The sequence below is a fragment of the Xyrauchen texanus genome, chromosome 30, assembly GCF_025860055.1.
Source record: "Xyrauchen texanus isolate HMW12.3.18 chromosome 30, RBS_HiC_50CHRs, whole genome shotgun sequence".
Classification (NCBI taxonomy): Eukaryota; Metazoa; Chordata; class Actinopteri; order Cypriniformes; family Catostomidae; genus Xyrauchen; species Xyrauchen texanus.
The window spans coordinates 41,491,960-41,558,603 of record NC_068305.1 but is presented as its reverse complement, the minus strand read 5'-3'; the positions used below and the strand labels follow the sequence as shown (position 1 = coordinate 41,558,603).

Genomic DNA, 66,644 nt, shown 5'->3' with positions numbered 1-66,644 from the left:
ATACGCAGGTATGTTACACTTATATTAATGTTGGGTTCACAAGACCGTGATTTCTTAGATTAAAATGTTGTGTATTATATATTAACAGTGACACGGGGGCCAGGAGGTGGTGCAGCAGGCTTTGTGGGCACTGTTAGGCTTTATGCGACCCATTGCTGGTCCTGTGAATTAGGATTACTTGCATCCGTTAGTCATTCGAACTGGAGCGCTTCTGAACGGAGATGTATTCTCCTCTGCGAGCTGTCTACGACCATTCCTCTGCCTTTTATTGGAACGATGCATCCACTGTCTATCTGTACATTTATTCGAATTGTTTGACGATCTCTTTTCAGCTGAACGAGGGTCTCCTTGACGACCGGAACGATAGCGAGTTCACAGCCGGTGGTGATGCATCTAAACTTAGTCTTTTCCAGGATTGACATTAAGATTTGAGTACAGCAGCGAGAAGCTACTGGTTTTGTCCCTACTATTGTTTCATTGCGAATACTATGTCTTGTTGTATTTTGGTTGTAAATGTGTTTTGAGTATTCTGTTGTATTGTAGTCTGAGATTACATTCTTATAGGACAGCTGGGCTGAGTTAACCAGTATCAGCCAGCGAGCGATTGTGACAAACTGATTCTTTCTGGCAGCATGTGATAAGTGTTTAATTGACAGACCATTATGTGGAATGTGTATTTGTTTGTATCTCATACTGTTTTTTCTCTTCCATTCAGAATTGGGGTTCCAGTATTAGCCAGAGTCCTCTGTGTGTGGTGGTGGTTCGGCTATCGGTCTGCAGTGTTCACAGCGGGTGATTTGGTGTTGTGTGGTGAGAGCACGAGTAATTGCTGTTTATTGGATAGGCAAGATGAATCCCCCAATTCTGAAGTGGTAAAGTGTGTGTGTGTGCGTGTGTGTCTGTGTAACCAGCTCCATGATTGATGGATTCCTTTTTAATGTTTGTATATTAAAAGATACCAGTTTTGCATTTTATTGTGTGTATTGAGGAATAAAACCTGTGAAGTGCTTATCCTTGTCTGATACCTGACTCAGCCACTGCGATTCTGTGTTTTACAATTGATGTATCTGTGGGTCCCGGACAATTTCGGGGTGGCGTAATCGGTTTAGTGCCGTAATTGGCATTGCAGTAAACTCTCGATTGCATACATGCCACAATAACATTAACCTTCCCAATCAAAGATAAATGTAATGAAGCCCACCTATCCACATCTCTCGAAAAACTTTTTATTAACAAAATGAACATGAACTAAATGACACAAATTTACTGGGAATAAAATTGCCAAATATTAAAAGAAGGCACTAGAAGGCACCTGGCTGGAAAGATTTTACAGGCAGTACGCTGTCAGAGACAAAGCTTCGAATTTAGACCAATTGACTCTGTATCCTGAGAACTTAGAAAAGGAATTCATAATTCTGTGGAGGCAAGGCATAGATCTAACTAATAATATATCATCTCTGTAAAGCAAAAGCTAATGCAACATACCTCCCACCACCACCCCTGGAAATTCATCTTCCTTTCTTATCGTGACTGTTAATGGCTCCAAGGCCAGACGGAACAATAATAGGGAAAGAGGGCAACCCTGCCGGGTGTCCCATCCAGAGTAAAATAGTCTGAAATAATACATTTGTTTGTACCACTGCTACCGGATGTCTATAAAGTAACTTAATCCATCCAATAAATGTATTCCCGAACCTGTATATTTCCAAAATCTTAAAAAGATAATCCGGGGGCCTGGGTAGCTCAGTGGTAAAGATGCGGCATCCACCCCTGGAGTTCAGCTAGTTAGAATCCCAGGACATACTGAGTGACTCCAGCCTGCTCTCCTAAGCAACCAAATTGGCCCGGTTACTAGGGAGGGTAGAGTCACACGGGTAACCTCCTCAAGATCGCTATAATGTGGTTTGCTCTCGGTGGGGTGCGTGGTGAGTTGTGCGTGGATGCTGCGGTGGATGCTTCGGTGGATGCCATGATGCCTCCACATGCACTATACACTATACCTCCGTGGTAATGTGCTCAACAAGCCACATGATAAGATCGCTGAGGTTGGCCGGTCTCATACTGCGGATGCAGCTGAGATATTTGTGGATACTGAGGACCAGTTGATCTCCATATATACATTAATGCCAACTATATGATGTGGCAACACCTCTAAATGCACCACGGCCTGATCTGAGACTAAGATGTTTCGAATTGAGCAATCCACAACAGATGAAATGAGGGACTTAGATATACAAAAAATATATTCTAGAATAAATCTTATGGACTGATGAAAAAGTGTATTGTCCCTACTAGATGGTTTCAAAAGTCTCCAAATATCTGTAAGACCAAGATTTGTACACATCCTGTGAAGCGTCAATGTTGCACTAGGGGGCTTACACACTTTTACTTCACTATGATCAAGGACTGAGTCCATCAAAAGTCTCCTCCTAATCTTATATCATGAGGAGTGCCAGCTGACTTGCAACATCCCTTCAAGATCCATAAAAAAGCCATGATCATCAGCGTTAAGTGCATAAATATTAGCCAAAATCAACCTTTGTCCCTGAATTTCTGCTAAAACAATAATGACTCTTCCTAATGTATCTTTAATCTGTTTGAGACATTTGAATTGTGGATGTTCACTCATCAGTGTATTGACTCCCCTGCTCTTACTTGAGCCAGCACTAAAGAAAACCCCATATCTTCTCAAATTGTTCAGCTTCCTGCGGGGAAAGAGGTGTTTCTTGAAGAAACACTATATAATATTTCTTGTGTTTAAGAAAAGAAATAACCTTCCTTTTTTATCGCGGTGCCCCAACCCATTCACATTCCACAAGGAGATAGATGGTCTGCTCATATTAACGTTGGACATTTTGACATTTGAAAAAATATAGATTGTGTGTTAAAAATAAAATTGTAAAGACCACATTCTAACATTGGTGCAACAGTCGACCCCAAACATCCCCAGAACAAAACAGAAAAAGGAAAAACATGCACATTAACTCACGCATGACAGAGCCAACCGTCATCCATCCCTCTAAACAAGAGTCCCTGTGACAACTTTGCCATCTGATTGCTCATGTCTGGTGCTTCTTTACAAATTGTACGAATTGAACACATTTCTCTCTTGTCGAATTCATAGCGTCTAGGAACTAGAAAAAACTGTGATTCTTCCAAGAAAGCCTTCCTTTACTCCTCGTCTTAACTCAAGATCTTGATCAGATGATCTCAGAAATTTGGCCAGAATTGTTAGGGGCCTGTCTCCCTCAGAGGATCTCTGAGCCTGAAGTCTGTGAGCTCCCTCGATTTCCAGTTTCTGGTCTGTTATGTCTAGCAGACTCAGGAATTGCTCATCTAGGAATTTCTCCATATTTCGGCCTTCTTCGACCTCAGGAATTCCAACAATTCTGTCGTTGTTTTGCCTGTTACAATCCTCAAGGTTTTCCAACTTTTCCCAGAGACACTCCAAGTCTGTCTTGGTAAGCTAGCGAGTTAGCAGCTAATTCCCTCTCAGATGACTCCAAAGAATTTATCTGTTTCTCGACGTCCCCCACTCTAATAACCAATGAATTTAGTCTCTGTTAGATAATTTTGTCATCCAATGTATTTAATTTATTTTGTTGATCTGCAATCCCCCTCTCGATACGGCTCAGCTGAGGGAAGAAAGAAATGACACAGACACCCAATGGTATCAAATCCTTCTTCCAAGTTTATTGTTCAGCATTCTGTTATATGGTCCAGAAAAACCACATTCCACTGGACCCCCACCAATGAAATAGTTCTTTACCTTATATGGGGGTGACATACATGTTTGAGCTACATGTGAAACGTGAGAGTAGAGACAAGAAACACATTCCTAAAGAACACATCCTTTGAACAAGGAGCAGCTTTGCTTTGTGATGACACAGCAAGCTACATCACCCAGAGAAGTTGTTGAGAAGAATTAATTATTTCACAGTCTCCATGTCAGTGATCGATCGACGTATTACAGCAAGATCCTCCAAGTCAGTAACGACCTTTGTCAGCATTGCCGTCATGTTCAACAGTTGACGCTGAATCTCTTTCACCTTAATGGCCAAATTGAGTCCTTAGTCTGTGGCCTTGTCAGGGGTATCGGCTTGAGCATGTAAGTGTCTCTAAATGTCTCCAGAGCCCGAGGATTTTGAATTCTTTGACATATTGTCGTCATAGAACAGTTATGAAACAGGGTGTATCAAATTTCACCGGTTTATGACACAAAAAGTATTAAAACTAACAAAGTGCATAGAGCTCGCCATTAAGGTGTCGAATCTCGCATGGCACCCCACGACTCACACACACCGGCCCACCCTTGACTACGCCACTGCTTATATATTGATCTGTTTCTCACCCAAAGCAATTGTATCACTTTAGGAGACTGTATTACTTTTACTATGATCGTATGTGCTTTTTGACCTTTTGAGTTCTGATCACCAGTCACTTGCGGTCACTACGGACCTACAGAGCTGAGATATTCCTCTAAAAGCCTTAATTTGTGTTCTGCAGAAGAAAGAAAGTTTAACACATTCAGGATGGCATGAGGGTGAGTAAATGATGAGAGAAATTTCATTTTTGGGTGAACTATGCCGTTAAACTCAGGGGCTGAGTTTGGAATTGTAGACAATTAGAAATTAAAAATTTGAACTTTAAAAAAATCTTTAAGGATGTTGTTAGTTTGTAAAGAGTTAAGATGTGTTAATACTGTTTTCAACAGTAGCAGTTCTAGCTTGTATGGCACCATGGGTGGATCCTGCTTACATTTTGACATCAAAAGCAAAAAATGATCTGATGATTTTGATTATGATCATTTTGATTATTGCCTAGATACAGTATAACTACTTAATGGAAATGAACCACCTTCTGTTCCTAGAGTGGTAAAGCACATAACTGGTAATCAGAAGGTCGCTGGTTCGAACCCCGCAGCCACCACCATTGTGTCCTTGAGCAAGGCACTTAACTCCAGGTTGCTCTGGGGGATTGTCCCTGTAATAAGTGCACTGTAAGTTGCTTTAAAAGCATCTGCCAAATACATAAATGTAAATGTTCCTGTTGGTTCCACACCGTCTTTGCAATCATTGTGAAAAAATACTGCAGGTATTCTTCTTACTATTAAAAGTACTTTAACTTATAGTAAATATAGTATTTAAAGAAGAGGTGACATGTAAACTACATAAAAATACTTTAGTACATCTTTTACTGATATACATATGCTTTGGCGTACATATTGGCTTCTGGGCATTTCATCATTTGTTGTGAATTGTTTTAATTAAGTTGTGTGAAGACTAGCATGTTAATTAGACTAAATGTGACCACACAAAATCTTCAGGTTAACTTTTTAGAATCAATTAGAATCACCTTATCTGTAAATGCCCAGTCTGATGAATGAAGACTGTTAATTGAACAGGGAGTGACATCGTTAATGAGCTGCACTTCGAAGGATTCAAAAGGAATCCACTTGAATGATGAATTCAGTTGTGGAGTAATGGCAGAAAGTATGGGTACATTTCATCTTTTGGCACTTTGTGTGTGGTTTTGTGCTTTCTGTCATGCTGTTCCACAGTGGAGTAATCTGCCCCAGGTGCCTCAAGATTCAGTCTTCCAGCAAAGTGGCCAACAAGGAGGGATTCCAGCCAGGAGTGGTCAATCTCTTGCATTTCAGCCAAGTGATCAACAGTTTTTAACTCCACAGCAGACTCAACGACAAGGGGGAAATCCAGTCCAGAATCCTCAAGCTTCAGTCCTCCAGCGTACTCGAGGAGGAATTTTAGCCAAGAATCCTCAAGCTTCAGTCCTCCAGCAAACTCGAGGAGGAATTTTAGCCAAGAATCCTCAAGATGTTGTGTTCCAGCCAAGTGATCAGAAGTTTTTGGCTCAACAGGGTCTGCAACTGCAAAATCAAGGGTGGGGTCCAGCCCAGAATCCTCAAGCTTCAGTCCTCCAGCAGACTCGAGGAGGAATTTTAGCCAAGAATCCTCAAGCTTCAGTCCTCCAGCAGACTAGAGGAATTTTAGCCAAGAATCCTCAAGATGTTGTGTTCCAGCCAAGTGATCAGAAGTTTCTGGCTCCACAGGGTCTGCAACTGCAAAATCAAGGGTGGGGTCCAGCCCAGAATCCTCAAGCTTCAGTCCTCCAGCAGACTAGAGGAGGAATTTTAGCCAAGAATCCTCAAGATGTTGTGTTCCAGCCAAGTGATCAGAAGTTTTTGGCTCAACAGGCCCTGCAACAGCAAACCGCACACCAGTTTTCTCAAGCGTTTCTACCCAAGCAGCCAGTGGCACAGGCAGAGCCTCTTGACAAGTGTGCTGTAGCTGATTATGAGCAGATCCAATGTGGACCACCTGGTATCAGTGCTGCTGAGTGTGACGCTATAAACTGCTGCTTTGACGGACAGCAGTGTTACTATGGGAAAGCCGGTAAGTGTGTTGAGCCAATTGTAAGGTTGTTCGTATTCAACTGATTCTCTGAGGTAACTTGCTCTCTACCTTGAAACAGTGACCGTCCAGTGTATTAGAGATGGCCAGTTTGTGGTTGTGGTGGCTAGAGATGTTACACTGCCTTCACTAAGTCTGGATACAGTCCGTCTGTTGGGTGGAAATGACCCACCTTGTGCTCCAGTTGGGTCCACACCTTCCTTTGCCATTTACCAATTCCCTGTCACAGCTTGTGGCACAAGCATGATGGTGGGTACTGGTGCTGTTTAGACTTGTTTTGCTTGGAAAGGAGTGGATGCTAACCATGTTGTTTGCAGGAGGACAATGGATATGTGGTGTATGAGAACAGAATGACTTCATCCTATGAAGTGGGGATTGGACCACTTGGTTCCATCACAAGGGACAGTCACTTTGAGTAGGTGATCTATGCTTTAGCTTAAATGCAATCTTTGACTTGTGCTACAAGCTCACTGTCTGTTGTCCAGGCTTCTCTTCCAGTGTAGGTATTCTGGCACTGCTGTTCAAGCTCTGGTTGTGGAGGTCAACACCGTTCCTCCACCTCCACCTGTAGCTGCTCCTGGACCCCTCAGAGTGGAGCTTCGCCTGGCAAATGGACAATGTGTCACAAAAGGATGTGCAGAAGGTAATGTGCTGCTTCTCTATATCGCTGTCTCGAAAGTGTAACTAGGGTTTCTAAAATGTTGTCCTCCTGCAGAGGATGCTGCATACACGTCCTACTACAGTGATGCTGATTACCCAGTCACAAAAGTCCTACGACAACCTGTGTATGTTGAGGTGCACCTTTTGGAGAGGACTGACCCCAATATTGTCCTGATGCTGGGACATTGCTGGGCGACATCATCCCCTGATTCCCTCAGCCTGCCTCAGTGGGACCTTCTAGTTAATGGGTGAGTATAACCCCAGCATTTGTGTCATTGGTCTGTTTTGAGCTAGTCCTGACTGTTACTCTGCCTTCCAGATGCCCTTACCAGGATGATCGTTACCTCACCACACCGGTTCCTGTGGATGGCTCCACTGGTCTTCAGTTCCCAACCCATTACAAGCGCTTTATTGTGAAGATGTTCACGTTTGTGGATCCAGCATCACTAGCTCCTCTGCAGGGAATGGTATGATTACCATCCAACTTTCAACACCCCTAAACCCTTAATGGTTCTTATGAATGCTGTGGTTAATCCCTTCTTGCTCAGGTCTTCATCCACTGTAGTACATCGGTGTGCCATCCCTCTTCCACTGGCTCCTGTGAGCAGAGCTGCACCAGGCAAAGTAGGTGTATTACTTCACTGTGGTTTGTCCTTTTGTAAACCGCTTTTAACCTCTGCCTTCTCTTGTATTCCAGAAAGAGATGTTGGTGAGAACATTGAAAAGACTGTCGTTTCCAGTGGAGGCATTTTCTTCATGTAAATTTAATAAAGTTACCAGACACAAACAACAGTCTGAGCTGTTTTAATGAGGTGTGGTGTATCCGCAAAAATCACCGAGGCTGCAAGCAATACCATGACCATTATATAGAAGGGTATGCAATTGTTAACCGATATGCCTATTGTCTCCGGTGTTTTGAATTTACTCCAGTACAGAAGGGACGTGCTCAAACCAAGGAGGTACTGTAAACTGTTCAAGATTTCCTCAGGAACAAGTGTACATGGAGTTCTTTGGGGGGAGTTCTCTCCACGGATGTCTTCGACCTCACTACCATGAAAAGCTAAGAGGGTCAAATGTACACCACAATTTAAACTGGTGATAAATGCACAATGTTGCTTTGTGGGTGTCAATAGAGGTGCCTTTCCAAGTGTTTGACAATTCTCTTGAATGTTTTGGACATCCATGAGAGAGACAAGCCAGTTTGAATACTCTCTTGGCTCAATTCAATTAGTCAACGCTTTCCCTAGTGTGTACGTGCTCCGAGAACTGGGAGGGAGGAGAGACCATGTTGCCACCATAACTGATTGACATTTTTGTGCCAGTAAATGCTGACTTTATAGTACATTTCTAATAGACTTCAGTTTTGATGGTTATATTATGAACATTGCTTCTCTTCAATGTAGTCTTTCTGTCTGCTTAAAGCCAGTACAGTTAGACAAATCTCAAATGTGACTTGTTAAAATATTTAACCCTTAAATGCCCATACATATTTGGCTCTTTTGAATCAATCACTTACTGTATACATCACAAATGCCCTCTGTGTTAAATTTTCAAAACCATGAGAAAATGACAAGCTATTTTCATATACCAGAATGAGCTTTATTGCCAAGTATGCTTACACACAAGGAATTTGACTTTGACCGACGCTTCCAGTACACATACAATACAGCAACAAGACCGCTTATTCTAGTTTTATTTATTAAAACCAGCTCCATAAATGTATATAGAAATACAGAATAGGACAATAAAGCAAGTCAATGTAATGGCAGAAGAAATGTATTAACAATTAACATTGATTCAAATAAAAACATATGTTGAATCAACATTTTACCCTCAACGAATACCCCTGTGGTCACAAACTAAACATCGCTCTCCACAGCCCCTCTCCGAGAGAACACTAAATATTTGCCACTCTTCCAATCAAACAAATTCCGAACCCCCAGCCATCTCCTTGAAAGCAGCCACCCTCCCCATCTCCGCACACCACTCCAGAAATGAGGGCGCTCCATCCGACTTCCCTTAAAATAATTTGCCTTCCAATCATACTGAAGAAGTTTTATATAGCGCCTTTCCATAGCTCAAGGTCTCTTTACATTGTACATTTCAAATACATTTAGACGCCCTCACATACATTAGTCACATAGGATACAGAGTCACCTTATCCAAAATGCATGTTCAATAGATATGTTTTTAACTGGGTCTTGAAAGTAGCCACAGATCAGGTATTACGTAGTGTAAGAGGTAGTGAATTCCATAATTGAGGAGCATTAATACTAAAAGACCTTCCACCTACAGTAGACAACCTGAAACGAGGGATGGACAGTAAACCAAGTTCAGCTGAACTAAGAGACCGGGCAGGATGGTAAGGGTTGAGTGGGTCAGACAGATATTGGGGAGCAAGACAATTTAATGCTTGCAGCACTACCTTATAGTGGATACGTGATGCCACAGGTAGCCAGTGAAGGTCATGAAGCAGAGGAGTAATGTGAGCAGAACGCCTGGTAGAGGTGAGAACACTTGCTGCAGAGTTCTGAACACTGTAATCTTGCAATAAGTTTTTGGGAAGACCAAGAAATAAGGCATTGCAGTAGTCCAGGCGTGATGTGATTAATGCATGAATTAAGGTTTCGGCATAAGCTAAAGTGAGAGAAGATCATAGACAAGCAATATTACGAAGATGGAAAAAAGAGTTTTTAACAATAGAAGAAATATGAGAACCAAATGATAGAGTTGGATCGAATAAGACACCAAGGTTACGAATCGATGATGAATGCTTAACGTGAGTTCCATCAATGTCAAAGGACTGGCCCATCCTTTTAACTGAGGCAGTAGAGCCAATCACTAATATCTCAGTTTTCTTATTTAATTTGAGGAAATTCAGGGACATCCAATGCTTGATGTCCTTGATACATGCAGTGAGTGAGTCAGGCAGAGATGGCCTATCGGAGCTGGTGGTAAGATAGATTTGAATATCATCAGCATAGCAATGGAATTTAAGTCCATGCCTGCGTATGATGTCACCGAGTGGATATATGTAGATAATGAACAATAGTGGGCCAAGAACCGAACCTTGAGGAACACCTTGTGTGAGTGAAGCAGTGGCAGATCTAAACCCTTGTATAGTGATATAATACTTTCTGTCGCTGATGTAGGAAATAATCCAGGAAAGAGCAGAGCCAGTGATGCCAATATCAGAAAGCCTAGAGATCATTATTTCATGGCAGACTGTGTCAAAAGCATGCTTAAATCAAGGCGCATCAAGATGTTTATCAGCCCTGAATCCATGGACAAAAGAATGTCGTTAACCACCCGAAGAAGGGCAGTTTCAGTGCTATGTGATGGGCGAAATCCAGACTGAAAAGGTTCAAAAAGACCATTAACATCCAAGTGTGATCGCAGTTGTGAAGCAACAACCCTTTCAAGGACTTTGCTTAAGAATGTTAAGTTGGATATTGGTCTGTAATTGTCCATATTTAGGTGGTCTAGGCCAGGTTTTTTCAGAATGGGGGTCACCGCAGCCATTTTTAATTCTGCTGGAACAACGCCGGATGCCAAACTACAGTTTATCATATGAGAAAAATTTAGAAAAGATATCTACCAGCCCCACAGAGCCTGAAATAACATGTTGTGGTGGATTTGTAAGTTTGTTAAACATTGCATTCCTAATGGTAGAGGTGAAATAAGAGGTTCTTGCGTCGTTAAGGGCTGTACGGTACTTAAGCAAGTGTTCTTTAAGAGCCAAGGAGTGCACGATTAGTCCAGTTTTCCTGTATAGTCTTTCTAGGCGGCGACCGTTTTTATCGTTCGTAGTTCAGGAGTGAACCAGGGCGAGGCACGAGTAGATGGAACCAGTCTAGTTTTAACAGGAGCTTGCCTCTCAAGTATTTGAGACAAAGCATTATTGTATATACAGCAGATTTCTGACGGACAGTTAGATAGTAGACATTCTGACAATATAGAAGCCCTTATTGAAGCAGAGAAAGAAGATGGATTCACAGAATTGATTTTACGATAAGTCAGCATTTTCTTCAGTGGTGATATAGATATTGGAACACTACAACTGAAGCTTATGATTTTATGATATGAGAAAGCAAAATCAGAACCATTAACAGAGATATTATTTAAGCCAGATGTACATGTGAGATCCAGTATATGACCTCTGGAGTGAGTAGCAAAAGTTACATGTTGAGTTAGGTTGAAACAGTCCAGTACAGACATCAATTCATTGCATTGTGTAGTGTTTTCATGTACATTAAAATCACCAAGTAGAATAACAGATGAATAACCACCACAGACAAGAGTAAGTAACTCACTAATCTCAGAGAAAAAGTCAGTGGGACATTACGGAGGTCGGTAAATTAAGATTACAGCCAGTGGAGTTTGGCCAGTCATTTTCAGTGCTAGGTATTCAAATGCTGAAGCATCATGAAACTCGATCTTGGAAATTTTAATAGTCTCACGGCAAACCACAGCCAGCCCTCCCCCTCTACGATGGAGATGCGGTTGAGAGAAATAGATGTACCCAGGTGGTGTTAAGAGGTTCAGGTTGAAAAGGACGTTAGGAACCTGCCAGGTTTCCGTCAAAAGTAGCATGTCCAGGTTTGTGTCAGTGATTATGTCATTCAACAGTGTTGCTTTATCAGTTAGAGAGCGTGTGTCCAACAGCGCACATCGCAGGTCTGAAGATGCGCGTCTGCAGGTACTGAGGTCAGGATCAAAACACAATGATCTTAGATTTCCAAAGTTAATGGATCGATTTTCCAGCTGTGTTGTATCAGAAGCAAGGGTGTTGGTACAGACAACCGGAATATTATTAGAAGACGAGTAGTGATAATTCCGAAGTTTCTTCCGCGACCGGTGTATGTAGCGTGGTTGGCGTAAAACTCCAAGTTGTTCACAACATTTATAAGTGTCCGGAGCCAATCAGAATGATCCTTTATATGTTCTGAGATGGGCTGCAGTAAAGCCATCTCGGGGAAACTAAATTGATTAACGTCATTCAAAAACAGCACAAACCAAAAAAGACCAAAAAACAGAATCTGCAAGTGATGTCCAACGCGACCTACACAACAATTTATCGGTTTAACTACGTTAGCCAGAACCGTATCAAACCCGCAATCCACACAATCCACAGAAGGGAAGGCTACCCAACCATACCAAAGATTGACACAACAAAAATGATAAAGAGAGGGGAGACTCACAGTATCAGATGCCGCGAGGGATATGAGGATAAGAATGGAGAGGGCTCGTAGCCGATCAGTGTGACAGGATCACGGAAACAACCAGTTAAATTACCCAAAAACGTTTGAGCGTGTAAATAGTCCAGTGAACAATCCAAGAAGTGTTTCGAGGGTGTAAAATAGTCCAAGAATTCCAATTCAAATCCAAGAAAAAACATATCCACAAAACAGACGTTGTAGCGTGGCCACATAAGGGGAGGTTTTATATTAAGGTTTATGACTTTAAATGTGTGTCATTGATTCTTATTAGTTATATTGCTTTCCCCTGTTATCTGTCATTCCCCTCAGCTGTTGTGTGTTGTTCCCCGATCTCTGTTCACGCGAGATCTTCGCGTGAAGTCATGTTACGTGTTTTCCTGCCACGTAATCAGGAACTAACTTTCAGTTTCTATTTAAAGAACCACTATGCCGGTGTTCAAGGCTCATTTCCGAGTACGCACTTCAAACCCGTTCATTCATAAATTGGAATACGCTGGTGACTGACCTGGGAGCGCTTGAGACGCCGTTCCTCCTGGAGGTATTTCGTTTGGCTCGTAGCCAGGATTACCTTTTATCAGAGGACTTTGGGCATTCATCAATTCATCACTCCATCACTTGATCACGCTCACGGACGATAAAAACACCCGGTGAGGCTGATCCGAACACTGTTGATATCTCTGTGCACTCTGGACTTCACTTTTACATGTATATACACTTTGTTTGTTATTATTGTAAATATTATTGGTTTTGTAAATACACTTGGGTTTATTGATTTTTCATCGGTGTTGTTATATTTATTTTCTCCACTCCACAACCTATCATTAGAAACGGTACGGAAGATCCCAAAATAGTGTAAACTCAACTTTAAGATTGGAGAGTGTTACATAGTGGTGGCCCGTACGGGGAACTACGTGCCGTTTCTATTTGTTGATAGTGTTTTTTTGTGTGTGTTTATAAAAATGGAAGACATGACACAAGCAAATGGTGGAATAATCAATGTACATAATGATGAAATTGAGAATGATGTGAATGAGTTAAGGTGTAGCTCGGTTGAGCCTGAGGATGCTGATTTCACTGCGGGCCCGTTTGTTACCAGACGGAACCCGCCAGATGAAATAGCATCTATACTGAGTTCATTATATAATTCTGATGATGAGGATGATGATGATGAAAAAGAAATGGTTAATATAAATGTTGTACAGACAATGCAGATGGAGATCGATAAACTTAAGGTGGATTTATTGGCTCTAAATGCAAAAATACAACATAATGAACAGGAATTACAACAGTCTGTAGAGAGTTCCCTGAATAGGGAAACTAGTTTCCGGGAGTCAGTGGACGCTAGCTTAGCAGACTTAGAAGATCAGTTTCAGAGGTCTGTAGAGAAGTTGGAGAGAGCGGTGGTGGATTGTTTCCTGCGGAGAGATGCAAGATGGGAAAATCAAATGAAAAAAATAAAATTCACCAGTACCCCATCTCGATCTCAAGTACAGACTTTTTACCCTGCCTCTTCCCCATCTACAGTCAAGGCCTTGAAAACTCCCATACCAGCAACACGACTTAAAGTCCCACCTGTTAACAGATGCAATGCTACCTATGACGTTACTGCTGGAGTGGGTAAATTGAACAGCAATGAAACAACAAATAAAAGACCACCTGAACGCCATACCTCAAAAAATCTAGCAGGAGTATCCATTGCTCAACCCCACCCTATGACATCTCTTCTAATAGTGCCTGTGACGATAAAAGGACAAGAGGTGAAGGCGGTACTGGATACTGGGAGCACATACACCCTTATGCAGGAGAGCCTCTGGAGACAGTTAGGAGGGGAAGCTAAACCTGACCCTTCAGCCCCTCTTCAACGGTTCATTATGGCTGATGGAAAGATGCACCAGGCGATTAACAAGAGATCAGTCTGTTATGAGTGGCATGACAAGGTATGCAGGTTGGACACCTATGTAATGAAGGATGCTCACCTGGCCTTTCCCCTTATAGCTGGTCTGGATTTCCTGAGGACCGCTGAAGCCATAGTGGACGTGGGACACTGGAGATATGTGACCGATCACGGAAAGTAGGGACACAAGTCGGTTTTGGGGCATTTTGAGTTATTCACAGATTCTGAAAGTGTAGTCTCCAAGCTTTCCAACGATTTGTAACACATGGAAATCTGACAATATTTGGAGAAGTTGTGGCCATTTGAAGGTAGGCACTCAAAAAAGCTAAAAGGGGAGAAAACGGCCTCAAAAGATTGTGCAGTTCTCACCTCTCTCTGCTGCTGGGAGTGACAATAGGGCTCATTTACATCTCATTTAGATAAGCCATACCCCCTGTAAAGCTCCCCCCTGTAAACATGGACTAAACATGAGATAACGTGTACGTGTTCTTAGAATGAACAAAAAACGACAAACTTTGATGTTTATGGAAACTCACCCCATAAGAAACAGAAAAGTATTCTTGCAGATCTCGTTGCCTCCAATGAAATAAGTCGTTCGGGCACACTTTCTCTTTGTCGGGGTCTTCTTTGTGGATGTAACCATCTCCGAAGTTTGCACTGTGCGTCTGTTTGCCTCTAAATGTCCAATAATTCGCATGACGCCAGTCCGATACATTCTTCCTCGTCTTCATCTTCGCTCAGTTGTAGATTAGGGATATTATTCAGTCTTATCATGCCACTTTCATCGTCGCTCAGATCGTCTTCAGAATCAGTGAACGCTTGTTCATAAGCATCCGGCTTGTCGAAGAAGTACTTCAAAACATTTTCGTTGTAACGGCCACGGTTCAGCTCGTCTGCGACATTCTTTGCGGCGTCCATCTTCATTGAATTTTGATATCAGATAGAGCCGGCTAGAGCGCTGCATAATAAGTAGCCACGCTGTTAGGGGCGGGGCAAAAGCGCCGGCGCTATTCAGTACGGAAATACACACAGACAATGACACGCCCCTACTGCATGCTAGAATCTCCGAAAAACAAGCCGATTTCAACCTCAAAATGTACGCTTTTAAATATACCAATACTGTTATCTCAAACATGGAGAGGCTTCTTCATGATCTCAACTAACAGATTCTGCAAAAAAGCGGAAATCACCAATTTTGGAAAAAAACACTTGTTTCTCATTTTGCTCACAAGTTGTGCTGCCGACTTGTGTCACTGGTTTCCGTGACGGGTCACATATGGTCTAAAAATGGGCAAAGGATATGTTTATCATCCATTTTTAACTGCACTTCTAAATCCTCTACTGTCTTCACGACTAATGGGTGAAAACATAGGTACGACCGCTGCGGTGAGTCTCTATTATGCCTTACCTCCAACCTGGAATTCAGCCACACATGTCTTACCCACACAAGTTGTTCCCAGCTGGGACTCTGACAATCAGGACGAATTGAGAAAGCTGATGGAGAATTGGCCTCATACCACCTCTCAAGTCCTGGGAAAAACATCTGTGGAACAGCACAAAATTACACTCTCCGATGAAATGCCCATGAGATCCAGAGCTTATAGGGTCTCTCCATTCAAGAGGAAGATTATTGATGCACAAGTAGAACAAATGCTACTGAGACCATATCATCGAGCCTTCTTTCTCTCCTTGGTCATCACCTGTAGTCCTGGTCCCTAAACCCGATGGTTCCTACAGGTTCTGTGTGGACTATAGGAGGCTGAATAGTAAAACCATCCCTGACGCTTATCCAATGCCAATCATCCACGACATCTTGGAGTCCATGGAAGGCCTCCTGGTTCAGCACATTGGATTTGCAGTCAGGGTACTGGCAGGTTGAAATGGAGGAAAGTAGCAAAGCCAAAACAGCCTTCAACACCTCCCAAGGACTATTCCAATTCTGCTCCATGCCATATGGATTACGGAATGCCGCTGCCACCTTCCAGAGGCTGATGGAGAAGGTCCTAGCAGAGTTGAGAGGGAAGTTTTGCTTTGTCTATATTGATGACATCATAATCTATTCAAGGTCTTTATCAGAACATGTCCAACACCTGAACACCATTCTACAGAGACTAAACCAAGCTTCACTTACACTAAATATGAAGAAGTGTCACTTCTTTAAGAAGCAGCTGAAGTTGCTTGGACATATAGTCTCAGAGAAAGGGGTGGAGGTCGACCCTGAAAAGACCCGAGCGGTAGCTGACTATCCTCCTCCCAAAGACATTAAAGCTCTCCAACGCTTCTTGGGATTAGCTGGGTGGTACCACAAGTTCATTCCCCATTTCGCCGACATCACAGCTCCATTAAACAACCTAAAAAAGAAAGGAGTTAAGTGGGATTGGACTCCTGAGTGCCAAACCAGCCTGGAGACTATTAAACAACTATTACAAAACCCCCCTGTATTGATGCAGCCTGACCTCAATCAACCTTTCCAGGTTCATACAGATGCCAGTGATGTGGGCTTAGGAGCCATCATTACCCAGCAAACTCCTGAGGGGGAAAGGGTAATAGCATACGCATCACGAACATTGCTTGGACCTGAACTGAATTATTCAACGGCTGAAAAAGAGTGTCTAGCTGTAGTCTGGGCGGTGGAAAAGTGGAGACATTACCTTGAAGGAAGACAGTTTGACGTTTACAGTGACCATGCTGCCTTAACTTGGGCCTTCAACAGTCCTAAAACCTCCTCTCGGCTGACCCGGTGGACTCTTAGGTTACAGCAATTCATCTTCCAAGTACATCACAGGAGAGGATGTCTGAACCTGGGACCAGATGCCTTGTCACGAGTCTGTGAAGCACCTGAAAGTGAAAGTGTGCCCTGTCTAGCCATAATAAAACCAAAATGTGCCTCTGACATACCCCACACGTTACAGGAAATCTCACAAGCACAAAGTCATGACAATACGGTGTCTCTCCTCCAACTGTCCCAAAAAACCAGAAAGGTCCAGGATAACCAAATCACCTTTGAGGTCCACCAGGGGGTGTTATATCGCCGGGTTCCTGTCAAGAACAATGGAAATAAATTCCAACTGGTCGTTCCTCAGGCATTAATTCCTGGTTTCTTGCACTACATACACGATAACCCGCTGGGAGGACATCTGGGACGGCTGAAAACACTGCTGAGGCTCTTGGAGGTGGCGTGGTGGCCAACTGTCCGTAAGGATGTCTGGGAGTATGTAAAAGGATGTGAAACATGTCAAAAATACAAACATGACAATACAAAACCCAGCGGTTTCCTTCAGCATACACAAGTGACAGAACCAGGTCACACTTGGGGGATGGATTTCATGGGACCTTTCCCGACCAGTAAGAAACTAAACGCTTACTTACTGGTGTTTGTGGATTATTACACCAAATGGGTAGAGATGTTCCCCCTTCGAGACTGTAAGACCCCTAAGGTCGTAAAAATTCTAAGGGAAGAAATCTTCACCCGTTGGGGGGTGCCAAAGTACCTCATTTCCGACCGGGGAGCCCAATTCACCTCCAATGTGCTCGCAGAGCTATGCAGGTCCTGGGGAAGCATCCAAAAGCTCACTACCAGTTATCATCCTCAAACAAACCTCACTGAAAGAGTAAACAGGACGTTAAAAACAATGATTGCGTCATATGTGGGACAACACCATGATAGATGGGACCAGTGGTTGCCTGAATTAAGGTTTGCCATCAACACCGCACATCAGGAAACTACAGGTAGAGCACCTGCTGAATTAATGATGGGCAGACAGCTACACGGTCCACTAGAGAGGTTGATCCTCAAACCCCCCACTCCTGACCAAACCTCATATAACATAATTGAAAGACAGACCATCATGGCAGAGGAGGTAAAGCACCGAGTAGGTGTACAACAATCTAGACAAGCTGGATACTATAATGCCCGACGGAAAGATGCGCAGTTTCAGCCGGGAGATCTAGTCTGGGTTAAAACTCACCCTCTCTCGTCTTCCTCCAATAAGTACTCTGCTAAGCTAGCGCCCAAATGGGAGGGACCAGCTGAAATAATAAAAAAAATGGGGCCAATAAATTACACCGTTCGCTGGGGAGACCCATGTAAAACGGACAATAAAAATGTGGTGAATCTGAAACGCTGGTACGGACGATCTCCTCCTATGCTGAAGGCTGGGGGGGGATCTATGTAGCGTGGCCACATAAGGGGAGGTTTTATATTAAGGTTTATGACTTTAAATGTGTGTCATTGATTCTTATTAGTTATATTGCTTTCCCCTGTTATCTGTCATTCCCCTCAGCTGTTGTGTGTTGTTCCCCGATCTCTGTTCACGCGAGATCATGTTACGTGTTTTCCTGCCACGTAATCAGGAACTAAATTTCAGTTTCTATTTAAAGAACCGCTATGCCGGTGTTCAAGGCTCATTTCCGAGTACGCACTTCAAACCCGTTCATTCATAAATTGGAATACGCTGGTGACTGACCTGGGAGCGCTTGAGACGCCGTTCCTCCTGGAGGTATTTCATTTGGCTCGTAGCCAGGATTACCTTTTATCAGAGGACTTTGGGCATTCATCAATTCATCACTCCATCACTTGATCACGCTCACGGACGATACAAACACCCGGTGAGGCTGATCCGAACACTGTTGATGTCTCTGTGCACTCTGGACTTCACTTTTACATGTATATACACTTTGTTTGTTATTATTGTAAATATTATTGGTTTTGTAAATACACTTGGGTTTATTGATTTTTCATCGGTGTTGTTATATTTATTTTCTCCACTCCACAACCTATCATTAGAAACGGTACGGAAGATCCCAAAATAGTGTAAACTCAACTTTAAGATTGGAGAGTGTTACAACGTAACAACAACAGACAAACAGGTACCAGCGTGAAGCGGCATCACAAGCGCGCCTAGCGTTCCCACAATGGAAGTTCTCACACTAATGAACTGGTCAAAATTGGTCAAAACCCAATTTTTTATGTGTTTATCCCCCAAATTTATGACCGGCCCATCGCCCCAAAATACAGAGTCTGGGGCAGAATTCAATTTGAGTGCCTAAAACGTAACCTATAAAACTCTGAACCTTCTACCAAAATTCTCGGATCTTATCACAACTCCAAAAAACATGGGTTGCGTCTCCATCTTCTGATGGGCATGGCCAGCAGGTGGGTGAGTCTTTAAGACCAAGCTTATACAATCCAGAGGGGGTCCAACAGAATCTGTGTCAAATCTTAAATTGCATAAGGAGAACCTTTGCATCTACAGACTTGACATTTTTTAGAATCCTAGCACACACTCCTTCCTCCAATACCAAGTTTAAATCTTTCTGCCATATTCTCTTGATAAAAGTTCAAGCTCCGTCCCCCAGACTCTGAATTAGCAGGGAGTAATACACTGATGCCTCATGACCTTTTCCAAAAGCAGTAATCACCTCTCCCAGAGTATCTGCAGCTATAGGGGGGTATGTGCTACTCCCAAAAACAATACAGAGGAGGTGGCGCAGCTGTAAATACCTAGAGAACTGATATCTGGGAATCCCAAAATGTTGAACCAAATTTTCAAAAGATCTAAACACTCCACTCTCATATAAGTCACCGAGTGTAGTAATCCCCCCTCACAATACACTCTGACCAGCAGAAAGGGGACTTAATAACACATCATTTAGGGTTCAGCCATATGCTCGTGGCAACATTTAATTAAATGTCTGAATTAAACACTCTGGACTCTGCAGATAACGGGGTGTAACTTAACTTCTCCGGTTAGTTTGATAGAAAGGCTTTGCAATGGCGAAATAGGGGCAATAACTTTCTGTTCAATACAAAAGCAGGGAGGGACTCTCTCAGGTGGAAGAGACCAATGAGCCAAATATCTGAGATTGAATGCATAATAATAAATCAATTCTTGGGTAGGCCTAGACCACCTTTGTCAAGCGGCCTATGTAACTTACTGAAATGTAATCTGGAGCATTTACCATTCCAAAAAAAATCTTTGCTGTGCTATCAAATTGTTTGAAATAAGAGAGAGGGACATCTATCGGGAGAAATAGTAGCAGGTAGTTACATTTTGGAATACAATTCATTTTAATAACATTAACCTTCACAGTAATAGGTACATGTAATGAAGCTCAGCTGTCCACATTGCTCAAAAACCTTTTTATTAAGGGGTCAAAATGAACTAAATATCACAAATTTGCTGGGAATAAAATGGCCAAATACTTAATGCCCTGTTTGGGCCACTGGAAGGTGCCCGGCTGGAAAGCCTTTACTGGGCAGTACACTGTCAGAGACAAAGATTTGGATTTAGTCCTTTACTTTAGTACACCTTTTACTGATATACATATGCTTTGGTTTACATATTGGCTTCTGGGCATTTCATCATTTGTTGTGAATTCTTTGAATTAAGTTGTGTGAAGACTAGCATGTTAATTAGACTAAATGTGACCACACAAAATCTTCAGGTTAACTTTTTAGAATCAATTAGAATCACCTTATCTGTAAATGCCCAGTCTGATGAATGAATACTGTTAATTGAACAGGGAGTGACATCGTTAATGAGCTGCACTTCGAAGGATTCAAAAGGAATCCACTTGAATGATGAATTCAGTTGTGGAGTAATGGCAGAAAGTATGGGTACATTTCATCTTTTGGCACTTTGTGTGTGGTTTTGTGCTTTCTGTCATGCTGTTCCACAGTGGAGTAATCTGCCTCAGGTGCCTCAAGATTCAGTCTTTCAGCAAAGTGGCCAACAAGGAGGGATTCCAGCCAGGAGTGGTCAAGCTTTTGCATTTCAGCCAAGTGATCAACAGTTTTTAACTCCACAGCAGACTCAATGACAAGGGGGAAATCCAGTCCAGAATCCTCAAGCTTCAGTCCTCCAGCGTACTCGAGGAGGAATTTTAGCCAAGAGTCCTCAAGATGTTGTGTTCCAGCCAAGTGATCAGAAGTTTCTGGCTCCACAGGGTCTGCAACTGCAAAATCAAGGGTGGGGTCCAGCCCAGAATCCTCAAGCTTCAGTCCTCCAGCAGACTCGAGGAGGAATTTTAGCCAAGAATCCTCAAGCTTCAGTCCTCCAGCAGACTCGAGGAGGAATTTTAGCCAAGAATCCTCAAGATGTTGTGTTCCAGCCAAGTGATCAGAAGTTTTTGGCTCAACAGGCCCTGCAACAGCAAACCGCACACCAGTTTTCTCAAGCGTTTCCACCCAAGCAGCCAGTGGCACAGGCAGAGCCTCTTGACAAGTGTGCTGTAGCTGATTATGAGCAGATCCAATGTGGACCACCTGGTATCAGTGCTGCTGAGTGTGACGCTATAAACTGCTGCTTTGACGGACAGCAGTGTTACTATGGGTAAGCCGGTAAGTGTGTTGAGTCAGTTGTAAGGTTGTTCGTATTCAACTGATTCTCTGAGGTAACTTGCTCTCTACCTTGAAACAGTGACCGTCCAGTGTATTAGAGATGGCCAGTTTGTGGTTGTGGTGGCTAGAGATGTTACACTGCCTTCACTAAGTCTGGATACAGTCCGTCTGTTGGGTGGAAATGACCCACCTTGTGCTCCAGTTGGGTCCACACCTTCCTTTGCCGTTTACCAATTCCCTGTCACAGCTTGTGGCACAAGCATGTTGGTGGGTACTGGTGCTGTTTAGACTTGTTTTGCTTGGAAAGGAGTGGATGCTAACCATGTTGCTGTTTGCAGGAGGACAATGGATATGTGGTGTATGAGAACAGAATGACTTCATCCTATGAAGTGGGGATTGGACCACTTGGTTCCATCACAAGGGACAGTCACTTTGAGTAGGTGATCTATGCTTTAGCTTAAATGCAATCTTTGACTTGTGCTACAAGCTCACTGTTTGTTGTCCAGGCTTCTCTTCCAGTGTAGGTATTCTGGCACTGCTGTTCAAGCTCTGGTTGTGGAGGTCAACACCGTTCCTCCACCTCCACCTGTAGCTGCTCCTGGACCCCTCAGAGTGGAGCTTCGCCTGGCAAATGGACAATGTGTCACAAAAGGATGTGCAGAAGGTAATGTACTGCTTCTCTATATCGCTGTCTTGAAAGTGTAACTAGGGTTTCTAAAATGTTGTCCTCCTGCAGAGGATGCTGCATACACGTCCTACTACAGTGATGCTGATTACCCAGTCACAAAAGTCCTACGACAACCTGTGTATGTTGAGGTGCACCTTTTGGAGAGGACTGACCCCAATATTGTCCTGATGCTGGGAAATTGCTGGGCGACATCATCCCCTGATTCCCTCAGCCTGCCTCAGTGGGACCTTCTAGTTAATGGGTGAGTATAACCCCAGCATTTGTGTCATTGGTCTGTTTTGAGCTAGTCCTGCCTGTTACTCTGCCTTCCAGATGCCCTTACCAGGATGATCGTTACCTCACCACACCGGTTCCTGTGGATGGCTCCTCTGGTCTTCAGTTCCCAACCCATTACAAGCTTTTATTGTGAAGATGTTCACGTTTGTGGATCCAGCATCACTAGCTCCTCTGCAGGGAATGGTATGATTACCATCCAACTTTCAACACCCCTAAACCCTTAATGGTTCTTATGAATGCTGTGGTTAATCCCCTTCTTGCTCAGGTCTTCATCCACTGTAGTACATCGGTGTGCCATCCCTCTTCCACTGGCTCCTGTGAGCAGAGCTGCACCAGGCAAAGTAGGTGTATTACTTCACTGTGGTTTGTCCTTTTGTAAACCGCTTTTAACCTCTGCCTTCTCTTGTATTCCAGAAAGAGATGTTGGTGAGAACATTGAAGAGACTGTCGTTTCCAGTGGAGGCATTTTCTTCATGTAAATTTAATAAAGTTACCAGACACAAACAACAGTCTGAGCTGTTTTAATGAGGTGTGGTGTATCCGCAAAAATCAGAGGCTGCAAGCAATACCATGACCATTATATAGGAGGGTATGCAATTGTTAACAGATATGCCTATTGTCTCTGGTGTTTGAATTTACTCCAGTACAGAAGGGACATGCTCAAACCAAGGAGGTACTGTAAACCAATCAGGTGTACATTAAGTTCTTTGGGAGAGTTCTCCATGGATGTCCTTAACCTCACTACCATGAAAAGCTGAGGGTCAAAAATACACCGCATAATTTAAACTGTGGTGATAAATGCACAATTTTGCTTTGTGGTCGTCAATAGTGGTACCTTTTTAAGTGATCGCTTAAAGCTTTGACCGTTTATGGTGTACACTTTGATTTCAAAAGGGATCGTCTTGCAGTGTTGATCTTTCTCAATCTCTGGACTAAACTTCCACTGCCAGAACCACCCTTATGCACATCTAAATTCAAATGATTGGCTAAAAAATGTCAAACTAGTTGTAGTACTGGGTTTTTCTTCAAAGTAGAAAAACTTGCTCTTAACAGCTAAAAGTTTTACTTGGAATGGACCAGTTGACATGGATCTTCCGTGAACCATTGACGCGAACCAGTGTTTTGGACATCCCACGAGAGACTGGGGAAAGCTGGTGTAAGCAAGTTTGAATCCACTCTTGGTTCAATTAATCCAAGCTTTCCCTAGTGTATGTGCTCTGAGAACTGGGTGGGAGGAGCGGCCATGTTGCCACCATAACTGATTGATGCTGTTTTTGTGCCAGATAAATGTTGACTTCATAGTAGACTTCTGTTTTGATGGTTCTATTATGAACATTTCAGTGCAGTCTGCTAAAAGCCAGTACAGTTGGGCAAATCTCAAAATGTGACTAAAATATTTAACCCTTAAATGCCTGGCATATTTCCAATACATATTTGTGTCTTTAGAGCCCCATTACTATTGTCACATACAATGAGTGTATAATTTTCAAAACAATATATTGATTATATTTTTCATGACTAAGAATCAGAATGAGCTTTATTGCCAAGTATGCTTACACCTACGAAGGGTTTATGCAGCTTTGGGGGGGTATGCTACTCCCAAAAACAATACAGAGGAGGTGGTGCAGCTGTAAATACCTAGAGAACTGAGATCTGGGAATCCCAAAATGCTGAAGCAAATTTTCAAGAGATCTAAACACTCCACTCACAAATACATCACAGAGTGTAGTAATCCCCCCTCACAATACACTCTGACCAGCAGAAAGGGGACTTCTTAATACATAATGTAGGGTTCAGCCATACGCTTGAGGCAACATTTAAAGGGGTCATATAATGGTACATGCACTTTTTCAAGTTGATTGTACTGAAATGTGTGTTGGCTGTGCCTGTACACAACCATCCTATTATGATAAAAATCCATCCAGTGTTTTTGTTTTAATCTCCATATATATTTTCCCCTGCCTCAAATCGAGCCGTTCGACCGTGTGATGTCACGGTCGGACGCCCCTCCCAGGATTGTTGATTGACAGCAGTGTTTCAACACAGACCCGCCCTCGCTCGTGAGCGAGCTGTCAATCATAGTCCGTCATCATTGTTGATACACTGGAGCAGAATGGCGCCTAAGCGATTGTGGTGTTCTGTTCTTCGGTGTAATAACGAACACAGCAGTCATTTTGATGTTCCTAAATCTGAACCGCTGAAGATGCAGTGGCTGAGTTTTGTTTACGATGGGAATATTCCCCACGAGCAACGTCAATGCGTTCATGTTTGCGCGAATCATTTTTCACCAGACTGCTTTATAAACGAGGGTCAGTATAAAGCTGGTTTTGCTAAGAAGCTGCTGCTGAAAAAAGATTCGGTACCAACTATTTATATTCCCTCTGCACCTCCAGAAGAAGTAAGTGTAACGTTTTATTAACCTTTATATTAATCTTTGCAAATCGCTTGCACGCTTCACAATGAATGTGGCTAATGTTTACGGAGGGGCGGGGTGACCAAAGCTCATTATCATTTAAAGTCATATGCACTGAAATGGCGTGCTGAAATCAGAGCTGTTTTTGAGCAGGAAAAATTAGTGTTTTCTTAAAATACTAATGAGAATTTTTAATAAAAGTATATTACAAAGTTTTCATTTAGACCCTAAAGATTCATATTAACTTGTACAAAAATGGCATTATATGACCCCTTTAAATAAATGTCAGGACACTTTTGGCCATACTGATTGAAATTGCGAGATAACGGTGTGCAACTTAAATTCTCTGGTTAGTTTGATAGAAGGATTTTGCAATGGCGAAATAGAGGAAAGAACTTCCTGTTCAATACAAAACCAGGGAGGGGCTCTATTAGGTGGAAGCGACCAAATGTCTGAGAATGTCTGCATAATAAAACAAAATCTTGGGTAGGCCTTGCCCACCATTGTCAATAGGCCTATGTAACTTACTGAAATGTAATCTGGGATGTTAACCATTCCAAATAAAAGACTTTGCAATGCTATCAAATTGCTTGAAATACGAGAGAGAGACATCTACAGGGAGAAAATGTAACAGGTAGTATTAGGAATACAATTTATTTTAATAATGTGGTGATGCGATCAATTATTATAGTGATTAGGGGCGGATTCGGCACGTTCAATGGATATAAAAGGGGATTAGGTTGACATCTCACTAAGCGCGTCTTTCTGGGTCCTGGGAGTGACGTCATTCGAACTGGAGCGCTTCTGAACGGAGATGTATTCTCCTCTGTGAGCTGTCTACAACCATTCCTCTGCCTTTTATTGGAACGATGCATCCACTGTCTATCTGTACATTTATTCGAATTGTTTGACGATCTCTTTTCAGCGAACGAGGGTCTCCTTGACGACCGGAACGATAGTGAGTTCACAGCCGGTGGTGATGCATCTAAACTTAGTCTTTTCCAGGACTGACATTAAGATTTGAGTACAGCAGCGAGAAGCTACTGGTTTTGTCCCTACTATTGTTTCATTGCGAATACTATGTCTTGTTGTATTTTGGTTGTAAATGTGTTTTGAGTATTCTGTTGTATTGTAGTCTGAGATTACATTCTTATAGGACAGCGCTGGGCTGAGTTAACCAGTATCAGCCAGCGAACGATTGTGACAAACTGATTCTTTCTGGCAGCATGTGATAAGTGTTTAATTGACAGACCATTATGTGGAATGTGTATTTGTTTGTATCTCATACTGTTTTTTTCTCTTCCATTCAGAATTGGGGTTCCAGTATTAGCCAGAGTCCTCTGTGTGTGGTGGTGGTTCGGCTATCGGTCTGCAGTGTTCACAGCGGGTGATTTGGTGCTGTGTGGTGAGAGCACGAGTAATTGCTGTTTATTGGATAGGCAAGATGAATCCCCCAATTCTGAAGTGGTAAAGTGTGTGTGTGTGCGTGTGTGTCTGTGTAACCAGCTCCATGATTGATGGATTCCTTTTTAATGTTTGTATATTAAAAGATACCAGTTTTGCATTTTATTGTGTGTATTGAGGAATAAAACCTGTGAAGTGCTTATCCTTGTCTGATACCTGACTCAGCCACTGCGAATCTGTGTTTTACAATTGATGTATCTGTGGGTCCCCGGACAATTTCCGGGGTGGCGTAATCGGTTTAGTGCCGTAATTGGCATTGCAGTAAACTCTCGATTGCATACATGCCACAATAACATTAACCTTCCCAATCAAAGATAAATGTAATGAAGCCCACCTATCCACATCTCTCGAAAAACTTTTTATTAACAAAATGAACATGAACTAAATGACACAAATTTACTGGGAATAAAATTGCCAAATACTTCATGCCCTGTTTGGGCCACTGGAAGGCACCTGGCTGGAAAGATTTTACAGGCAGTACGCTGTCAGAGACAAAGCTTCGAATTTAGACCAATTGACTCTGTATCCTGAGAACTTAGAAAAGGAATTCATAATTCTGTGGAGGCAAGGCATAGATCTAACTAATAATATATCATCTCCGTAAAGCAAAAGCTAATGCAACATACCTCCCACCACCACCCCTGGAAATTCATCTTCCTTTCTTATCGTGACTGTTAATGGCTCCAAGGCCAGACGGAACAATAATAGGGAAAGAGGGCAACCCTGCCGGGTGTCCCATCCAGAGTAAAATAGTCTGAAATAATACATTTGTTTGTACCGCTGCTACCGGATGTCTATAAAGTAACTTAATCCATCCAATAAATGTATTCCCGAACCTGTATATTTCCAAAATCTTAAAAAGATAATCCCGGGGGCCTGGGTAGCTCAGTGGTAAAGATGCGGCATCCACCCCTGGAGTTCGCTAGTTAGAATCCCAGGACATACTGAGTGACTCCAGCCTGCTCTCCTAAGCAACCAAATTGGCCCGGTTACTAGGGAGGGTAGAGTCACACGGGGTAACCTCCTCGAGATCGCTATAATGTGGTTCGCTCTCGGTGGGGTGCGTGGTGAGTTGTGCGTGGATGCTGCGGTGGATGCTTCGGTGGATGCCATGATGCCTCCACATGCACTATACACTATACCTCCGTGGTAATGTGCTCAACAAGCCACATGATAAGATGCGCAGGTTGACGGTCTCATACGCGGATGCAGCTGAGATATTTGTGGATACTGAGGACCAATTGATCTCCATATATACATTAATGCCAACTATATGATGTGGCAACACCTCTAAATGCACCAGGGCCTGATCTGAGACTAAGATGTTTCGAATTGAGCAATCCACAACAGATGAAATGAGGGACTTAGATATACAAAAAAATATATTCTAGAATAAATCTTATGGACTGATGAAAAAGTGTATTGTCCCTACTAGATTTACATTTATGCATTTGGCAGACGCTTTTATCCAAAGCGACTTACAGTGCAATTATTACAGGGACAATCCCCCAGAACAACCTGGAGTTAAGTGCCTTGCTCAAGGGCACAATGGTGGTGGCCATGGGGTTCGAACCAAGGATCTTCTGATTAACAGCCCTGTGCTTTAGCCACTACGCCACCACCACATCCTACTAGATGGTTTCAAAAGTCTCCAAATATCTGTAAGACCAAGATTTGTACACATCCTGTGAAGCGTCAATGTTGCACTAGGGGGCTTACACACTTTTACTTCACTATGATCAAGAACTGAGTCCATCAAAAGTCTCCTCCTAATCTTATATCATGAGGAGTGCCAGCGGCTTGCAACATCCCTTCAAGATCCATAAAAAAGCCATGATCATCAGCGTTAAGTGCATAAATATTAGCCAAAATCAACCTTTGTCCCTGAATTTCTGCTAAAACAATAATGACTCTTCCTAATGTATCTTTAATCTGTTTGAGACATTTGAATTGTGGATGTTCACTCATCAGTGTATTGACTCCCCTGCTCTTACTTGAGCCAGCACTAAAGAAAACCCCATATCTTCTCAAATTGTTCAGCTTCCTGCGGGGAAAGAGGTGTTTCTTGAAGAAACACTATATAATATTTCTTGTGTTTAAGAAAAGAAATAACCTTCCTTTTTTTATGCGGTGCCCCAACCCATTCACATTCCACAAGGAGATAGATGGTCTGCTCATATTAACATTGGACATTTTGACATTTGAAAAAATATAGATTGTGTGTTAAAAATAAAATTGTAAAGACCACATTCTAACATTGGTGCAACAGTCGACCCCCAAACATCCCCCAGAACAAAACAGAAAAAGGAAAAACATGCACATTAACTCCGCGCATGACAGAGCCAACCGTCATCCATCCCTCTAAACAAGAGTCCCTGTGACAACTTTGCCATCTGATTGCTCATGTCTGGTGCTTCTTTACAAATTGTACGAATTGAACACATTTCTCTCTTGTCGAATTCGCAACGTCTAGGAACTAGAAAAAACTGTGATTCTTCCAAGAAAGCCTTCCTTTACTCCTCGTCTTAACTCAAGATCTTGATCAGATGATCTCAGAAATTTGGCCAGAATTGTTAGGGGCCTGTCTCCCTCAGAGGATCTCTGAGCCTGAAGTCTGTGAGCTCCCTCGATTTCCAGTTTCTGGTCTGTTATGTCTAGCAGGCTCAGGAATTGCTCATCTAGGAATTTCTCCATATTTCGGCCTTCTTCGACCTCAGGAATTCCAACAATTCTGTCGTTGTTTTGCCTGTTACAATCCTCAAAGTTTTCCAACTTTTCCCAGAGACACTCCAAGTCTGTCTTGGTCGCTAGCGAGTTAGCAGCTAATTCCCTCTCAGATGACTCCAAAGAATTTATCTGTTTCTCGACGTCCCCCACTCTAATAACCAATGAATTTAGTCTCTGTTAGATAATTTTGTCATCCAATGTATTTAATTTATTTTGTTGATCTGCAATCCCCCTCTCGATACGGCTCAGCTGAGGGAAGAAAGAAATGACACAGACACCCAATGGTATCAAATCCTTCTTCCAATTTTATTGTTCAGCATTCTGTTATATGGTCCAGAAAAACCACATTCCACTGGACCCCCACCAATGAAATAGTTCTTTACCTTATATGGGGGTGACATACATGTTTGAGCTACATGTGAAACGTGGGAGTAGAGACAAGAAACACATTCCTAAAGAACACATCCTTTGAACAAGGAGCAGCTTTGCTTTGTGATGACACAGCAAGCTACATCACCCAGAGAAGTTGTTGAGAAGCATTAATTATTTCACAGTCTCCATGTCAGTGATCGATCGACATATTACAGCAAGATCCTCCAAGTCAGTAACGACCTTTGTCAGCATTGCCGTCATGTTCAACAGTTGACACTGAATCTCTTTCACCTTAATGGCCAAATTGAGTCCTTAGTCTGTGGCCTTGTCAGGGGTATCGGCTTGAGCATGTAAGTGTCTCTAAATGTCTCCAGAGCCCGAGGATTTTGAATTCTTTGACATATTGTCGTCATAGAACAGTTATGAAACAGGGTGTATCAAATTTCACCGGTTTATGACACAAAAAGTATTAAAACTAACAAAGTACGCAGAGCTCGCCATTAAGGTGTCCGAATCTCGCATGGCACCCCACGACTCACACACACCGGCCCACCCTTGACTACGCCACTGCTTATATATTGATCTGTTTCTCACCCAAAGCAATTGTATCACTTTAGAAGACTGTATTACTTTTACTATGATCGTATGTGCTTTTTGACCTTCTGAGTTCTGATCACCAGTCACTTGCGGTCACTACGGACCTACAGAGCTGAGATATTCCTCTAAAAGCCTTAATCTGTGTTCTGCAGAAGAAAGAAAGTTTAACACATTCAGGATGGCATGAGGGTGAGTAAATGATGAGAGAAATTTCATTTTTGGGTGAACTATGCCGTTAAACTCAGGGGCTGAGTTTGGAATTGTAGACAATTAGAAATTAAAAATTGATGTGTTAATACTGTTTTCAACAGTAGCAGTTCTAGCTTGTATGGCACCATGGGTGGATCCTGCTTACATTTTGACATCAAAAGCAAAAAAATGATCTGATGATTTTGATTATGATCATTTTGATTATTGCCTAGATACAGTATAACTACTTAATGGAAATGAACCACCTTCTGTTCCTAGAGTGGTAAAGCACATAACTGGTAATCAGAAGGTCGCTGGTTCGAACCCCACAGCCACCACCATTGTGACCTTGAGCAAGGCACTTAACTCCAGGTTGCTCTGGGGGATTGTCCCTGTAATAAGTGCACTGTAAGTTGCTTTAAAAGCATCTGCCAAATACATAAATGTAAATGTTCCTGTTGGTTCCACACCGTCCTTTGCAATCATTGTGAAAAAATACTGCAGGTATTCTTCTTACTATTAAAAGTACTTTACCTTATAGTAAATATAATATTTAAAGAAGAGGTGACATGTAAACTACATAAAAATACTTTAGTACACCTTTTACTGATATACATATGCTTTGGTGTACATATTGGCTTCTGGGCATTTCATCATTTGTTGTGAATTGTTTTAATTAAGTTGTGTGAAGACTAGCATGTTAATTAGACTAAATGTGACCACACAAAATCTTCAGGTTAACTTTTTAGAATCAATTAGAATCACCTTATCTGTAAATGCCCAGTCTGATGAATGAAGACTGTTAATTGAACAGGGAGTGACATCGTTAATGAGCTGCACTTCATAGGATTAAAAAGGGATCCACTTGAATGATGAATTCAGTTGTGGAGTAATGGCAGAAAGTATGGGTACATTTCATCTTTTGGCACTTTGTGTGTGGTTTTGTGCTTTCTGTCATGCTGTTCCACAGTGGAGTAATCTGCCCCAGGTGCCTCAAGATTCAGTCTTCCAGCAAAGTGGCCAACAAGGAGGGATTCCAGCCAGGAGTGGTCAAGCTCTTGCATTTCAGCCAAGTGATCAACAGTTTTTAACTCCACAGCAGACTCGACGACAAGGGGGAAATCCAGCCCAGAATCTTCAAGCTTCAGTCCTCCAGCAAACTAGAGGAGGAATTTTAGCCAAGAATCCTCAAGATGTTGTGTTCCAGCCAAGTGAACGGAAGTTTTTGGCTCAACAGGCCCTGCAACAGCAAACCGCACACCAGTTTTCTCAAGCGTTTCCACCCAAGCAGCCAGTGGCACAGGCAGAGCCTCTTGACAAGTGTGCTGTAGCTGATTATGAGCAGATCCAATGTGGACCACCTGGTATCAGTGCTGCTGAGTGTGACGCTATAAACTGCTGCTTTGACGGACAGCAGTGTTACTATGGGAAAGCCGGTAAGTGTGTTGAGCCAATTGTAAGGTTGTTCGTATTCAACTGATTCTCTGAGGTAACTTGCTCTCTACCTTGAAACAGTGACCGTCCAGTGTATTAGAGATGGCCAGTTTGTGGTTGTGGTGGCTAGAGATGTTACACTGCCTTCACTAAGTCTGGATACAGTCCGTCTGTTGGGTGGAAATGACCCGCCTTGTGCTCCAGTTGGGTCCACACCTTCCTTTGCCATTTACCAATTCCCTGTCACAGCTTGTGGCACAAGCATGATGGTGGGTACTGGTGCTGTTTAGACTTGTTTTGCTTGGAAAGGAGTGGATGCTAACCATGTTGTTGTTTGCAGGAGGACAATGGATATGTGGTGTATGAGAACAGAATGACTTCATCCTATGAAGTGGGGATTGGACCACTTGGTTCCATCACAAGGGACAGTCACTTTGAGTAGGCGATCTATGCTTTAGCTTAAATGCAATCTTTGACTTGTGCTACAAGCTCACTGTCTGTTGTCCAGGCTTCTCTTCCAGTGTAGGTATTCTGGCACTGCTGTTCAAGCTCTGGTTGTGGAGGTCAACACCGTTCCTCCACCTCCACCTGTAGCTGCTCCTGGACCCCTCAGAGTGGAGCTTCGCCTGGCAAATGGACAATGTGTCACAAAAGGATGTGCAGAAGGTAATGTGCTGCTTCTCTATATCGCTGTCTCGAAAGTGTAACTAGGGTTTCTAAAATGTTGTCCTCCTGCAGAGGATGCTGCATACACGTCCTACTACAGTGATGCTGATTACCCAGTCACAAAAGTCCTACGACAACCTGTGTATGTTGAGGTGCACCTTTTGGAGAGGACTGACCCCAATATTGTCCTGATGCTGGGACATTGCTGGGCGACATCATCCCCTGATTCCCTCAGCCTGCCTCAGTGGGACCTTCTAGTTAATGGGTGAGTATAACCCCACATTTGTGTCATTGGTCTGTTTTGAGCTAGTCCTGACTGTTACTCTGCCTTCCAGATGCCCTTACCAGGATGATCGTTACCTCACCACACCGGTTCCTGTGGATGGCTCCTCTGGTCTTCAGTTCCCAACCCATTACAAGCGCTTTATTGTGAAGATGTTCACGTTTGTGGATCCAGCATCATTAGCTCCTCTGCAGGGAATGGTATGATTACCATCCAACTTTCAACACCCCTAAACCCTTAATGGTTCTTATGAATGCTGTGGTTAATCCCTTCTTGCTCAGGTCTTCATCCACTGTAGTACATCGGTGTGCCATCCCTCTTCCACTGGCTCCTGTGAGCAGAGCTGCACCAGGCAAAGTAGGTGTATTACTTCACTGTGGTTTGTCCTTTTGTAAACCGCTTTTAACCTCTGCCTTCTCTTGTATTCCAGAAAGAGATGTTGGTGAGAACATTGAAGAGACTGTCGTTTCCAGTGGAGGCATTTTCTTCATGTAAATTTAATAAAGTTACCAGACACAAACAACAGTCTGAGCTGTTTTAATGAGGTGTGGTGTATCTGCAAAAATCACCGAGGCTGCAAGCAATACCATGACCATTATATAGAAGGGTATGCAATTGTTAACCGATATGCCTATTGTCTCCGGTGTTTGAATTTGCTCAAGTGCAGAAGGGACATGCTCAAACCAAGGAGGTACTGTAAACAGTTCAAGATTTCCTCAGGATCAAGTGTACATTGAGTTCTCTCCACGGATGTCTTCAACCTCACTACCATGAAAAGCTAAGAGGGTCAAAGGTATACCACATAATTTAAACTGTGGTGATAAATGCACAATTTTGCTTTGTGGGTGTCAATAGAGGTGCCTTTCCAAGTGTTTGACAATTCTCTTGAATGTTTTGGACATCCATGAGAGAGACAAGCAAGTTTGAATACACTCTTGGCTCAATTCAATTAGTCAACGCTTTCCCTAGTGTGTACGTGCTCCGAGAACTGGGAGGGAGGAGAGACCATGTTGCCACCATAACTGATTGACATCGTTTTTGTGCCAGTAAATGCTGACTTTATAGTACATTTCTAATAGACTTCAGTTTTGATGGTTATATTATGAACATTGCTTCTCTTCAATATAGTCTTTCTGTCTGCTTAAAGCCAGTACAGTTAGACAAATCTCAAATGTGACTTGTTAAAATATTTAACCCTTAAATGCCCATACATATTTGGCTCTTTTGAATCACTTACTGTATACATCACAAATGCCCTCCGTGTAAAATTTTCAAAACAATAAGAAAATGACAAGCTATTTTCATATACCAGAATGAGCTTTATTGCCAAGTATGCTTACAAGGAATTTGACTTTGACCGACTCTTCCAGTACACATACAATACAGCAACAAGACTGCTTATTCTAGTTTTATTAAAACCAGCTCCATAAATGTAGAAATACAGAATAGGACAATAAAGCAAGTCAATGTAATGGCAGAAGAAATGTATTTAGTTGTGTATTGCTCACTAATTATTGCTCAATGGGGCAGTTTTTTTCAATTCACATTGATTCAAATAAAAACCTATGTTGAATCAACATTTTACCCTCAATGAATACCCCTGTGGACACAAACTAAACATCGCTCTCCACAGCTCCTCTCCGAGAGAACACTAAATATTTGCCACTCTTCCTATCAAACAAATTCCGAACCCCCAGCCATCTGCTTGATCTCCTTGAAAGCAGCCACCCTCCCCATCTCCGCACACCACTCCGGAAATGAGGGCGCTCCATCCGACTTCCCTTAAAATAATTTTTGACTGGCCCATTGCCACAAAATACAGAGTCTGGGGCAGAATTCAATTTGAGTGCCTAAAACGTAACCTATAAAACTCTGAACCTTCTACCAAAATTCTCGGATCTTAACACAACCCCAAAAAATATGGGTTGCATCTCCATCTTCTGATGGGCATGGCCAGCAGGTGGGTGAGTCTTTAAGACCAAGCTTATACAATCCAGAGGGGGTCCAACAGAATCTGTGTCAAATCTTAAATTGCATAAGGAGAACCTTTGCATCTACAGACTTGACATTTTTTAGAATCCTAGCCCACACTCCTTCCTCCAAGTTCAAGCTCTGTCCCCAGACTCTGAATTAGCAGGGAGTAATACACTGATGCCTCATGACCTTTTCCAAAAGCAGTAATCACCCCTCCCAGAGTATCTGCAGCTATAGGGGGGGTATGTGCTACTCCCAAAAACAATACAGAGGAGGTGGCGCAGCTGTAAATACCTAGAGAACTGATATCTGGGAATCCAAAAATGTTTCATGATATTCTGCAAAAGCGTCATTTATACATTTTGGATCCACTAAATTCTCTCCATTGTCAAGTACAACTGAATTAATAGCCCTACTTGTCTGTATTTTTTTAAGCCTCCAAGCCAGGAGTTTTCCTGCCTTCTCACCCTGATCATAGTATGACTGTTTCAACCACAGTAAACTAGTTGCTATTTTATTGGTAGTGAGTTCATTATATTCAGATTTTAATAGGAGAAGCTTTTTATACTTTTCAGTGTCATCACAGTAATACAGCTGGTCCTGCAGTTCCTTTATTTGCTTGTCAATGTCTTTCAATTTATTTAGATGTATTTTAGATTTATGCCGAGTGTAGCTCATTATTTCCCCCCTTATATAGGCTTTAAATGCTTCCCATTTTATTGATGCACTGGTCTGGTCTTTATTAAAATTAAAATATTCCGTTATTTTTTCTTAAAGAAATTCCTCAAATTCTGCGGACTTCAGCCATTTAGCTTGAAACCGAAATGGAAGTGGAGATGAATAATAATTGGGAAACTTAATTGATAAGATAATTGGGGCGTGGTCTGAGAGTAGTATAGTCTCATACCAGCAATTCTGAATCATAGATACCAGACCAGAAGAAACCAAAAAGAAATCTATCCGAGAATATGTTTTAAAGGTAGCAGAAAAACATGAATACTCAATCTTGCTCGGATAAAGTTGTCTCCAAATCTCCACTAAATTAAGATCTTTCATAAATTTTCCAATCATTTTCCTGGCTTGTTGGTGGGATGTGTCGGAGCTATTTGAATGGTCTACTGCAGGATGTATCACACAATTAAAATCTCCTCCGATGATGAACTGGCCCCTATAAGCTGACATAGTTAAAAAGAAATGTTGGTAAAAAGCAGGATCATCCCCATTGGGGGCGTATAAACATACCAAGTTGACTAATGTAGATATTATAGTTCCACTAAGTATAATAAATCTCCCAGATGGATCCAAATATTTATCTTTTAGATCAAAGGGAACTGATTTATGAATCAATGTTATGACCCCTCTTGCATGAGTCGTAAAACTAGAGGAGAAAACCTGACCAGGCCACCTAGATCTAATTTTATTCACATCTTCATCTACCAAGTGTGTCTCTTGTAAGAAACACACTGTACTCTTCATTTGTTTAATTCTGCCCAGTACCTGTTTAAGCTTGACAATTTTGTTCAGACCTCTTACATTCCAACTAGACACATTTATAACAGAGGTATCAAACATAAATTATGTAATTGAAAATATCTCAGGCCCTGTAAAGTCATCAAACACAAAAAAATATGGAGTGAGCCCCTTATTACAAAACCCCACACATTTCCCCAAACAAAATGTGATGCTAAACCCTTTAAAACTAGGAACTTGGGTTATATAAAACGTTTCATCCATATAGTGGGTAACGCGTAAATCTGCACACATAACATAGCCACACATGGGCTAGCTGTAGTAGAAATGTTTGGACCATAATAAAACTTGACGCACATAAACTTGCACACAGTGCGTGATAAATACAAAATCTATATCAATAATACAAAAAAAAGAAAAAAGAAACATATCTTAAGACAATCGTGCCAGTAACGTATTTTAACAAAAAGGCAACTTACTAAATTGTCCGTTGAATTTTGTCCATTTTTATGGCCATACTCGTCAGTGGTTCCATTGCAAGAGGAACGAGAGAGAAAGCTTTAAGTCACGTAGTCGTCACAAGTCTGCGAGCTTATTTCCTGAACATATTCTTCAGCCTCAACAACCGATTTAAAAATCCTGCGTTTGTCATTGTGCATGAAGATCAGATGAGCTGGGTACAGCATGCCATACCGAACATTCAGTGCACGAAGCTGGGTTTTCACACCGTTGAAGCGCTGCTGTAGTTTACGTGTCTCTGCGGAAAGGTCAGGGAAAAAGGCGACTCGTTGATTCTCATAGCGTACCTCCGTCATCTTCCTGGCGGTTCTCAGGGTTGCTTCCCGGTCCCGGTAGTTCAGAAACTTCATTATTACCACCCGTGGCGATGTAGATTTAGGGTTAATAGGCCCGATCCTGTGTGCTCTCTCTATGATGGGGGCGAGGTGAATCCTTCACCTAGTGTATCTCGGAGCCACTTCTCCAGAAAACCACACAGATCTGAGCTCTCCGATTTTTCGGGCAGCCCAACCAGTCTCAAGTTAGAGCGTCTGCTTCTGTCTTATTGCTCTGTAATTCTGTCGCAAAGGGTCTCCACAGTTTTCTCCAGTATTTTAACTTTGCCTTGAAGAGAAGTTACATCATCTTCAGTTTGCAAGATTCGCTCCTCCGTCTCATTAATTCTTTGAGAGTGTAACTGTATATCCCCTTTTATATCGTTAATCGCTTTCAGCATGTCGGTAGATTGTTTGGCTATGTCACCTTTTAACGACAGAATTTCTTTGAGAAGGTCACTATTTGTCGGACTCGGCGCCTCCGGTGTTTCAGGTGTCTCTAGAGTCTCCGATGCCTCCCGTATATTGGCTTCATTGGGAATATCCAGCGGTATTTTGCTAGCATTAGCCGTGTCCACATTAGCCCCTTTGCCTTGTGAAGCCGTTTTACCCGGTTGTTGGCCAGTTTTAGCGTTTTTTGGTGGCATATTGTCCAGTAAAAGCGCGTGGGTCAAGAACAAGTAGAATTATGTTTATTGGTCCAAGTTAAGGGTAGTTTCAAGGGATTTAACAGCGAGCCTCACGCACATGCAGCCTCCCACTAAGACGCCATAACCAGAAGATTAGGATTAGTAATCCCCCCTCACAATCCACTCTGACCAGCAGAAAGGGGACTTAATAACACATCATTTAGGGTTCAGCCATATGCTCGAGGCAACATTTAAATAATTGTCTGAATTAAACACTCTGGACTCTGCAGATAACGGGGTGTAACTTAACTTCTCCGGTTAGTTTGATAGAAAGGCTTTGCAATGGCCAAATAGGGGCAATAACTTTCTGTTCAATACAAAAGCAGGGAGGGACTCTCTCAGGTGGAAGCGACCAATGAGCCAAATATCTGAGACTGAATGCATAATAATAAATCAATTCTTGGGTAGGCCTAGACCACCTTTGTCAAGCGGCCTATGTAACTTACTGAAATGTAATCTGGACCATTTACCATTCCAAATAAAAAACTTTGCTGTGCTATCAAATTGTTTGAAATAAGAGAGAGGGACATCTATCGGGAGAAATAGTAGCAGGTAGTTACATTTTGGAATACAATTCATTTTAATAACATTAACCTTCACAATAATAGGTACATGTAATGAAGCTCAGCTGTCCACATTGCTCGAAAACCTTTTATTAATGGGTCAAAATGAACTAAATATCACAAATTTGCTGGGAATAAAATGGCCAAATACTTAATGCCCTGTTTGGGCCACTGGAAGGTGCCCGGCTGGAAAGCCTTTACTGGGCAGTACACTGTCAGAGACAAAGATTTGGATTTAGTCCTTTACTTTAGTACACCTTTTACTGATATACATATGCTTTGGTTTACATATTGGCTTCTGGGCATTTCATCATTTGTTGTGAATTGCTTTGAATTAAGTTGTGTGAAGACTAGCATGTTAATTAGACTAAATGTGACCACACAAAATCTTCAGGTTAACTTTTTAGAATCAATTAGAATCACCTTATCTGTAAACGCCCAGTCTGATGAATGAAGACTGTTAATTGATCAGGGCGTGACATCGTTAATGAGCTGCACTTCATAGGATTAAAAGGGATCCACTTGAACGATGAATTCAGTTGTGGAGTAATGGCAGAAAGTATGGGTACATTTCATCTTTTGGCACTTTGTGTGTGGTTTTGTGCTTTCTGTCATGCTGTTCCACAGTGGAGTAATCTGCCCCAGGTGCCTCAAGATTCAGTCTTCCAGCAAAGTGGCCAACAAGGAGGGATTCCAGCCAGGAGTGGTCAATCTCTTGCATTTCAGCCAAGTGATCAACAGTTTTTAACTCCACAGCAGACTCAACGACAAGGGGGAAATCCAGTCCAGAATCCTCAAGCTTCAGTCCTCCAGCAGACTAGAGGAGGAATTTTAGCCAAGAATCCTCAAGATGTTGTGTTCCAGCCAAGTGATCGGAAGTTTTTGGCTCCACAGGGTCTGCAACTGCAAAATCAAGGGTGGGGTCCAGCCAAGAATCCTCAAGATGTTGTGTTCCAGCCAAGTGATCAGAAGTTTTTGGCTCCACAGGGTCTGCAACTGCAAAATCAAGGGTGAGGTCCAGCCAAGAATCCTCAAGATGTTGTGTTCCAGCCAAGTGATCAGAAGTTTTTGGCTCAACAGGGTCTGCAACTGCAAAATCAAGGGTGGGGTCCAGTCCAGAATCCTCAAGCTTCAGTCCTCCAGCAAACTCGAGGAGGAATTTTAGCCAAGAATCCTAAAGATGTTGTGTTCCATCCAAGTGATCAGAAGTTTTTGGCTCAACAGGCCCTGCAACAGCAAACCGCACACCAGTTTTCTCAAGCTTTTCCACCCAAGCAGCCAGTGGCACAGGCAGAGCCTCTTGACAAGTGTGCTGTAGCTGATTATGAGCAGATCCAATGTGGACCACCTGGTATCAGTGCTGCTGAGTGTGACGCTATAAACTGCTGCTTTGATGGACAGCAGTGTTACTATGGGAAAGCCGGTAAGTGTGTTGAGCCAATTGTAAGGTTGTTCGTATTCAACTGATTCTCTGAGGTAACTTGCTCTCTACCTTGAAACAGTGACCGTCCAGTGTATTAGAGATGGCCAGTTTGTGGTTGTGGTGGCTAGAGATGTTACACTGCCTTCATTAAGTCTGGATACAGTCCGTCTGTTGGGTGGAAATGACCCACCTTGTGCTCCAGTTGGGTCCACACCTTCCTTTGCCATTTACCAATTCCCTGTCACAGCTTGTGGCACAAGCATGATGGTGGGTACTGGTGCTGTTTAGACTTTTGCTTGGAAAGGAGTGGATGCTAACCATGTTGCTGTTTGCAGGAGGACAATGGATATGTGGTGTATGAGAACAGAATGACTTCATCCTATGAAGTGGGGATTGGACCACTTGGTTCCATCACAAGGGACAGTCACTTTGAGTAGGTGATCTATGCTTTAGCTTAAATGCAATCTTTGACTTGTGCTACAAGCTCACTGTCTGTTGTCCAGGCTTTTCTTCCAGTGTAGGTATTCTGGCACTGCTGTTCAAGCTCTGGTTGTGGAGGTCAACACCGTTCCTCCACCTCCACCTGTAGCTGCTCCTGGACCCCTCAGAGTGGAGCTTCGCCTGGCAAATGGACAATGTGTCACAAAAGGATGTGTAGAAGGTAATGTACTGCTTCTCTATATCGCTGTCTTGAAAGTGTAACTAGGGTTTCTAAAATGTTGTCCTCCTGCAGAGGATGCTGCATACACGTCCTACTACAGTGATGCTGATTACCCAGTCACAAAAGTCCTACGACAACCTGTGTATGTTGAGGTGCACCTTTTGGAGAGGACTGACCCCAATATTGTCCTGATGCTGGGACATTGCTGGGCGACATCATCCCCTGATTCCCTCAGCCTGCCTCAGTGGGACCTTCTAGTTAATGGGTGAGTATAACCCCAGCATTTGTGTCATTGGTCTGTTTTGAGCTAGTCCTGACTGTTACTCTGCCTTCCAGATGCCCTTACCAGGATGATCGTTACCTCACCACACCGGTTCCTTTGGATGGCTCCTCTGGTCTTCAGTTCCCAACCCATTACAAGCTTTTATTGTGAAGATGTTCACGTTTGTGGATCCAGCATCACTAGCTCCTCTGCAGGGAATGGTATGATTACCATCCAACTTTCAACACCCCTAAACCCTTAATGGTTCTTATGAATGCTGTGGTTAATCCCCTTCTTGCTCAGGTCTTCATCCACTGTAGTACATCGGTGTGCCATCCCTCTTCCACTGGCTCCTGTGAGCAGAGCTGCACCAGGCAAAGTAGGTGTATTACTTCACTGTGGTTTGTCCTTTTGTAAACCGCTTTTAACCTCTGCCTTCTCTTGTATTCCAGAAAGAGATGTTGGTGAGAACATTGAAGAGACTGTCGTTTCCAGTGGAGGCATTTTCTTCATGTAAATTTAATAAAGTTACCAGACACAAACAACAGTCTGAGCTGTTTTAATGAGGTGTGGTGTATCCGCAAAAATCACCGAGGCTGCAAGCAATACCATGACCATTATATAGAAGGGTATGCAATTGTTAACCGATATGCCTATTGTCTCTGGTGTTTGAATTTACTCCAGTACAGAAGGGACATGCTCAAACCAAGGAGGTTCTGTAAACCAATCAGGTGTACATGGAGTTCTTTGGGAGAGTTCTCTCCATGGATGTCCTTAACCTCACTACCATGAAAAGCTGAGGGTCAAAAATACACCGCATAATTTAAACTGGTGATAAATGCACAATTTTGCTTTGTGGTCGTCAATAGTGGTACCTTTTTAAGTGATTGCTTAAAGCTTTGACCGTTTATGGTGTACACTTTGATTTCAAAAGGGATCGTCTTGCAGTGTTCTTTCTCAATCTCTGGACTAAACTTCCACTGCCAGAACCACCCTTATGCACATCTAAATTCAAATGATTGGCTAAAAAATGTCAAACTAGTTGTAGTACTGGGTTTTTCTTCAAAGTAGAAAAACTTGCTCTTAACAGCTAAAAGTTTTACTTGGAATGAACCAGTTGACATGGATCTTCCGTGAACCATTGACGCAAACCAGTGTTTTGGACATCCCACGAGAGACTGGGGAAAGCTGGTGTAAGCAAGTTTGAATCCACTCTTGGTTCAATTAATCCAAGCTTTCCCTAGTGTATGTGCTCTGAGAACTGGGTGGGAGGAGTGGCCATGTTGCCACCATAACTGATTGATGCTGTTTTTGTGCCAGATAAATGTTGACTTCATAGTAGACTTCTGTTTTGATGGTTCTATTATGAACCTTTCAGTGCAGTCTGCTAAAAGCCAGTACAGTTGGGCAAATCTCAAATGTGACTAAAATATTTAACCCTTAAATGCCTGGCATATTTCCAATACATATTTGTGTCTTTAGAGCCCCATTACTATTGTCACATACAATGAGTGTATAATTTTCAAAACAATATATTGATTATATTTTTCATGACTAAGAATCAGAATGAGCTTTATTGCCAAGTATGCTTACACCTACAAAGGGTTTATGCAGCTTTAGGGATGTATGCTACTCCCAAAAACAATAGAGGAGGTGGCGCAGCTGTAAATACCTAGAGATCTGGGAATCCCAAAATGCTGAACCAAATTTTCAAAAGATCTAAACACTCCACTCACAAATACGTCATAGAGTGTAGTAATCCCCCCTCACAATCCACTCTGACCAGCAGAAAGGGGACTTAACACATCATTTAGGGTTCAGCCATATGCTCGAGGCAACATTTTAATTAAATGTCTGAATTAAACACTCTGGACTCTGCAGATAACGGGGTGTAACTTCTCCGGTTAGTTTGATAGAAAGGCTCTGCAATGGGGCAATAACTTTGTTCAATACAAAAGCAGGGAAGGTACTTTTAGACACATTGAACAAATATTTGTCAATGCGAGTCCATAATTAGCACGCCATCAAGTGCACTGGGCGGCGCGAGTTTCCATACGCAGGTATGTTACACTTATTTTAATGTTGGGTTCACAAGACCGTGATTTCTTAGATTGAAATGTTGTGTATTATATATTAACAGTGACACGGGGGCCAGGAGGTGGTGCAGCAGGCTTTGTGGGCACTGTTAGGCTTTATGCGACCCATTGCTGGTCCTGTGAATTAGGATTACTTGCATCCGTTAGTCATTCGAACTGGAGCGCTTCTGAACGGAGATGTATTCTCCTCTGCGAGCTGTCTACGACCATTCCTCTGCCTTTTATTGGAACGATGCATCCACTGTCTATCTGTACATTTATTCGAATTGTTTGACGATCTCTTTTCAGCTGAACGAGGGTCTCCTTGACGACCGGAACGATAGCGAGTTCACAGCCGGTGGTGATGCATCTAAACTTAGTCTTTTCCAGGATTGACATTAAGATTTGAGTACAGCAGCGAGAAGCTACTGGTTTTGTCCCTACTATTGTTTCATTGCGAATACTATGTCTTGTTGTATTTTGGTTGTAAATGTGTTTTGAGTATTCTGTTGTATTGTAGTCTGAGATTACATTCTTATAGGACAGCTGGGCTGAGTTAACCAGTATCAGCCAGCGAACGATTGTGACAAACTGATTCTTTCTGGCAGCATGTGATAAGTGTTTAATTGACAGACCATTATGTGGAATGTGTATTTGTTTGTATCTCATACTGTTTTTTTCTCTTCCATTCAGAATTGGGGTTCCAGTATTAGCCAGAGTCCTCTGTGTGTGGTGGTGGTTCGGCTATCGGTCTGCAGTGTTCACAGCGGGTGATTTGGTGTTGTGTGGTGAGAGCACGAGTAATTGCTGTTTATTGGATAGGCAAGATGAATCCCCCAATTCTGAAGTGGTAAAGTGTGTGTGTGTGCGTGTGTGTCTGTGTAACCAGCTCCATGATTGATGGATTCCTTTTTAATGTTTGTATATTAAAAGATACCAGTTTTGCATTTTATTGTGTGTATTGAGGAATAAAACCTGTGAAGTGCTTATCCTTGTCTGATACCTGACTCAGCCACTGCTGAATCTGTGTTTTACAATTGATGTATCTGTGGGTCCCCGGACAATTTCCGGGTGGCGAATCGGTTTAGTGCCGTAATTGGCATTGCAGTAAACTCTCGATTGCATACATGCCACAATAACATTAACCTTCCCAATCAAAGATAAATGTAATGAAGCCCACCTATCCACATCTCTCGAAAAACTTTTTATTAACAAAATGAACATGAACTAAATGACACAAATTTACTGGGAATAAAATTGCCAAATATTAAAAGAAGGCACTAGAAGGCACCTGGCTGGAAAGATTTTACAGGCAGTACGCTGTCAGAGACAAAGCTTCAATTTAGACCAATTGACTCTGTATCCTGAGAACTTAGAAAAGGAATTCATAATTCTGTGGAGGCAAGGCATAGATCTAACTAATAATATATCATCTCTGTAAAGCAAAAGCTAATGCAACATACCTCCCACCACCACCCCTGGAAATTCATCTTCCTTTCTTATCGTGACTGTTAATGGCTCCAAGGCCAGACGGAACAATAATAGGGAAAGAGGGCAACCCTGCCGGGTGTCCCATCCAGAGTAAAATAGTCTGAAATAATACATTTGTTTGTACCACTGCTACCGGATGTCTATAAAGTAACTTAATCCATCCAATAAATGTATTCCCGAACCTGTATATTTCCAAAATCTTAAAAAGATAATCCCGGGGCCTGGGTAGCTCAGTGGTAAAGATGCGGCATCCACCCCTGGAGTTCAGCTAGTTAGAATCCCAGGACATACTGAGTGACTCCAGCCTGCTCTCCTAAGCAACCAAATTGGCCCGGTTACTAGGGAGGGTAGAGTCACACGGGGTAACCTCCTCAAGATCGCTATAATGTGGTTTGCTCTCGGTGGGGTGCGTGGTGAGTTGTGCGTGGATGCTGCGGTGGATGCTTCGGTGGATGCCATGATGCCTCCACATGCACTATACACTATACCTCCGTGGTAATGTGCTCAACAAGCCACATGATAAGATGCGCAGGTTGACGGTCTCATACGCGGATGCAGCTGAGATATTTGTGGATACTGAGGACCAGTTGATCTCCATATATACATTAATGCCAACTATATGATGTGGCAACACCTCTAAATGCACCACGGCCTGATCTGAGACTAAGATGTTTCGAATTGAGCAATCCACAACAGATGAAATGAGGGACTTAGATATACAAAAAAATATATTCTAGAATAAATCTTATGGACTGATGAAAAAGTGTATTGTCCCTACTAGATGGTTTCAAAAGTCTCCAAATATCTGTAAGACCAAGATTCACACATCCTGTGAAGCGTCAATGTTGCACTAGGGGGCTTACACACTTTTACTTCACTATGATCAAGGACTGAGTCCATCAAAAGTCTCCTCCTAATCTTATATCATGAGGAGTGCCAGCAGCTTGCAACATCCCTTCAAGATCCATAAAAAAAGCCATGATCATCAGCGTTAAGTGCATAAATATTAGCCAAAATCAACCTTTGTCCCTGAATTTCTGCTAAAACAATAATGACTCTTCCTAATGTATCTTTAATCTGTTTGAGACATTTGAATTGTGGATGTTCACTCATCAGTGTATTGACTCCCCTGCTCTTACTTGAGCCAGCACTAAAGAAAACCCCATATCTTCTCAAATTGTTCAGCTTCCTATGGGAAAGAGGTGTTTCTTGAAGAAACACTATATAATATTTCTTGTGTTTAAGAAAAGAAATAACCTTCCTTTTTTATGCGGTGCCCCAACCCATTCACATTCCACAAGGAGATAGATGGTCTGCTCATATTAACGTTGGACATTTTGACATTTGAAAAAATATAGATTGTGTGTTAAAAATAAAATTGTAAAGACCACATTCTAACATTGGTGCAACAGTCGACCCCCAAACATCCCCCAGAACAAAACAGAAAAAGGAAAAACATGCACATTAACTCCGCGCATGACAGAGCCAACCGTCATCCATCCCTCTAAACAAGAGTCCCTGTGACAACTTTGCCATCTGATTGCTCATGTCTGGTGCTTCTTACAAATTGTACGAATTGAACACATTTCTCTCTTGTCGAATTCGCAACGTCTAGGAACTAGAAAAAACTGTGATTCTTCCAAGAAAGCCTTCCTTTACTCCTCGTCTTAACTCAAGATCTTGATCAGATGATCTCAGAAATTTGGCCAGAATTGTTAGGGGCCTGTCTCGCTCAGAGGATCTCTGAGCCTGAAGTCTGTGAGCTCCCTCGATTTCCAGTTTCTGGTCTGTTATGTCTAGCAGACTCAGGAATTGCTCATCTAGGAATTTCTCCATATTTCGGCCTTCTTCGACCCTCAGGAATTCCAACAATTCTGTCGTTGTTTTGCCTGTTACAATCCTCAAAGTTTTCCAACTTTTCCCAGAGACACTCCAAGTCTGTCTTGGTCGCTAGCTGAGTTAGCAGCTAATTCCTCTCGGATGACTCCAAAGAATTTATCTGTTTCTCGACGTCCCCACTCTAATAACCAATGAATTTAGTCTCTGTTAGATAATTTTGTCATCCAATGTATTTAATTTATTTTGTTGATCTGCAATCCCCTCTCGATACGGCTCAGCTGAGGGAAGAAAGAAATGACACAGACACCCAATGGTATCAAATCCTTCTTCCAATTTTATTGTTCAGCATTCTGTTATATGGTCCAGAAAAACCACATTCCACTGGACCCCCACCAATGAAATAGTTCTTTACCTTATATGGGGGTGACATACATGTTTGAGCTACATGTGAAACGTGGGAGTAGAGACAAGAAACACATTCCTAAAGAACACATCCTTTGAACAAGGAGCAGCTTTGCTTTGTGATGACACAGCAAGCTACATCACCCAGAGAAGTTGTTGAGAAGAATTAATTATTTCACAGTCTCCATGTCAGTGATCGATCGACGTATTACAGCAAGATCCTCCAAGTCAGTAACGACCTTTGTCAGCATTGCCGTCATGTTCAACAGTTGACGCTGAATCTCTTTCACCTTAATGGCCAAATTGAGTCCTTAGTCTGTGGCCTTGTCAGGGTATCGGCTTGAGCATGTAAGTGTCTCTAAATGTCTCCAGAGCCCGAGGATTTTGAATTCTTTGACATATTGTCGTCATAGAACAGTTATGAAACAGGGTGTATCAAATTTCACCGGTTTATGACACAAAAAGTATTAAAACTAACAAAGCACGCAGAGCTCGCCATTAAGGTGTCCGAATCTCGCATGGCACCCCACGACTCACACACACCGGCCCACCCTTGACTACGCCACTGCTTATATATTGATCTGTTTCTCACCCAAAGCAATTGTATCACTTTAGAAGACTGTATTACTTTTACTATGATCGTATGTGCTTTTTGACCTTCTGAGTTCTGATCACCAGTCACTTGCGGTCACTACGGACCTACAGAGCTGAGATATTCCTCTAAAAGCCTTAATCTGTGTTCTGCAGAAGAAAGAAAGTTTAACACATTCAGGATGGCATGAGGGTGAGTAAATGATGAGAGAAATTTCATTTTTGGGTGAACTATGCCGTTAAACTCAGGGGCTGAGTTTGGAATTGTAGACAATTAGAAATTAAAAATTGATGTGTGTAATACTGTTTTCAACTGTAGCAGTTCTAGCTTGTATGGCACCATGGGTGGATCCTGCTTACATTTTGACATCAAAAGCAAAAAATGATCTGATGATTTTGATTATGATCATTTTGATTATTGCCTAGATACAGTATAACTACTTAATGGAAATGAACCACCTTCTGTTCCTAGAGTGGTAAAGCACATAACTGGTAATCAGAAGGTCGCTGGTTCGAACCCCACAGCCACCACCATTGTGACCTTGAGCAAGGCACTTAACTCCAGGTTGCTCTGGGGGATTGTCCCTGTAATAAGTGCACTGTAAGTTGCTTTAAAAGCATCTGCCAAATACATAAATGTAAATGTTCCTGTTGGTTCCACACCGTCCTTTGCAATCATTGTGAAAAATACTGCAGGTATTCTTCTTACTATTAAAAGTACTTTAACTTATAGTAAATATAATATTTAAAGAAGAGGTGACATGTAAACTACATAAAAATACTTTAGTACATCTTTTACTGATATACATATGCTTTGGTGTACATATTGGCTTCTGGGCATTTCATCATTTGTTGTGAATTGTTTTAATTAAGTTGTGTGAAGACTAGCATATTAATTAGACTAAATGTGACCACACAAAATCTTCAGGTTAACTTTTTAGAATCAATTAGAATCACCTTATCTGTAAACGCCCAGTCTGATGAATGAAGACTGTTAATTGAACAGGGAGTGACATCGTTAATGAGCTGCACTTCGAAGGATTCAAAAGGAATCCACTTGAATGATGAATTCAGTTGTGGAGTAATGGCAGAAAGTATGGATACATTTCATCTTTTGGCACGTTGTGTGTGGTTTTGTGCTTTCTGTCATGCTGTTCCACAGTGGAGTAATCTGCCCCAGGTGCCTCAAGATTCAGTCTTCCAGCAAAGTGGCCAACAAGGAGGGATTCCAGCCAGGAGTGGTCAAGCTCTTGCATTTCAGCTAAGTGATCAACAGTTTTTAACTCCACAGCAGACTCGACGACAAGGGGGAAATCCAGTCCAGAATCTTCAAGCTTCAGTCCTCCAGCAGACTCGAGGAGGAATTTTAGCCAAGAATCCTCAAGATGTTGTGTTCCAGCCAAGTGATCAGAAGTTTTTGGCTCAACAGGCCCTGCAACAGCAAACCGCACACCAGTTTTCTCAAGCGTTTCCACCCAAGCAGCCAGTGGCACAGGCAGAGCCTCTTGACAAGTGTGCTGTAGCTGATTATGAGCAGATCCAATGTGGACCACCTGGTATCAGTGCTGCTGAGTGTGACGCTATAAACTGCTGCTTTGACGGACAGCAGTGTTACTATGGGAAAGCCGGTAAGTGTGTTGAGCCAATTGTAAGGTTGTTCGTATTCAACTGATTCTCTGAGGTAACTTGCTCTCTACCTTGAAACCGTGACCGTCCAGTGTATTCGAGATGGCCAGTTTGTGGTTGTGGTGGCTAGAGATGTTACACTGCCTTCACTAAGTCTGGATACAGTCCGTCTGTTGGGTGGAAATGACCCGCCTTGTGCTCCAGTTGGGTCCACACCTTCCTTTGCCATTTACCAATTCCTGTCACAGCTTGTGGCACAAGCATGATGGTGGGTACTGGTGCTGTTTAGACTTGTTTTGCTTGGAAAGGAGTGGATGCTAACCATGTTGCTGTTTGCAGGAGGACAATGGATATGTGGTGTATGAGAACAGAATGACTTCATCCTATGAAGTGGGGATTGGACCACTTGGTTCCATCACAAGGGACAGTCACTTTGAGTAGGTGATCTATGCTTTAGCTTAAATGCAATCTTTGACTTGTGCTACAAGCTCACTGTTTGTTGTCCAGGCTTCTCTTCCAGTGTAGGTATTCTGGCACTGCTGTTCAAGCTCTGGTTGTGGAGGTCAACACAGTTCCTCCACCTGTAGCTGCTCCTGGACCCCTCAGAGTGGAGCTTCGCCTGGCAAATGGACAATGTGTCACAAAAGGATGTGCAGAAGGTAATGTGCTGCTTCTCTATATCGCTGTCTCGAAAGTGTAACTAGGGTTTCTAAAATGTTGTCCTCCTGCAGAGGATGCTGCATACACGTCCTACTACAGTGATGCTGATTACCCAGTCACAAAAGTCCTACGACAACCTGTGTATGTTGAGGTGCACCTTTTGGAGAGGACTGACCCCAATATTGTCCTGATGCTGGGACATTGCTGGGCTGACATCATCCCCTGATTCCCTCAGCCTGCCTCAGTGGGACCTTCTAGTTAATGGGTGAGTATAACCCCAGCATTTGTGTCATTGGTCTGTTTTGAGCTAGTCCTGACTGTTACTCTGCCTTCCAGATGCCCTTACCAGGATGATCGTTACCTCACCACACCGGTTCCTGTGGATGGCTCCTCTGGTCTTCAGTTCCCAACCCATTACAAGCTTTTATTGTGAAGATGTTCACGTTTGTGGATCCAGCATCACTAGCTCCTCTGCAGGGAATGGTATGATTACCATCCAACTTTCAACACCCATAAACCCTTAATGGTTCTTATGAATGCTGTGGTTAATCCCCTTCTTGCTCAGGTCTTCATCCACTGTAGTACATCGGTGTGCCATCCCTCTTCCACTGGCTCCTGTGACCAGAGCTGCACCAGGCAAAGTAGGTGTATTACTTCACTGTGGTTTGTCCTTTTGTAAACCGCTTTTAACCTCTGCCTTCTCTTGTATTCCAGAAAGAGATGTTGGTGAGAACATTGAAAAGACTGTCGTTTCCAGTGGAGGCATTTTCTTCATGTAAATTTAATAAAGTTACCAGACACAAACAACAGTCTGAGCTGTTTTAATGAGATGTGGTGTATCTGCAAAAATCACCGAGGCTGCAAGCAATACCATGACCATTATATAGAAGGGTATGCAATTGTTAACAGATATGCCTATTGTCTCCGGTGTTTGAATTTGCTCAAGTGCAGAAGGGACATGCTCAAACCAAGGAGGTACTGTAAACAGTTCAAGATTTCCTCAGGATCAAGTGTACATTGAGTTCTCTCCACGGATGTCTTCAACCTCACTACCATGAAAAGCTAAGAGGGTCAAAGGTACACCACATAATTTAAACTGTGGTGATAAATGCACAATTTTGCTTTGTGGGTGTCAATAGAGGTGCCTTTCATAAGTGTTTGACAATTCTCTTGAATGTTTTGGACATCCATGAGAGAGACAAGCAAGTTTGAATACACTCTTGGCTCAATTCAATTAGTCAACGCTTTCCCTAGTGTGTACGTGCTCCGAGAACTGGGAGGGAGGAGAGACCATGTTGCCACCATAACTGATTGACATCGTTTTTGTGCCAGTAAATGCTGACTTTATAGTACATTTCTAATAGACTTCAGTTTTGATGGTTATATTATGAACATTGCTTCTCTTCAATGTAGTCTTTCTGTCTGCTTAAAGCCAGTACAGTTAGACAAATCTCAAATGTGACTTGTTAAAATATTTAACCCTTAAATGCCCATACATATTTGGCTCTTTTGAATCAATCACTTACTGTATACATCACAAATGCCCTCCGTGTAAAATTTTCAAAACCATGAGAAAATGACAAGCTATTTTCATATACCAGAATGAGCTTTATTGCCAAGTATGCTTACAAGGAATTTGACTTTGACCGACTCTTCCAGTACACATACAATACAGCAACAAGACCGCTTATTCTAGTTTTATTAAAACCAGCTCCATAAATGTAGAAATGCAGAATAGGACAATAAAGCAAGTCAAAGTAATGGCAGAAGAAATGTATTAAGTTGTGTATTGCTCACTAATTATTGCTCAATGGGCAGTTTTTTCAATTCACATTGATTCAAATAAAAACCTATGTTGAATCAACATTTTACCCTCAATGAATACCCCTGTGGACACAAACACAAACTAAACATCGCTCTCCACAGCTCCTCTCCGAGAGAACACTAAATATTTGCCGCTCTTCCTATCAAACAAATTCCGAACCCCCAGCCATCTGCTTGATCTCCTTGAAAGCAGCCACCCTCCCCATCTCCGCACACCACTCCGGAAATGAGGGCGCTCCATCCGACTTCCCTTAAAATAATTTTTGACTGGCCCATTGCCACAAAATACAGAGTCTGGGGCAGAATTCAATTTGAGTGCCTAAAACGTAACCTATAAAACTCTGAACCTTCTACCAAAATTCTCGGATCTTAACACAACCCCAAAAAATATGGGTTGCGTCTCCATCTTCTGATGGGCATGGCCAGCAGGTGGGTGAGTCTTTAAGACCAAGCTTATACAATCCAGAGGGGGTCCAACAGAATCTGTGTCAAATCTTAAATTGTATAAGGAGAACCTTTGCATCTACAGACTTGACATTTTTTAGAATCCTAGCCCACACTCCTTCCTCCAAGTTCAAGCTCTGTCCCCAGACTCTGAATTAGCAGGGAGTAATACACTGATGCCTCATGACCTTTTCCAAAAGCAGTAATCACCCCTCCCAGAGTATCTGCAGCTATAGGGGGGGTATGTGCTACTCCCAAAAACAATACAGAGGAGGTGGCGCAGCTGTAAATACCTAGAGAACTGATATTTGGGAATCCAAAAATGTTTCATGATATTCTGCAAAAGCGTCATTTATACATTTTGGATCCACTAAATTCTCTCCATTGTCAAGTACAACTGAATTAATAGCCCTACTTGTCTGTATTTTTTTAAGCCTCCAAGCCAGGAGTTTTCCTGCCTTCTCACCCTGATCATAGTATGACTGTTTCAACCACAGTAAACTAGTTGCTATTTTATTGGTAATGAGTTCATTATATTCAGATTTTAATAGGAGAAGCTTTTTATACTTTTCAGTGTCATCACAGTAATACAGCTGGTCCTGCAGTTCCTTTATTTGCTTGTCAATGTCTTTCAATTTATTTAGATGTATTTTAGATTTATGCCGAGTGTAGCTCATTATTTCCCCTTATATAGGCTTTAAATGCTTCCCATTTTATTGATGCACTGGTCTGGTCTTTATTAAAATTAAAATATTCCGTTATTTTTCTTAAAGAAATTCCTCAAATTCTATGGACTTCAGCCATTTAGCTTGAAACCTAAATGGAAGTGGAGATGAATAATAATTGGGAAACTTAATTGATAAGATAATTGGGGCGTGGTCTGAGAGTAGTATAGTCTCATACCAGCAATTCTGAATCATAGATACCAGACCAGAAGAAACCAAAAGAAATCTATCCGAGAATATGTTTTAAAGGTAGCAGAAAAACATGAATACTCAATCTTGCTCGGATAAAGTTGTCTCCAAATCTCCACTAAATTAAGATCTTTCATAAATTTTCCAATCATTTTCCTGGCTTGTTGGTGGGATGTGTCGGAGCTATTTGAATGGTCTACTGCAGGATGTATCACACAATTAAAATCTCCTCCGATGATGAACTGGCCCCTATAAGCTGACATAGTTAAAAAGAAATGTTGGTAAAAAGCAGGATCATCCCCATTGGGGGCGTATAAACATACCAAGTTGACTAATGTAGATATTATAGTTCCACTAAGTATAATAAATCTCCCAGATGGATCCAAATATTTATCTTTTAGATCAAAGGGAACTGATTTATGAATCAATGTTATGACCCCTCTTGCATGAGTCGTAAAACTAGAGGAGAAAACCTGACCAGGCCACCTAGATCTAATTTTATTCACATCTTCATCTACCAAGTGTGTCTCTTGTAAGAAACACACTGTACTCTTCATTTGTTTAATTCTGCCCAGTACCTGTTTAAGCTTGACAATTTTGTTCAGACCTCTTACATTCCAACTAGACACATTTATAACAGAGGTATCAAACATAAATTATGTAATTGAAAATATCTCAGGCCCTGTAAAGTCATCAAACACAAAAAAATATGGAGTGAGCCCCTTATTACAAAACCCCACACATTTCCCCAAACAAAATGTGATGCTAAACCCTTTAAAACTAGGAACTTGGGTTATATAAAACGTTTCATCCATATAGTGGGTAACACGTAAATCTGCACACATAACATAGCCACACATGGGCTAGCTGTAGTAGAAATGTTTGGACCATAATAAAACTTGACGCACATAAACTTGCACACAGTGCGTGATAAATACAAAATCTATATCAATAATACAAAAAAAAGAAAAAAGAAACATATCTTAAGACAATCGTGCCAGTAACGTATTTTAACAAAAAGGCAACTTACTAAATTGTCCGTTGAATTTTGTCCATTTTTATGGCCATACTCGTCAGTGGTTCCATTGCAAGAGGAACGAGAGAGAAAGCTTTAAGTCACGTAGTCGTCACAAGTCTGCGAGCTTATTTCCTGAACATATTCTTCAGCCTCAACAACCGATTTAAAAATCCTGCATTTGTCATTGTGCGTGATGATCAGATGAGCTGGGTACAGCATGCCATACCGAACATTCAGTGCACGAAGCTGGGTTTTCACACCGTTGAAGCGCTGCTGTAGTTTACGTGTCTCTGCGGCGAGGTCAGGGAAAAAGGCGACTCGTTGATTCTCATAGCATACCTCCGTCATCTTCCTGGCGGTTCTCAGGGTTGCTTCCCGGTCCCGGTAGTTCAGAAACTTCATTATTACCACCCGTGGCGATGTAGATTTAGGGTTAATAGGCCCGATCCTGTGTGCTCTCTCTATGATGGGGGCGAGGTGAATCCTTCACCTAGTGTATCTCGGAGCCACTTCTCCAGAAAACCACACAGATCTGAGCTCTCCGATTTTTCGGGCAGCCCAACCAGTCTCAAGTTAGAGCGTCTGCTTCTGTCTTATTGCTCTGTAATTCTGTCGCAAAGGGTCTCCACAGTTTTCTCCAGTATTTTAACTTTGCCTTGAAGAGAAGTTACATCATCTTCAGTTTGCGAGATTCGCTCCTCCGTCTCATTAATTCTTTGAGAGTGTAACTGTATATCCCCTTTTATATCGTTAATCGCTTTCAGCATGTCGGTAGATTGTTTGGCTATGTCACCTTTTAACGACAGAATTTCTTTGAGAAGGTCACTATTTGTCGGACTCGGCGCCTCCGGTGTTTCAGGTGTCTCTAGAGTCTCCGATGCCTCCCGTATATTGGCTTCATTGGGAATATCCAGCGGTGTTTTGCTAGCATTAGCCGTGTCCACATTAGCCCCTTTGCCTTGTGAAGCCGTTTTACCCGGTTGTTGGCCAGTTTTAGCGTTTTTGGTGGCATATTGTCCAGTAAAAGCGCGTGGGTCAAGAACAAGTAGAATTATGTTTATTGGTCCAAGTTAAGGGTAGTTTCAAGGGATTTAACAGCGAGCCTCACGCACATGCAGCCTCCCACTAAGACGCCATAACCAGAAGATTAGGATTAGTAATCCCCCTCACAATCCACTCTGACCAGCAGAAAGGGGACTTAATAACACATCATTTAGGGTTCAGCCATATGCTCGAGGCAACATTTAAATAATTGTCTGAATTAAACACTCTGGACTCTGCAGATAACGGGGTGTAACTTAACTTCTCCGGTTAGTTTGATAGAAAGGCTTTGCAATGGCCAAATAGGGGCAATAACTTTCTGTTCAATACAAAAGCAGGGAGGGACTCTCTCAGGTGGAAGCGACCAATGAGCCAAATATCTGAGACTGAATGCATAATAATGAATCAATTCTTGGGTAGGCCTAGACCACCTTTGTCAAGCGGCCTATGTAACTTACTGAAATGTAATCTGGACCATTTACCATTCCAAATAAAAAACTTTGCTGTGCTATCAAATTGTTTGAAATAAGAGAGAGGGACATCTATCGGGAGAAATAGTAGCAGGTAGTTACATTTTGGAATACAATTCATTTTAATAACATTAACCTTCACAATAATAGGTACATGTAATGAAGCTCAGCTGTCCACATTGCTCGAAAACCTTTTATTATGGGGTCAAAATGAACTAAATATCACAAATTTGCTGGGAATAAAATGGCCAAATACTTAATGCCCTGTTTGGGCCACTGGAAGGTGCCCGGCTGGAAAGCCTTTACTGGGCAGTACACTGTCAGAGACAAAGATTTGGATTTAGTCCTTTACTTTAGTACACCTTTTACTGATATACATATGCTTTGGTTTACATATTGGCTTCTGGGCATTTCATCATTTGTTGTGAATTCTTTGAATTAAGTTGTGTGAAGACTAGCATGTTAATTAGACTAAATGTGACCACACAAAATCTTCAGGTTAACTTTTTAGAATCAATTAGAATCACCTTATCTGTAAACGCCCAGTCTGATGAATGAAGACTGTTAATTGAACAGGGCGTGACATCGTTAATGAGCTGCACTTCATAGGATTAAAAAGGGATCCACTTGAACGATGAATTCAGTTGTGGAGTAATGGCAGAAAGTATGGGTACATTTCATCTTTTGGCACTTTGTGTGTGGTTTTGTGCTTTCTGTCATGCTGTTCCACAGTGGAGTAATCTGCCCCAGGTGCCTCAAGATTCAGTCTTCCAGCAAAGTGGCCAACAAGGAGGGATTCCAGCCAGGAGTGGTCAATCTCTTGCATTTCAGCCAAGTGATCAACAGTTTTTAACTCCACAGCAGACTCAACGACAAGGGGGAAATCCAGTCCAGAATCCTCAAGCTTCAGTCCTCCAGCAAACTCGAGGAGGAATTTTAGCCAAGAATCCTAAAGATGTTGTGTTCCATCCAAGTGATCAGAAGTTTTTGGCTCAACAGGCCCTGCAACAGCAAACCGCACACCAGTTTTCTCAAGCTTTTCCACCCAAGCAGCCAGTGGCACAGGCAGAGCCTCTTGACGTGTGCTGTAGCTGATTATGAGCAGATCCAATGTGGACCACCTGGTATCAGTGCTGCTGAGTATGACGCTATAAACTGCTGCTTTGACGGACAGCAGTGTTACTATGGGAAAGCCGGTAAGTGTGTTGAGCCAATTGTAAGGTTGTTCGTATTCAACTGAATCTCTGAGGTAACTTGCTCTCTACCTTGAAATAGTGACCGTCCAGTGTATTAGAGATGGCCAGTTTGTGGTTGTGGTGGCTAGAGATGTTACACTGCCTTCACTAAGTCTGGATACAGTCCGTCTGTTGGGTGGAAATGACCCACCTTGTGCTCCAGTTGGGTCCACACCTTCCTTTGCCATTTACCAATTCCCTGTCACAGCTTGTGGCACAAGCATGATGGTGGGTACTGGTGCTGTTTAGACTTGTTTTGCTTGGAAAGGAGTGGATGCTAACCATGTTGCTGTTTGCAAGAGGACAATGGATATGTGGTGTATGAGAACAGAATGACTTCATCCTATGAAGTGGGGATTGGACCACTTGGTTCCATCACAAGGGACAGTCACTTTGAGTAGGTGATCTATGCTTTTGCTTAAATGCAATCTTTGACTTGTGCTACAAGCTCACTGTTTGTTGTCCAGGCTTTTCTTCCAGTGTAGGTATTCTGGCACTGCTGTTCAAGCTCTGGTTGTGGAGGTCAACACAGTTCCTCCACCTGTAGCTGCTCCTGGACCCCTCAGAGTGGAGCTTCGCCTGGCAAATGGACAATGTGTCACAAAAGGATGTGCAGAAGGTAATGTACTGCTTCTCTATATCGCTGTCTTGAAAGTGTAACTAGGGTTTCTAAAATGTTGTCCTCCTTCAGAGGATGCTGCATACACGTCCTACTACAGTGATTCTGATTACCCAGTCACAAAAGTCCTACGACAACCTGTGTATGTTGAGGTGCACCTTTTGGAGAGGACTGACCCCAATATTGTCCTGATGCTGGGACATTGCTGGGTGACATCATCCCCTGATTCCCTCAGCCTGCCTCAGTGGGACCTTCTAGTTAATGGGTGAGTATAACCCCAGCATTTGTGTCATTGGTCTGTTTTGAGCTAGTCCTGACTGTTACTCTGCCTTCCAGATGCCCTTACCAGGATGATCGCTACCTCACCACACCGGTTCCTGTGGATGGCTCCTCTGGTCTTCAGTTCCCAACCCATTACAAGCGCTTTATTGTGAAGATGTTCACGTTTGTGGATCCAGCATCACTAGCTCCTCTGCAGGGAATGGTATGATTACCATCCAACTTTCAACACCCCTAAACCCTTAATGGTTCTTATGAATGCTGTGGTTAATCCCCTTCTTGCTCAGGTCTTCATCCACTGTAGTACATCGGTGTGCCATCCCTCTTCCACTGGCTCCTGTGAGCAGAGCTGCACCAGGCAAAGTAGGTGTATTACTTCACTGTGGTTTGTCCTTTTGTAAACCGCTTTTAACCTCTGCCTTCTCTTGTATTCCAGAAAGAGATGTTGGTGAGAACATTGAAAAGACTGTCGTTTCCAGTGGAGGCATTTTTTTCATGTAAATTTAATAAAGTTACCAGACACAAACAACAGTCTGAGCTGTTTTAATGAGGTGTGGTGTATCCGCAGAAATCACCGAGGCTGCAAGCAATACCATGACGATTATATAGGATGGTATGCAATTGTTAACCGATATGCCTATTGTCTCCTGTGTTTGAATTTACTCCAGTACAGAAGGGACATGCTCAAACCAAGGAGGTTCAGTAAACCAATCAGGTGTACATGGAGTTCTTTGGGAGAGTTCTCCATGGATGTCCTTAACCTCACTACCATGAAAAGCTGAGGGTCAAAAATACACCGCATAATTTAAACTGTGGTGATAAATGCACAATTTTGCTTTGTGGTCGTCAATAGTGGTACCTTTTTAAGTGATCGCTTAAAGCTTTGACCGTTTATGGTGTACGCTTTGATTTCAAAAGGGATCGTCTTGCAGTGTTGATCTTTCTCAATCTCTGGACTAAACTTCCACTGCCAGAACCACCCTTATGCACATATATTCAAATGATTGGCTAAAAAATGTCAAACTAGTTGTAGTACTGGGTTTTTCTTCAAAGTAGAAAAACTTGCTCTTAACAGCTAGAAGTTTTACTTGGAATGAACCAGTTGACCTGGATCTTCCGTGAACCATTGACGCAAACCAGTGTTTTGGACATCCCACGAGAGACTGGGGAAAGCTGGTGTAAGCAAGTTTGAATCCACTCTTGGTTCAATTAATCCAAGCTTTCCCTAGTGTATGTGCTCTGAGAACTGGGTGGGAGGAGCGGCCATGTTGCCACCATAACTGATTGATGCTGTTTTTGTGCCAGATAAATGTTGACTTCATAGTAGACTTCTGTTTTGATGGTTCTATTATGAACTTTTCAGTGCAGTCTGCTAAAAGCCAGTACAGTTGGGCAAATCTCAAATGTGACAAATATTTAACCCTTAAATGCCTGGCATATTTCCAATACATATTTGTGTCTTTAGAGCCCCATTACTATTGTCTCATACAATGAGTGTATAATTTTCAAAACAATATATTGATTATATTTTTCATGACTAAGAATCAGAATGAGCTTTATTGCCAAGTATGCTTACACCTACAAAGGGTTTATGCAGCTTTAGGGATGTATGCTACTCCCAAAAACAATAGAGGAGGTGGCGCAGCTGTAAATACCTAGAGAACTGGGAATCCCAAAATGCTGAACCAAATTTTCAAAAGATCTAAACACTCCACTCACAATACACTCTGACCAGCAGGAAGGGGACTTAATAACACATCATTTAGGGTTCAGCCATATGCTCGCGGCAACATTTAATTAAATGTCTGAATTAAACACTCTGGACTCTGCAGATAACGGGGTGTAACTTCTCCGGTTAGTTTGATAGAAAGGCTCTGCAATGGCGAAATAGGGGCAATAACTTTCTGTTCAATACAAAAGCAGGGAAGGTACTTTTAGACACATTGAACAAATATTTGTCAATGCGAGTCCATAATTAGCACGCCATCAAGTGCACTGGGCGGCGCGAGTTTCCATACGCAGGTATGTTACACTTATTTTAATGTTGGGTTCACAAGACCGTGATTTCTTAGATTGAAATGTTGTGTATTATATATTAACAGTGACACGGGGGCCAGGAGGTGGTGCAGCAGGCTTTGTGGGCACTGTTAGGCTTTATGCGACCCATTGCTGGTCCTGTGAATTAGGATTACTTGCATCCGTTAGTCATTCGAACTGGAGCGCTTCTGAATGGAGATGTATTCTCCTCTGCGAGCTGTCTACGACCATTCCTCTGCCTTTTATTGGAACGATGCATCCACTGTCTATCTGTGCATTTATTCGAATTGTTTGACGATCTCTTTTCAGCTTAACGAGGGTCTCCTTGACGACCGAACGATAGTGAGTTCACAGCCGAGTGGTGATGCATCTAAACTTAGTCTTTTCCAGGATTGACATTAAGATTTGAGTACAGTAGCGAGAAGCTACTGGTTTTGTCCCTACTATTGTTTCATTGCGAATACTATGTCTTGTTGTATTTTGGTTGTAAATGTGTTTTGAGTATTCTGTTGTATTGTAGTCTGAGATTACATTCTTATAGGACAGCGCTGGGCTGAGTTAACCAGTATCAGCCAGCGAACGATTGTGACAAACTGATTATTTCTGGCAGCATGTGATAAGTGTTTAATTGACAGACCATTATGTGGAATGTGTATTTGTTTGTATCTCATACTGTTTTTTTCTCTTCCATTCAGAATTGGGGTTCCAGTATTAGCCAGAGTCCTCTGTGTGTGGTGGTGGTTCGGCTATCGGTCTGCAGTGTTCACAGCGGGTGATTTGGTGTTGTGTGGTGAGAGCACGAGTAATTGCTGTTTATTGGATAGGCAAGATGAATCCCCCAATTCTGAAGTGGTAAAGTGTGTGTGTGTGCGTGTGTGTCTGTGTAACCAGCTCCATGATTGATGGATTCCTTTTTAATGTTTGTATATTAAAAGATACCAGTTTTGCATTTTATTGTGTGTATTGAGGAATAAAACCTGTGAAGTGCTTATCCTTGTCTGATACCTGACTCAGCTACTGCGAATCTGTGTTTTACAAACTGATGTATCTGTGGGTCCCCGGACAATTTCCGGGGTGGCGTAATCGGTTTAGTGCCGTAATTGGCATTGCAGTAAACTCTCGATTGCATACATGCCACAATAACATTAACCTTCCCAATCAAAGATAAATGTAATGAAGCCCACCTATCCACATCTCTCGAAAAACTTTTTATTAACAAAATGAACATGAACTAAATGACACAAATTTACTGGGAATAAAATTGCCAAATATTAAAAGAAGGCACTAGAAAGCACCTGGCTGGAAAGATTTTACAGGCAGTACGCTGTCAGAGACAAAGCTTCGAATTTAGACCAATTGACTCTGTATCCTGAGAACTTAGAAAAGGAATTCATAATTCTGTGGAGGCAAGGCATAGATCTAACTAATAATATATCATCTCTGTAAAGCAAAAGCTAATGCAACATACCTCCCACCACCACCCCTGGAAATTCATCTTCCTTTCTTATCGTGACTGTTAATGGCTCCAAGGCCAGACGGAACAATAATAGGGAAAGAGGGCAACCCTGCCGGGTGTCCCATCCAGAGTAAAATAGTCTGAAATAATACATTTGTTTGTACCACTGCTACCGGATGTCTATAAAGTAACTTAATCCATCCAATAAATGTATTCCCGAACCTGTATATTTCCAAAATCTTAAAAAGATAATCCCGGGGCCTGGGTAGCTCAGTGGTAAAGATGCGCATCCACCCCTGGAGTTCGCTAGTTAGAATCCCAGGACATACTGAGTGACTCCAGCCTGCTCTCCTAAGCAACCAAATTGGCCCGGTTACTAGGGAGGGTAGAGTCACACGGGTAACCTCCTCAAGATCGCTATAATGTGGTTTGCTCTCGTGGGGTGCGTGGTGAGTTGTGCGTGGATGCTGCGGTGGATGCTTCGGTGGATGCCATGATGCATCCACATGCACTATACACTATACCTCCGTGGTAATGTGCTCAACAAGCCACATGATAAGATGCGCAGGTTGACGGTCTCATACGCGGATGCAGCTGAGATATTTGTGGATACTGAGGACCAGTTGATCTCCATATATACATTAATGCCAACTATATGATGTGGCAACACCTCTAAATGCACCAGGGCCTGATCTGACACTAAGATGTTTCGAATTGAGCAATCCACAACAGATGAAATGAGGGACTTAGATATACAAAAAAATATATTCTAGAATAAATCTTATGGACTGATGAAAAAGTGTATTGTCCCTACTAGATGGTTTCAAAAGTCTCCAAATATCTGTAAGACCAAGATTCACACATCCTGTGAAGCGTCAATGTTGCACTAGGGGGCTTACACACTTTTACTTCACTATGATCAAGGACTGAGTCCATCAAAAGTCTCCTCCTAATCTTATATCATGAGGATTGCCAGCGGCTTGCAACATCCCTTCAAGATCCATAAAAAAGCCCTGATCATCAGCGTTAAGTGCATAAATATTAGCCAAAATCAACCTTTGTCCCTGAATTTCTGCTAAAACAATAATGACTCTTCCTAATGTATCTTTAATCTGTTTGAGACATTTGAATTGTGGATGTTCACTCATCAGTGTATTGACTCCCCTGCTCTTACTTGAGCCAGCACTAAAGAAAACCCCATATCTTCTCAAATTGTTCAGCTTCCTGCGGGGAAAGAGGTGTTTCTTGAAGAAACACTATATAATATTTCTTGTGTTTAAGAAAAGAAATAACCTTCCTTTTTTTTATGCGGTGCCCCAACCAATTCACATTCCACAAGGAGATAGATGGTCTGCTCATATTAACGTTGGACATTTTGACATTTGAAAAAATATAGATTGTGTGTTAAAAATAAAATTGTAAAGACCACATTCTAACATTGGTGCAACAGTCGACCCCCAAACATCCCCCAGAACAAAACAGAAAAAGGAAAAACATGCACATTAACTCACAAGCATGACAGAGCCAACCGTCCATCCATCCCTCTAAACAAGAGTCCCTGTGACAACTTTGCCATCTGATTGCTCATGTCTGGTGCTTCTTTACAAATTGTACGAATTGAACACATTTCTCTCTTGTCGAATTCAAGAACGCCTAGGAACTAGAAAAAACTGTGATTCTTCCAAGAAAGCCTTCCTTTACTCCTCGCCTTAACTCAAGATCTTGATCAGATGATCTCAGAAATTTGGCCAGAATTGTTAGGGGCCTGTCTCCCTCAGAGGATCTCTGAGCCTGAAGTCTGTGAGCTCCCTCGATTTCCAGTTTCTGGTCTGTTATGTCTAGCAGACTCAGGAATTGCTCATCTAGGAATTTCTCCATATTTCGCCTTCTTCGACCCTCAGGAATTCCAACAATTCTGTCGTTGTTTTGCCTGTTACAATCCTCAAAGTTTTCCAACTTTTCCCAGAGACACTCCAAGTCTGTCTTGGTCGCTAGCGAAGTTAGCAGCTAATTCCTCTCGGATGACTCCAAAGAATTTATCTGTTTCTCGACGCCCCCACTCTAATAACCAATGAATTTAGTCTCTGTTAGATAATTTTGTCATCCAATGTATTTAATTTATTTTGTTGATCTGCAATCCCCTCTCGATACGGCTCAGCTGAGGGAAGAAAGAAATGACACAGACACCCAATGGTATCAAATCCTTCTTCCAAGTTTATTGTTCAGCATTCTGTTATATGGTCCAGAAAAACCACATTCCACTGGACCCCCACCAATGAAATAGTTCTTTACCTTATATGGGGGTGACATACATGTTTGAGCTACATGTGAAACGTGAGAGTAGAGACAAGAAACACATTCCTAAAGAACACATCCTTTGAACAAGGAGCAGCTTTGCTTTGTGATGACACAGCAAGCTACATCACCCAGAGAAGTTGTTGAGAAGAATTAATTATTTCACAGTCTCCATGTCAGTGATCGATCGACGTATTACAGCAAGATCCTCCAAGTCAGTAATCGACCTTTGTCAGCATTGCCGTCATGTTCAACAGTTGACGCTGAATCTCTTTCACCTTAATGGCCAAATTGAGTCCTTAGTCTGTGGCCTTGTCAGGGGTATCGGCTTGAGCATGTAAGTGTCTCTAAATGTCTCCAGAGCCCGAGGATTTTGAATTCTTTGACATATTGTCGTCATAGAACAGTTATGAAACAGGGTGTATCAAATTTCACCGGTTTATGACACAAAAAGTATTAAAACTAACAAAGCACGCAGAGCTCGCCATTAAGGTGTCCGAATCTCGCATGGCACCCCACCGACTCACACACACCGGCCCACCCTTGACTACTCTACTGCTTATGTATTGATCTGTTTCTCACCCAAAGCAATTGTATCACTTTAGGAGACTGTATTACTTTTACTATGATCGTATGTGCTTTTTGACCTTTTGAGTTCTGATCACCAGTCACTTGCGGTCACTACGGACCTACAGAGCTGAGATATTCCTCTAAAAGCCTTAATTTGTGTTCTGCAGAAGAAAGAAAGTTTAACACATTCAGGATGGCATGAGGGTGAGTAAATGATGAGAGAAATTTCATTTTTGGGTGAACTATGCCGTTAAACTCAGGGGCTAAGTTTGGAATTGTAGACAATTAGAAATTAAAAATTTGAACTTTAAAAAATCTTTAAGGATGTTGTTAGTTTGTAAAGAGTTAAGATGTGTTAATACTGTTTTCAACAGTAGCAGTTCTAGCTTGTATGGCACCATGGGTGGATCCTGCTTACATGTTGACATCAAAAGCAAAAAATGATCTGATGATTTTGATTATGATCATTTTGATTATTGCCTAGATACAGTATAACTACTTAATGGAAATGAACCACCTTCTGTTCCTAGAGTGGTAAAGCACATAACTGGTAATCAGAAGGTCGCTGGTTCGAACCCCGCAGCCACCACCATTGTGTTCTTGAGCAAGGCACTTAACTCCAGGTTGCTCTGGGGGATTGTCCCTGTAATAAGTGCACTGTAAGTTGCTTTAAAAGCATCTGCCAAATACATAAATGTAAATGTTCCTGTTGGTTCCACAATCGCCTTTGCAATCATTGTGAAAAAATACTGCAGGTATTCTTCTTACTATTAAAAGTACTTTAACTTATAGTAAATATAATATTTAAAGAAGAGGTGACATGTAAACTACATAAAAATACTTTAGTACATCTTTTACTGATATACATATGCTTTGGCGTACATATTGGCTTCTGGGCATTTCATCATTTGTTGTGAATTGTTTTAATTAAGTTGTGTGAAGACTAGCATGTTAATTAGACTAAATGTGACCACACAAAATCTTCAGGTTAACTTTTTAGAATCAATTAGAATCACCTTATCTGTAAATGCCCAGTCTGATGAATGAAGACTGTTAATTGAACAGGGAGTGACATCGTTAATGAGCTGCACTTCGAAGGATTCAAAAGGAATCCACTTGAATGATGAATTCAGTTGTGGAGTAATGGCAGAAAGTATGGGTACATTTCATCTTTTGGCACTTTGTGTGTGGTTTTGTGCTTTCTGTCATGCTGTTCCACAGTGGAGTAATCTGCCCCAGGTGCCTCAAGATTCAGTCTTCCAGCAAAGTGGCCAACAAGGAGGGATTCCAGCCAGGAGTGGTCAAGCTCTTGCATTTCAGCCGAGTGATCAACAGTTTTTAACTCCACAGCAGACTCAACGACAAGGGGGAAATCCAGTCCAGAATCCTCAAGCTTCAGTCCTCCAGCGTACTCGAGGAGGAATTTTAGCCAAGAATCCTCAAGATGTTGTGTTCCAGCCAAGTGATCAGAAGTTTCTGGCTCCACAGGGTCTGCAACTGCAAAATGAAGGGTGGGGTCCAGCCAAGAATCCTCAAGCTTCAGTCCTCCAGCAAACTCGAGGAGGAATTTTAGCCAAGAATCCTCAAGATGTTGTGTTCCAGCCAAGTGATCAGAAGTTTCTGGCTCCACAGGGTCTGCAACTGCAAAATCAAGGGTGGGGTCCAGCCCAGAATCCTCAAGCTTCAGTCCTCCAGCAGACTAGAGGAGGAATTTTAGCCAAGAATCCTCAAGATGTTGTGTTCCAGCCAAGTGATCAGAAGTTTATGGCTCCACAGGGTCTGCAACTGCAAAATCAAGGGTGGGGTCCAGCCCAGAATCCTCAAGCTTCAGTCCTCCAGCAGACTAGAGGAATTTTAGCCAAGAATCCTCAAGATGTTGTGTTCCAGCCAAGTGATCGGAAGTTTTTGGCTCAACAGGCCCTGCAACAGCAAACCGCACACCAGTTTTCTCAAGCGTTTCCACCCAAGCAGCCAGTGGCACAGGCAGAGCCTCTTGACAAGTGTGCTGTAGCTGATTATGAGCAGATCCAATGTGGACCACCTGGTATCAGTGCTGCTGAGTGTGACGCTATAAACTGCTGCTTTGACGGACAGCAGTGTTACTATGGGAAAGCCGGTAAGTGTGTTGAGCCAATTGTAAGGTTGTTCAGTATTCAACTGATTCTCTGAGGTAACTTGCTCTCTACCTTGAAACAGTGACCGCCCAGTGTATTAGAGATGGCCAGTTTGTGGTTGTGGTGGCTAGAGATGTTACACTGCCTTCACTAAGTCTGGATACAGTCCGCCTGTTGGGTGGAAATGACCCACCTTGTGCTCCAGTTGGGTCCACACCTTCCTTTGCCATTTACCAATTCCCTGTCACAGCTTGTGGCACAAGCATGATGGTGGGTACTGGTGCTGTTTAGACTTGTTTTGCTTTGAAAGGAGTGGATGCTAACCATGTTGTTTGCAGGAGGACAATGGATATGTGGTGTATGAGAACAGAATGACTTCATCCTATGAAGTGGGGATTGGACCACTTGGTTCCATCACAAGGGACAGTCACTTTGAGTAGGTGATCTATGCTTTAGCTTAAATGCAATCTTTGACTTGTGCTACAAGCTCCCTGTTTGTTGTCCAGGCTTCTCTTCCAGTGTAGGTATTCTGGCACTGCTGTTCAAGCTCTGGTTGTGGAGGTCAACACAGTTCCTCCACCTCCACCTGTAGCTGCTCCTGGACCCCTCAGAGTGGAGCTTCGCCTGGCAAATGGACAATGTGTCACAAAAGGATGTGCAGAAGGTAATGTGCTGCTTCTCTATATCGCTGTCTTGAAAGTGTAACTAGGGTTTCTAAAACGTTGTCCTCCTGCAGAGGATGCTGCATACACGTCCTACTACAGTGATGCTGATTACCCAGTCACAAAAGTCCTACGACAACCTGTGTATGTTGAGGTGCACCTTTTGGAGAGGACTGACCCCAATATTGTCCTGATGCTGGGACATTGCTGGGCGACATCATCCCCTGATTCCCTCAGCCTGCCTCAGTGGGACCTTCTAGTTAATGGGTGAGTATAACCCCAGCATTTGTGTCATTGGTCTGTTTTGAGCTAGTCCTGACTGTTACTCTGCCTTCCAGATGCCCTTACCAGGATGATCGCTACCTCACCACACCGGTTCCTGTGGATGGCTCCTCTGGTCTTCAGTTCCCAACCCATTACAAGCGCTTTATTGTGAAGATGTTCACGCTTGT

The 66,644-nt window shown here is 42.4% G+C and overlaps 3 protein-coding genes and 3 pseudogenes across 3 annotated transcripts in view; all 6 read left to right on the top strand.

Moving 5' to 3' along the window:
* Positions 1 to 5,419: 5,419 nt before the first annotated feature.
* Positions 5,420 to 7,853, top strand: LOC127623978 (zona pellucida sperm-binding protein 4-like). Its single transcript, XM_052098544.1, has 9 exons — positions 5,420 to 5,479; positions 5,561 to 6,413; positions 6,493 to 6,680; positions 6,749 to 6,846; positions 6,917 to 7,074; positions 7,147 to 7,339; positions 7,411 to 7,558; positions 7,640 to 7,715; positions 7,789 to 7,853. Exons 1-9 carry the CDS (start codon positions 5,420 to 5,422, stop codon positions 7,851 to 7,853), a joined length of 1,839 nt encoding a protein of 612 aa, XP_051954504.1.
* A 3,829-nt stretch (positions 7,854 to 11,682) lies between these two features.
* LOC127623977 (zona pellucida sperm-binding protein 4-like) lies at positions 11,683 to 23,918 on the top strand (annotated as a pseudogene).
* Positions 23,919 to 28,169: 4,251 nt separating this feature from the next.
* LOC127623976 (zona pellucida sperm-binding protein 4-like) lies at positions 28,170 to 45,239 on the top strand. Its single transcript, XM_052098543.1, has 11 exons — positions 28,170 to 28,232; positions 31,243 to 31,708; positions 31,788 to 31,975; positions 32,047 to 32,144; positions 32,215 to 32,372; positions 32,445 to 32,637; positions 32,708 to 32,855; positions 32,937 to 33,012; positions 33,086 to 33,146; positions 43,299 to 43,455; positions 45,213 to 45,239. Exons 1-11 carry the CDS (start codon positions 28,170 to 28,172, stop codon positions 45,237 to 45,239), a joined length of 1,635 nt encoding a protein of 544 aa, XP_051954503.1.
* A 2,710-nt stretch (positions 45,240 to 47,949) lies between these two features.
* Positions 47,950 to 49,893, top strand: LOC127623975 (zona pellucida sperm-binding protein 4-like; annotated as a pseudogene).
* Positions 49,894 to 54,179: 4,286 nt separating this feature from the next.
* Positions 54,180 to 57,559, top strand: LOC127623974 (zona pellucida sperm-binding protein 4-like; annotated as a pseudogene).
* A 6,937-nt stretch (positions 57,560 to 64,496) lies between these two features.
* LOC127623973 (zona pellucida sperm-binding protein 4-like) overlaps positions 64,497 to 66,644 on the top strand; it is a 2,478-nt gene continuing 330 nt past the window's right edge. Inside the window, exons 1-7 of the mRNA XM_052098541.1 lie at positions 64,497 to 64,556; positions 64,638 to 65,532; positions 65,613 to 65,800; positions 65,869 to 65,966; positions 66,037 to 66,194; positions 66,267 to 66,459; positions 66,531 to 66,644. The exon at positions 66,531 to 66,644 is cut by the window's right edge and continues 34 nt beyond it. Coding sequence (XP_051954501.1) covers positions 64,497 to 64,556; positions 64,638 to 65,532; positions 65,613 to 65,800; positions 65,869 to 65,966; positions 66,037 to 66,194; positions 66,267 to 66,459; positions 66,531 to 66,644 — 1,706 coding nt within the window. The remainder of the gene's footprint in view (positions 64,557 to 64,637; positions 65,533 to 65,612; positions 65,801 to 65,868; positions 65,967 to 66,036; positions 66,195 to 66,266; positions 66,460 to 66,530) is intronic.

Coding starts and splice junctions, on each gene's coding strand:
- LOC127623978 (XM_052098544.1), top strand. CDS start 5,420: ATGAGCTGCACTTCGAAGGATTCAAAAGGAATCCACTTGAATGATGAA. Junction 6,681..6,748: donor CTTGTGGCACAAGCATGATG/GTGGGTACTGGT, acceptor TGTTGTTTGCAG/GAGGACAATGGATATGTGGT. Junction 7,340..7,410: donor TGGGACCTTCTAGTTAATGG/GTGAGTATAACC, acceptor TCTGCCTTCCAG/ATGCCCTTACCAGGATGATC.
- LOC127623976 (XM_052098543.1), top strand. CDS start 28,170: ATGAGGAGTGCCAGCGGCTTGCAACATCCCTTCAAGATCCATAAAAAA. Junction 31,976..32,046: donor CTTGTGGCACAAGCATGATG/GTGGGTACTGGT, acceptor TGTTGTTTGCAG/GAGGACAATGGATATGTGGT. Junction 32,145..32,214: donor ACAAGGGACAGTCACTTTGA/GTAGGCGATCTA, acceptor TCTGTTGTCCAG/GCTTCTCTTCCAGTGTAGGT.